Source organism: Lactuca saligna, chromosome 1, assembly GCF_052625555.1.
Source record: "Lactuca saligna cultivar CGN05327 chromosome 1, ASM5262555v1, whole genome shotgun sequence".
In the NCBI taxonomy this organism is placed as follows: domain Eukaryota; kingdom Viridiplantae; phylum Streptophyta; class Magnoliopsida; order Asterales; family Asteraceae; genus Lactuca; species Lactuca saligna.
Genome location: NC_136417.1, coordinates 25523289 through 25595204, shown reverse-complemented (window position 1 = coordinate 25595204; position 71916 = coordinate 25523289). Strand labels below are relative to the sequence as shown.

Below are 71916 nucleotides of genomic sequence, written 5' to 3'. Positions count from 1 at the left end.
AAGAATCAGTTATTTCTCATTCATTCATTCCGAAGTATTATCCTAAGGAATAGGTATGAAGTCCATTGTTGTCATTATCACAGTTTGCCAAGCACAGCCGCTAGTTCTATCACTTAGGCACAACTGCCCGAATTGTGACATTCTCTATGAGGCGCAGCTGACGGTATTATCCTTCAGGCACAGCTGCTAGGGTTATCTCGTTTATTGACAGTATCGTTTTCGAGAGTCCACTCGCAATACATGTCAATGGGTTTTTAGAGTACACCGGTGAACACATCGTTCAAAACACCTACTGGTTGTGAGCCTGCTAGTGTTCCACTGGACTGTCTAGAATAGTTCGTGATTGTCATCCATACTCTGCTAGATGACGGGGCCAACATTTGGGAACAAGGCTTCTCACATCGTCCACCTCTCATCCTTACCTCATGGTCTATATCACATCTCAACTCATCATCCAACTCATATTTCATCTACCCATGTTTTACCCAACATATTATATAGATATAAATACATATACAGTTTAAATCATATAAAACTTGTATGAAATCGTTCATCCAACATCGATAGCAAGTATAAAAATAATATGCACACATATCACGTAGTTTATATAAAATACTTCATATCTATGTTTAATATGAAAGAGACCATGCACTCGCTTGAAAAGGTGGTAACTCGGCACTCAGACATCACTTCGTTACTCTTAACACAATTTTCTTTTAACAAAACCTAGTATCATTACCACTAGAGTTTAGTCTAATATTCACCGAGACTAATTAATAGTCTTGCTATTATTACTACTATATAAGCACGAAACAATATTTCTCAACCACTATATACAGACAGGGGCTAAACATAAAACACTAGAGGGCAAGACCATTTTGGCATATAGCACTTCTGAAATCCAACAACCCTATGCGACCCTTTAAACCAGATTCCCCGTACTGTGAGTGGTTAAAAAGATATTATAACGACACTTATATAACTTATAATAATAGCCCAAATACTTACTATAAGGTCCTAATAACATTACTATATTGAAACATAAGATACACTAACGATAGGGTAGGCGTAGCTCACTTACAGCGGGTTTTTCGCAAAACCGGGCTTCACTGGAGCAATGTTCCCGAGTCAAAAGGCTCTTTTCTCGGGGCTTCATGGGCCTCGGGGCTTCCTTCAGGTGCTAGGGGGATTACTTAGGCTTAGGGGGGTTTGGGGGCTTAGAGGGAGAAAGTAGAGAGGAAAAGTGAAGTTGGGAAGGTGTTAAGAATGAGGGAACCCGACACCTCTATTTATAGGTTGGAATCCTGCTCTACTCATCGAGTAAGAGGTCCTATTTGTCGATTCCATGGCCGGGTGTCACCATCTGGTGTCTTGCCTTCGGGAGAAAGCCTTGGCCCATATTCAGTCACGTCACCCAATTTCGCACAACACCCTCCCGACTTCTAAACCCCGTAACTTTCGCATACGAGATCCGTTTTCGATGTTCTTTATATCCACATGTAGGTAAAAACAAGATATACAACTTTCATTTACACTCCGTTGGTTAATTCTCGACCAATCATAAATTTAACAGTAAGAGGAGATTATACTGTTAAATGTCCGCGTAAAATTCATAACTTCTACATACGGACTCCATTTTTGTATGTCTTTTTATCATTGAGTTCCTATTAATGAGATCTTCAACTCTCATTTAGGTCGTGTAGGCCAGAAATCACTCGAACTAAAATTCGAGTTTCGGGTCGTACACTACTATGCCAAATCTTAGAAAAGTCATAACTTCCTCATACGAACTCAGATTTGAGCGTTATTTTTTTTCTATGTTCTCGGTTTAACGTATACTACAACTTTTGTTTAGATCACTATGGCTAAAAAGTCCTTTATCAAAAATTCAGTATTTACGTCTCCCGATGCCGTGCTGGTTTTGCCGTAAAACTTCGACGTGTCATAACTTCTTCGTTATAACTCGGATTTCGGCGTTCTTTATACGTACGGAACCCTTGAGACATATTGTACAACTTGTTTAAGGTCATTTATTCTAAATAATCTTTTGTCAAAAAGTCATTATTGACCCCTATTATCTCTAAATTGACTAGCCCGGATCTACGGGCGTTACAGTATAACTTTTTTTTTTTTTAAACATTTTCATAGATTTTGTATAATACCAAACCTGCTTTCTAAAATAAGTTCACACGATATGCAACATAATGTGATAACTAAATAAGCCAACAAACCACCTACTTCAATTTCAAGACATAAAGTCTATTATATACCAAAAAATAAACAAGTCTGCAATAAACATTATTCAAAATAACACAAAAGATCAATCATCATAATCTTCATCCGTCTCCCCAATTCCCTCGCTCTCTTCGGTTAGTTCGTGGGTATTTCATGAAAACATATTGGGATTGAGATTTAGATTGTATTGAAATTGTGGAATTGATGGTGGTTGGAAGTTAGGAATTGCGGATGCCAATGAGTCATTATACCCTTGGTGCATTTGCTGGTTTAATGCAACAAATTAGGTATCATTCATATTTTGAGATTCAGATCGGGAAGATGTTGAAGGGGGTTGATTTGAAAATAAATGATTATTGTTTCTTAGTTTCCTTCCAACTTCGTGTGTATGTCCGTGTCTCGCCCCGAGGGCACGAGTGAGACAATGAGCCTCATTTACATGTTCGCCCTCCCCAGCCTCTTATTGCATGTTCGTGTACTTCACTTGATTTTTTTCCGAAAATAAAGAAAACAATAAGCATATTAATTACAACAAACTAGTAAATTTAAACACTAAAATAATAATAATATACCTTAAACAAAAACTATAATAATAATAACATATTAAAAAAAACATATTAACTTCGTTTATTACTTCCCTAATCTTCTTCCGCTCGGCGTGAACACCATCACAAGCGTTCATTGAAGCACATCTGTCTCCAACCCTCAATACGTTGCGGACTTTGTCCTTGTTCAACCTATAATAAGCCAAAAACAACTAATATATTTATATAATACAAATAAATTTCATTACCTCCATATGACGTCTTTCAACATACTTTCTTTTCCTTTTGCCGATTGGTTCATATAACCCAGTGTCAAAAACAGTTGATCAATCAATTCATTCCAAGTATTGCCTTCCCAATCAACTGGTGGATTTCTTGCAGTTTCCATAATCTACATATCCACCGACAACGTCAAAATGTTCTTTCACATTATGATTGTGTTCTTTATATGCTCTTTGGCAGCCGGCTTGGACAGCCGCTCGAATATCTTCCCATAAATTTGTACCCCGATAGCAATGAAGATCAAAATTAAAAAAAAAAAAAAAAACATAAATGATTAGTAAAAGAAATATCTAAAAAGTATAAAATTTAATACATATAAAGAGTATTGTATACTTACTTCTAACTCATGAGACATACAACATCTTATTGGTCACATGAATGGAAGACGTGTCTTCGTTACAAGTAGGGCAGGTTAAATAACTTTTACCACTCCATCCACAATATTTTCAACTTATCCACCAAAGGCATCCAGAAAACATCAATGTCCTTTGAGGGTGATCTAGAGTCATGAATCAACAAAGTTATCATAAAAGAAGACTCTTTTATACATATCCTTGGTGGTATATTGTAGGTAGTCAATATAATCGACCAAGTGCTATAAGTGCTATTAAAGTTCCTGAACAGAATAAAGCCATCAACAACCAAACCTAGACGAACATTTCTAGATTCTTTAGAAAACTCTGGATATCTCTAATTAAAATCTTTCCATGACTTCCCATCAACTGCATGACGCATTGTAACATCCCAAAATTCAAGGCCAAAAATTTCATTTTTAATATAAGGAAACCGATAATATCTTTGTTCCATACATTGAAAACATTTCAATTAAAACAAATATCAGAGCCTAATCCCAAAGATCACATAATGCAGAATAACATGGGTGAATGTGTTGCGATCGTCCGAGCTCCTTTTTCTTGAAAACTGAAGGTACCTGTAACCAAAATTGTAAACCGTAAGCACGAAGCTTAGTGAGCTCCCCAATTACCACATACCATACATATCAACTAGGTCATACATACCATACATATTGTGAGCCATACGTATCAAACATATCCATAATCAAGTAAGGTGCTATGTGCCAAACATAGTCTTGCTGTTATTCCACGGGCCACATGTGGTCTTTATTGCTAAGCCTGGGGCCATCGCCCTCGATCTTACAGACAAGTGCCAAGAGCCACCTCTTGGGCTTCCATGAAAACATCAAAAAGACAACTAGCATACATAATACTCTACTTAGCTAATCAACATGCAGTGTGCCAAGAGCCACCTCCTAGTCTTTCATATATATTGTTAGAGCTAACCCCCGGGTCTCACTACCATACATAATAACATGCTGTGTGCCAGAAGCTGCCTCCTGGTCTTTCATATATATTGCCTAGGGCTAACCCCCGGGGTCTTACTGCCATACATAATAACATAATGTGTGCCAAGAGTCGCCTCCTGGTCTTTCATGCAAAATGCCTAGGGCTAACCCCCGGGTCTTCCTACCATACATAAACTAAATGGACCGGCATTGGTGCCTTAGACCCATACATACGGTGAGGAGACTCACCTCGCACTGCTGAAGACTAGCAGAACACTTTTGACTGCTAACCGGCAACTCCTAAACTGTTGATCCTTCGGCTCCCCGAATTATCACTACCTAAAATAACACTTAGACCACAATACCCTCAAATGTCAAACCAGGTCAAACTTGTTCAAGTTCAACGGTCAAAGTCAACGCTCCGAGTTGACTCTACTCGCCGAGTTGGCCCACCAACTCGTCGAGTCCCACCATCCACATGTCACTCTGGATTTCGATCCTACTCGTCGAGTCTTCCTTGAGCTCGTCAAGTTCACCTTCAAACACATCGGGACCCGTATTCAATTGACTCGCCGAGTTCACCTTTGAACTCGTGGAGTCCATATTCATAAGTTAGGGATTTTGCCTTGGACTCACCGAGTCTGTCCTTGAACTCGTCGAGTACGATGATCTTCAAGTCCAAAATGAACCCAACTGGCTGAGTCCTCTTTCAAACCAACTCACACCCACTAACAAAAGGGTTTTGGGCAAGAAAACGACCTGACTCGTCGAGTCCAAAGAGCAACTCGTCGAGTCCTCCTGAGTCTAAATCTATTCAGACAATTTGAGTCAGACACAAAGAATCCAAGACCTAAATCTAACCTTCTAGGGTCGAAATAACACGCAAAGCCTCTACCTTTACATCCATGCATGGCCCTTTTTGCTCAAAAGGTCATAACAACCTCTTAAACCTTGCATGGGGAGTTCTAATGGCATAAGGCTTGCACCTTTATGCCTTAACCACCCTAAATACTTCCAGATCTGAACAGGATCTTGCTTGGGGACGTCCAAATCCCAAAAGCGACCATTCTTGGACCAAAATCTTCATAAAAGGGGAAAAGAATATATCTAAAGAACTAATGATCAAGTTAGAGACTTGATTACTGGAAAATGATGAGATTGAGAAGCTACTTCTGGATCCACAAGCCTTTCCTTGAGCCTTCAAGTTTCCTCTTCTTTTAGCCTCTATGAACACCAAAACACTCAATAATGGATCACCCACTCACCAAATGATCTAGGGCTTCATGGGTTAAGTTATGGACAATGGGGGCTGGGAATTGAACCAAGAGGAGGAGAATAAGATGCCTAAATAGGGTGCCAAGTCCCCAATTTAGGGTTTACCAAACCCTGACCAACTCGTCGAGTAGGTCATTTAACCTGTGGCCTGGAATGCGTTCCTACTCGTCGAGTCACTCCACCTACTCGGCGAGCCACCTTCTGATTTTGAGGTTTTCCTTTCCTTTCTATGTCTTCTAAATTCGGGGTGTTACAAATCTCCCCCACTTAAACTAGACTTCATCCTCGAAGTCCGCTACGGCCCACTACCCTACAATCTCTCACGGTGCTCTGATACGATGCATACTTTGACCGCCCTGTCCAGTCCTTGAAGCACCGCTCCCATTTGTCTTTCGTCCGATCTTCCTTGAGAAAAAATGCTAATCTTAGAAGGCATCCTCTGGAGAACCATCCAATTACCATAAACCTTTAGTGCATCACTCTTACCCAACCAATACTCCTTTCGGTACTCCCCGAGTACTCATGCTGAACATCCTAGGGGTTCACCCCTTCTTTTCATGTGCGTAGACTGGCCTTCCCAAGGCAACTTTCCGTAACAACAACCTTCTCGACCCCTGTGTAGAACAAACCGTTTTCTATACCAAATCCCTAGTCACTCCCAATACGGTTTCATTCGCTGTTAACCACTAAATGCTTTCTCTTATCACCTCAGTGTTGAACGCCCAACCCAGCGGATGGATCCGATAATCCTTTGAGTAAAAGATTCATTCCTATAACGGTTAAACTCCGACTAGAGTTGCATAACATAATCAAATCCTTCCCCCTGAGATTATTTAACCCTACTGTGAGAGGTGTCACACCACTCGGTCAACTAACTGCTCCACACAAGAATTCCCTTATTGCTACCCCTGTCCGAAAACCCTGTTGCCTCTTATTCACTTTTCGGATGAACTGAGACCTCCCTTTTCCCAACTTACCTGTCGGCTATCTAGAAATATCGGATTCGGTATGGTTACCCGACCCAATCATGTTGTGGTCTCCCCACATACGATTTAAACTATCTGAGAAACTCCACAAGTGAGTCACACCTTTGATACATTCTTACTGTTGAATTGGGACCGACAAATGCTACGGGTCACACCGTAGTCTCACGCTTCCATATAAACTGACTACGAATGAATGTTACGGGCCACCCAGTAATTTTACTATTCCATTACACTAACAACTAAGTGGCGAGTGCATTATGCAAAGGATTGTCGCCAACCCGCCTCAGTTCCGAGTATGAAGCTATGTTACCACTGTGATCAGGTTGGCCACTTGAAGGCTAACTGTCCATTAATCGCTGCTAAGCCGGCACAGGCTCCCGCGCCAGCTACATTGCGGATTACAGATAGGAGACCGTGTAGAGCAGAGCCCCCAAGGGATCATGGACGCTCATTCCAGCTCACAACAAAGGAGGCCAGGGCAACACAAGATGTGGTTACTGGTATGTTTATATCCCTTATCTTACTGATTATATATGTTTTATGCTTATCTATTTGTACATGTGATTAGGTACGTTTTTAGTTAACTCCTTGCCTGCAATAGTCTTATTTGACTCGAGGGCGATTTGGTCATTTGTCTCCCGGTCATTTAGTAGTGAGTTCAGTGTGCCAGTGGAGAACTACAGTGTCCGTTGCGAGTCTCTATCGCCAACAAACACAGGGTATCTACTTCTTTAGTTTATCGGGGATGTGAGTTGGAGATCTTTGGGGTGTCTTTCCCGATCGACTTGATTCTGATTCCTATGGGGGATGTGTGTGTGATCGTGGGTATGGACTGACTTAGTCGTTTCGGTTCCATGATCGACTGCAAGGGTTAGTGGGTAGTGGTTTGGACCCCAAATGGGGGGATTTGATTGTCTATGGCGAGGATACCATATTAGGATCAGGGTTTTGTTTAGCTACCATGGCTCGACAGTATATTCAACACAGATGTGCGGGTTATCTAGCGTATGTGGTGGATACGCGGATCAGGGATCAGATTTCATTTTCGGAAATTCCAATGGTCAGGGAGTTCACTGATGTATTTATGGAGGAGTTACCCGAAGTGCCTCAAGAGAGGCAGGTCGATTTTAGGATCGTCCTAGTGCCCGGTGCGGCCCCTATTGCCAAGGTGCCATACCGGTTGGCACCACCCGAGATGCAAGAGTTGTCATCATAGCTGCAATAACTGTTGGGAAAGCAGTTCATCCATCTGAGAAGTTCCCCATGTGGAGTATCGATTCTCTTTGTCAGGAAGAAGGATGGTTTACACTGGATGTACATTGTTACTGGGAGTTGAACAAGTTGACGGTGAAGAACCGTTATCCAATATCGAGGATAGACAATCTTTTTGATCAATTCTAGGAGGCATATTGGTTCTCCAATATAGACCTAAGGTCCGGGTATCATCAAATTAGGGTTAGGGAGGAGGACGTGGAGAAAGCCGCATTCCGGATTCGTTATGGACATTACGAGTTCGTGTTGATGCCGTTTGGGCTCACCAATGCGCCTGCAGTATTTATGGACATGATGAATTGGGTCTGCAAACCGAAGCTAGATCGCTCGGTCATTGTATTTGATGCGACTTCAACCTACGACAATTCTTCTGGTCTTCTGCTGCGGCGGAGATCTGCTAGTCACAATCAGAGAGATGCGTTAGAGCCGTCCCAGGGACTGTACCCCGGGAGCGGACTCCGATGATCAAGTTAGATCAACTGATAGATCTGAGATGGTCCTCCATAGATGGAGAGAACCATCTTGGTGCTGGTGGTGGTGTATCGTGGCTGGCGGCGGTGGGTGGCGGCTGAGCAACCCGGCCGGAGTATAATGTGGCGGCTGAGCCATGGGGAAGATCCCTAGGGAAAAGGTCTTGGAAAAGTCCTCCTTCATGGAGGAGGCACTATTCATTATATATGGGACAACTAGATCAAGGGGAATAAGGTCAGACCTTGGGCTAGCCCAATTCAGGCCCAACTAGCAAGGAGTTGGGCATGGCTGCCTAGAGGCACCGGGCGGGGCTGGCGGGTGCGCCCCAGTCAAGGATGGCGGGTGCACACCAGGAACGGATGGCAGGAGAGCGTCAGGCAAAGGAGCACCAGCTCAGGCGGGCAGGAGAGTCCCCAGCATGGCTGGCAAGGGAGCACCATGCAAGGATAGCAAGGGGGCGCCAGGCAAGGCTGGCAGGAGCGCGCCAGGCCAGGATGGCGCTCTAGAGTGGTCTAGGCCATGCTAATGGACCATATATCATCAATATTCATAGACGATATTTTGGTATACTTCAAGATCCAAGAGCAGCATGCGGAGCACCTTCGGGAGTTATTGAGAGTTTTGAGGCGGGAACGACTTTATGCCAAGTTCTCGAAGTGCGAATTTTGGCTACAAGAGATTCAATTCCTTGGACACCTCGTTAACTAGGAGGGGATTTTGGTCAATCCGGCCAAAATCAAGGCGGTGGGAGGTTCCGAAATCTCCTTCAGATACCAGGAGCTTTCTGCGATTGGCAGGGTACTACCTGAGAGTTATACATGATTTCTCAAAGATTGCAGTACCCCCTCACTCGTTTGACGAGGAAGGGGTGGATTTCCGGTGGGGCCCTGAGCAACAGAGGGCGTTTGAGACCCTCCGATAGTGACTATGCGAGGCTTTAGTCATGACTCTCCCGGAGGGAGTTGAGGATTTTATAGTGTTCTATGATGCATCCATCACGGGACTGGGAGCGGTCCTCATGCATAGAGGATGGGTGATAGTCTAGACATTGTGGTAGCTGAAGCCGTATGAGACGAGATACCCTACTATGATTTGGAGTTGGGAGCGATGGTATTCACTCTCAAGATTTGGAGATACTATCTCTATAGGGTCCGTTGTACCATATACACGAATCACAAGAGCCCGAGACACATCATGGATCATCTAAACCTAAATATGAGGCAGCATAGGTGGTTGGATGTAGTCAAAGACTACGACTGTGAGATCCTTTACCACCCAGGTAAAGCAAACGTGGTGGCGGAAGCTCTGAGCCGCAAGTCATCTGGATCTTCCACTTCGACAATATGTATGAGGATATCAGTGGATTCTCTACTTGTGGGTTTGATTGGAGAAGCTCAAGCTGAGGGTATGCGTCAGGAGAACCGGAAGCTTGAGAAGATTAGGGGTGAGAACACTCAGTTTGTGCAGGACATTATGGGGGATTTTGACATGCTACGATCGGTTCTGGGTTTCGATGATTGGCGGGGTCAGACAAACCGTATTGGAGGAAGCTCATATGTCTCGCTTCTCTATTCACCTGGGGGCCACCAAGATGTACCGGGATTTGCGATTGAGTTTCTGGTGGCCAGATATGAAGAGCGAGATTGCATGGTATGTCGAGAGGTGCTTGACCTGCCTGATGGTCAAGGCTGAGCATCAGTGGCCTCACGATCAGCTACAGCCTTTGGAGATTACCATGTGGAAGTAGGAACATATCATGATGGATTTTATCATCAAACTGCCGAGGACAGCGAAAGGCTTTGACTCTATTTGGGTCATCGTGGATCGACTGACCAAGAGTGCCCACTTCTTAGCGATACGGGAGAGTTCATCGGCCAAGAAGCTGGCCGACTTATATATCCACGAGATCATTGCCCGCCATGAGGTACCGTTCTCTATTGTTTCAGATGGTGATGTTCGATTCACCTCCCGTTTCCGGCAGAAGTTCCATGAGGAACTGGGCACTCGTATGCACTTCAGTACAACTTACCATCCGCAGACTGACGACCAAAGTGAGCGGACCATACAGACTCTCGAGGATATGCTGAGAGCCTGCGTTATTGATTTCTATGGGAGTTGGGACTCTTACATACCTCTTGCAGAGTTTTCCTACAATAACTTTCATTCCAGCATTGGGGCTCCGCCTTATGAGTTGTTGTATGGACGGAGATGTCGCACTCCATTCTGTTAGGGGGAGGTCAGCCAAATGGTGATGGAACAGACCGAGGTGGTCCTACAGACTACAGAGAGGATTCAGAAGATCAAGTAGCGGTTGTAGACCGCACAGATTCGGCAGAAGAGTTACGTTGACCGATGTCGCTCTGAGTTGGAATTTCAGGTCATTGACATGGTGCTCCTGAAGGTCTTGCCCTGTAAGGGTGTGATCTACTTTAGGAAGAGGGGGAAATTGGGTCCCCGATACATCGGATCATTCAAGATCATTGCCAGGGTTGGCAAAGTGGCATATAGACTAGAGTTACCAGTAGACCTTAGTTAGACCCACAACACTTTCCATGTGTCACAGTTACGAAAGTACGTATTAGATGAAGTGGCGGTAGTGTCCTTGGAGGACATACAGGTCGACGAGCGTCTGAATTACATAGAGAGGCCAGTGGCCATATTGGAGAAGAAAGTGAAGGTTCTATGAAACAAGAAGGTACCTTTGGTTAAAAGTACAATGGGAGCACCGAAAGGGATCTGAGTGGACTTGGGAGCCGGAGGCTGAGATGCAGGAGTATTATCCAAAGTTGTTCACTGTAGCAGACTTCGAGGACGAAGTTTAGTTCAACTGGGGAGAACTGTAACACCGCGACTCTCAGGTATAAATTTTTCAGTTTTATATTTCCATTTTAAAGGTCGAATCGACAAGTTGGATGTGTTGATTCGTCGAGTAGGAACGGATTTGACCGTGTGTTTTAACCGACCAACTCGATAAGTTGAAGGATACAACTCGATGAGTTGGAGCTGGAGGATAAAACCCCAATTTCCGGGGTTTTGCACCCTATTTAAAGGGTCATTAGCCTCCCTTAGCCTCCCTTACAGCCCCCCTTTGAGCTCAGAAACCCTAAATCATGTTTTCTCTCCATATTTGTGTGTTTATAAGATTGGAAGGTGGATCTTGGTGAAAGAGCTTGAAGATCAAGACGCTTGGAGCAAGGAACGGTTGAAGATCTAAACTCTACTCCATTTTAGCATCACTTGAAGGTAACAACTCGTTACCTTGAGCTCATTTCTAGGTAGATCTCTTCATGCTTGAGATTAGGGCTATTTTAGCATGATTGGTGATTCATTTCAGGTACTGAGCATGATCTGAAGTTGCAACTTCAGATCTAGGCTCATTTTGGTCCTTATAATCATAAAGCTTCAGCCTTTAGCAAGATAATGCCTTTTCCCTACCTAGAACTTCTTCTTTAGCTTGACTTTGGCCTTAACACCTTGCATGTATGCAAAGTTTGCAACTTTATTTAGGAAGTATGCCTTAGGAGCTTAGATCTTCAATATGGAGCTTTGGGGCGACTTAAAATCTTTTGAATGGAGAAAGGAATGAAGGGACTCGATGAGTTACTTGGCCAACATGGTGAGTCCGATGAAAATTAGTTGTTGAAGGTTCTGCATGAACTTGACGAGTCTGCAAGACAACTTGACGAGTCAGTTAGGGTTTTCTTGACGAGTGAATACATATGGACTCGATGAGTTGTCTGGAAACTCGATGAGTCAACTGGGGGGTTTTCACGACTTATTGAGTTCTGAAAGGACTCGACGAGTCAATGAACTGCACTCGACGAGTTGGGTCAACATGGACTGTTGACCTTGACCATTGACTTTGACGTTGACCAAGGATGGACTAGTTGACTTCTGGAGATATTTTGGTAAATTGGAAATTTATTGAATGGTTTTATGGTAAATATAGGTGGTGGAGTTCGTGGGGGTGATTCGATAGTTTGAGCTTATCAATTCAGTTCGACAGTTGTGATGTGAGTTATCCTTACTATACTAAGGGGTCAAAGTCTCCAATGTCCGCCCGTTGGATATGATATCCTAGCAGTTGGTATTATGTTGAGTATGAGTTAGTTATGCATGGTAATTGCTATGCCAGCTTCATAAGTTTGTAGGACTACATGTGTTACTATCTAATTATATGTACACGCGTTAGTTATGTTATATGTAGACATCTTATGTGGGATGGGTTGAGGTTGTGCTGCTCCGTGTGGTAGCCAACAAACCTTAGAGTATTCCAAATATGAGCTGAGAGCCGGGCGGGGCATGCCAGACTCATACTGAGGACTCAAGAGCATTCCAAATACGAGCTGAGGGCCATACAGGGCATGCCAGACTTGTACTGTGGGTTCAGGAGCATTCCAGATACGAGCTGAGGGTCGGGCAGGGCGTACCAAACTCGTACTGTGGGCTCAGTGTCAAGCCAGATGTAAGCTGTGGGCCCGGAAGGCAAGCTAGACTCACACCATGGGCCCATGGGTAATCCAATCTGTAAAGTTGTGGACCAATTATATGCTGTTATTTGTATATGTGTTATTTGTTGTATATCAGTATTGTGGGGGAACTCACTAAGCTTACAGTTTCATTTTTGTTCCAGGTACATCAAATGATCACGGGAAGGTAAAGGCGTGATCGTACAACTCCTAATATTTATATGACCTTGTTTTTGGGATACTATGATATTATATTATTTTGAAAACAAGTTTTGTAATATTCAATGGTTTTGAGATGTTTTAAAAAGTTTAAATTTGGCCGTTGAGCTCCTATTAACAAGGTCTTCAATTCTCATTTAGGTCATGTCGGCTAATAATCGATCGATCTAAAATTCAATTTACGGGCTATGCACTGCTAAGTTAAATCTTAGAAAATCATAACCTCCTCAAACGAAGTCAAATTTGGATGTTCTTTTTATGTACGTTCTCGGTTTAATGTATACTACGACTTTCGTTTAGATTACTAAGGCTAAAAAGTATTTCGTCAAAAAATTACTTTTTACGATACGAGGAGCCGTGCCGGTTTTGTCGCGAAACTTCGACGGGTCATAAATTTTTCGTCATAAGTCGGATTTCAGCGTTCTTTATATGTAGGGAATCCTTGTGACATATACTATATTTTGGTTAAAATTATTTTTTTCTAAATACTATTTTATCAAAATTTCATTTTTAACGTTTATTGTCTTTAAATTGATTAGTCCGAATCTACAGGCGTTACATATACATACGATGTTATCAAATATTACATATACAATAATACAATCTTTACCAGGTTTAATTGGTTGTATTCAATGAGAAAGATGATAGATGGAAGTAGAATTATGAGATTGAGAATGGAGTGGAACTTGTTAAGTTCATTATTTATTGTACTGACGTAATATTTATTTGCTTGTTATAGTTATATTAGGTAGCGTTTGGTACATGGACAATGTGGAATTGGACTGGACGAGACTGAATAGAACTGAATTTGACTGAACTATAAGGAACTTTTATATAGCGTTTGGTGTAATTAGAACCGCCAAATCATCCTTAAGAATTAACATGTTATAATTATAAAATATTCATATGATATTTAAAATTTAACAATTATATATATATATATATATATATATATATATATATAATCGAAACCACTGTAAGCACCAACAATAACTTGGTAGGATTTTAGATTATTGTTTTCATGCATCAGTGCAAGAGGATCTTTTACCTTTTTTTTTTTTTTTTTTGTATTTAATTATCGCATGATATGAGTGAATGATGATCTTTAGTTTTTTTGTTTTTTTTTTAATTATTACAATGGAGGAGTTGATGATGATATTAGTATATATGTGAGGTTTTGTATGGTATTTTATTCTTAATGTTATTGTCCTACTTTGTTCTATATTTTTGGGTGGGACTAAAATATGAAGGTTTAGTCCCATTTGACTTGGTCTTTGTCCCATTTAGTTCTAGTCTCATCTTTGCCAAACGTTACTTCAAATGATCTTGTTTTATTCTGTTCCATCCAGTTCCACCTACCAAACGGTGTCTTAATGCTTAATGGTAACATCCAACGTTTTAATTTGTAAATGATTTTGTGGGACCAGTTTTTGTTAAATGTGGGTTAATACCCGATTTTTTTTTTTAAAACCATAACATTTTAAAGTTTGAAAATTTTGGAGTGTTAAATCAACATTCTGATTTGACGTTGATTCGATTTGGTTTTGACTAGTATTCCCCTAGAAGTTTTGGACCGGTTTGATCCTAGTTTACCAATTTAATCCGGTTTATGAGACAATCCCAATCCATTTTTTAATCTAAAATACGAAACCAATTTTGACCCGGTGTGGTTTAGTCAAAAAATGGTTTTTACCACATCCAATTTTCACATGGGATACATACCAAGGATCCAATTTTCATGTGTATCTCTACTTATCATATATGGATGGATTGTGAAACATTTTCAAAAGGAATCTCTAGCCAACCAACACATGCCACTAAAGTAACTTAAAGTCGTTCTCACCAAGAAATTCAACATTTATGTCTGTTTATCTCAGTGTCGTATGACAAAGAAACATGCACCAAATGAACTTGAAGGGTATTTGAATGATCACTCTGCCATATTATGAAGTTGTGGGGAAGAAATTAAGAGGTCAAACCATAGTTCCACAATTAAAATAAATGTCGATATAATTCATATTGGAACTACTTACTTTGATAAATTCTATGGATAAAACATAGATGAATAGAAGTATTTATGAGAGTTATTAGTTTAGATGGTTACTTTTTGATAGGAATCATCCCTAATAAATAAAGATCTTTTTGTCACATGCCACATTATTATTTATTTTGCTACATGTTATTTTGTGATTATTTTAAATTAATTTTTATTTTACATGTCATTTTATGGTTTTTTTTTTTAATTTTATTAAATTGTAGATAGTATTTATATTCAATAATAAATGCATATCAATTTCATTAAAGAACTTTTCTTCTAATTTGAAAATTACCAAATTAAAGATTCATTAATTTTCTTTATTTGTTTATCTAAACTATTTGTTTATATTTAAAAGAGAAAAAAAACACTTTAAATTTTATAATTTAATATTTTCTCATTTTTTTTTATAAATTCATACTTTTCAAATGATTAGAATTATTTTACACTTAGCTTTTTTTTTTTTTTTAATAAATTCATATAATACATCGTCTTACACCTAGTATCTACTAAAGAATTGTTTTCATGTTAGTGATGAGAACAATCAAATTTTATCCCATGGCGTGGTGTGTTTACGTGGAAAACAAATATAATTGGAAGTTATTCTTGAAGATATGGTTTAGATATTTATATTCGTATAGGCAGTGGGCTAACGGGCTAACTTTCATTTCAGAATAAAAGACAGAGACTTTTCTTCCTTACTTTAAACAGGAGCATACAGCTCAATTTATATACAAAGAAATTTAACAGAAAATACATGAAATAAGCAAGTAAATAAGGCACGTTAGAAGACACGTGAGAGACTAAGTCGTGGGCTGAACTCTTCAATTTACCTGGGCCATAATTTATTGCATATTACCCTCGGGCAAGCTCAAGGGCGGGTGGGACTTGAAGCTTGGAACGAAGATGAGCAACTCGTGCTTTTCCAAGTGGTTTAGTAAAGATATCCGCAAACTGATCTGGAGAAGAAACATGGCTTACTTTGAGAAGACCATCTTCAACTTGTTCACGAACAAAGTGGAAATCCAAGGCTATATGTTTCGAACGAGTGCTTATAACCGGGTTCTTGGTTAAAAAAATAGTGCCTGCATTGTCACACAGCAACAGAGGAGGATTGTTGATGGGAGCACGTAAGTCAGAGATGAGTTGTTTAAGCCATAATAATTCTGCACTTGTATAGGCAAGAGACCGATATTCTGCTTCCGTACTCGAACGAGCAACCACTTTTTGTTTGCGCGATGTCCAACTTATAAGATTCGATCCATGAAAAATAGCAAACCCATATTGGGAACGACTATCATCTGAGTCGGTCATCCACCCCGCATCCGAATAAGCAAGTAAAGAGGACGAGGTGGTGGGTGAAAAATGAAGGCAATGAGAAAGAGTCCCATTGAGGTATCGAAGAATGCGTTTTACAGCTTGCTAATGAAGAGTTGTGGGTGCATGCATGTATTGACAAACCCGGTTAACTGCAAATGAAATATCGGGTCGGGTGATAGTGGCATATTGGAGAGATCCAACAATCTGTCGGTATTTTGTGGGTTCGGGAAACGGGTCACCAAGACAATGTAATTTGAGAGCCGGATCAACAGGAGTAGAAACAGATTTGGAAGAGGCCATATCGGATCGTTTTATGACTTCCTGAATATATTGGGTTTGAGATAGAGTAAGGCCTGTTGCGGAGCTCTTGATATGAAGACCTAAAAAGTAATGCAGTATGCCAAGGTCACGTAGACCAAAGGTGGCATCAAGTTTCCGAATAAAATTTGCCACAATAGACGCATCATTTCCCGTGATTATTACGTCATCGACGTATACCAGCATGTAAATGGTGACAGTTGCGGAGTGGTGGGCAAATAAGGAGGTGTCGGATTGGCATGCTCTAAACCCATTTGTGACCAAGAATTGTTTAAGCTTGGTGAACCATGCCCGTGGGGCTTGTTTTAAGCCATATAAAGCTTTGTGTAACCGACAAACATGATGAGGTTTGGACTTGTCTTCAAAGCCACGAGGTTGAGCCATATAAACTTCTTCCGAAAGATCACCGTTTAGGAAGGCGTTGTTAATGTCTAGTTGGCGTAGACACCAACCTTTTAAGAGAGCAATGGAGAGAACCAAGCGAATGGTAGTCGGTTTGATAACCGGACTAAAGGTCTCGAAATAGTCAATACCCTCCTCTTGACTAAATCCTTGAGCCACTAATCGAGCCTTGTGTCGTTCGATGGAACCATCGGAACGCCTCTTGATCCTGTAAATCCATTTACAACCAACCAAATTGATGTTAGTAGGACGGGTAACAAGGGACCATGTCTTATTTCTCATTAGAGCATCATATTCCATTTTCATAGCAAGTTGCCAATGGGGATATTTGATAGCTTGAGAGACGGTACGGGGTTCAATGGTTTGGGGAGAGGGGGAGAGGGAGACAAAAAATTGTTTGGGTTGAAGAGAGTGAGTACGAGCACGGGTAAGCATTGAGTGAGTGGAGGTGGCAACGGGTCGAAAATAAGAGGGGGCAGCAGGTTTGGCTTTGGCAGTGGAGCTGATAGTAGGTGTTTGATAATGGGGAGAGGAAGAGGTAGGAGGTTGCATGGGTGTTGGGGGAAGATTAGGTGAAGGTGGCGTAGAGGGAGAGAAAGGAATGGGAGTAGAGGAAGGAGTAGGAGAGATTTGTGAGGGTGGAGAGATGGGAATGGAAGCTGCATGAGATAAAAGTTGAGGAGAAATGGGTGAATCAGGTATAGAGGAAGAAGATTGAGTGTTGATAATCTGGTGTTGATATGGAAAATTTTCTTCATTAAAGAGAACATGATGAGCAATGTAGATGCGAGAAGTCGGTTTATGGTAACAAATGTAGCCCTTGTGAGAGGTACTGTAGCCTAGAAAAACACAAGGAAGGGAACGAAAATCTAATTTATGTTAGGTGTATGGTCGTAAGAACGGATAGCAAAGGCAACCGAAGGTTTTTAGAAAAGTATAGTCAGGGTCACGGTTGTAAAGAAGCTGATATGGGGATTTGTAAGCAAGGGTAGGAGTGATGGTGCGGTTGTGAAGGAATGTGGCAGTATGAAAAGCGTGTTCCCAAAATGGTTGAGGTAAAGAAGATTGGGCAAGAAGAGTGAGGCCTTTTTCAACAATAATGCGATTGCGACGTTCAACGGCCCCGTTTTGTTCGGGAGTGTGCGGACAAGAGAGTCGATGGTCAATGCCATGTGTGCGAAGGAAGGTGGAGACATTTCGAAATTCTCCACCCCAATCGGTTTGAAGACATTTGATGTCACAATTAAATTGTGTTTTTATCAGTTTTCGAAACTGCATAAATGTTGGGAGAACTTGGGATTTTTGAGATAGGAAATAAATCCAAACATATTTAGTGCAATCATCAATAAAAAGCAAAAAATAGCGATGTCCATTTATAGAAAAAAGGGGAGAAGGACCCCAAACATCAGAGTACATCAATGCAAATGATTTATTTGAAGCAACATGTGAACTAGACAGATGGAAACGATAACTCTTTCCAAGAGGACAAGAGTCACACATTGCTGGGAATTTATTTGAGGTGATTGGCAGCTTGAACGAAGAAACCAAACGGCGTAATAACGGTTCATGTGGGTGAGCGAGCCTCTTGTGCCACCCATGTAGAGTGGTGCGGACACCGGTGAGAGCAAGCTTGGGTTGAGTATGGGAGAGAGAAGGTAGCCGATAGAGTCCATCTTTAACATCCCCGCGGAGAAGGGTCTTTCCCTGAAAGTTCTTAACAAGACAAGTATGAGGCCAAAACTCAAGATAAACTTTATTATCATTGGTAAGTCTATAAACACTAAGTAAGTGTTTGGCAAGATTCGGGACAATCAGGACATTTGACAACTTAATATGATCAAGGGAACATGAACCAATATGAGAAATCGACATTTTGTTACCATTCCCAACTTGAAGTTTTATCTGGTCCTTGATAGTTTTCGGCAACAGTAAGACGATTTAGATCCGGTGAAGCATGATCGGTAGCACTTGAGTCAAAGTACCAAGATGGATCAACGACAGTTGAAGGGCTGTTGTATGCAGCATAGTTGATCTGTCGCTTCAGAGGGGGGCGTCGGGAAGGATAGGCGGTTTGGTTTATGCGATGCCAACAATCGATTGCTTCATGGCCGAGCTTGGAACACAACTGACATTGAAGTCTGCGCCTAGAGTCCTGACTGCGATTTTGGAAAGGAGAAGAGGCAGTCTTTGAAGGTGAGGACCTGGGTGGGTAGCGGTTTGCAATCAATGTTGTGGAATCATTGGATTCTGAAACAGATGTAGACATGCGAGAATGTTCTTGGTCAAGACGTGCCTCCTCATGTAAAAGTAAACCCACGAGGTCATCAACCGTGCTATCTTCAGTCTTCATCATAAAAGTTGTAGTAAACGGACCATATGATGAATCTAAACCTGTGAGAATGTAAAAAATAAGATCTTCATCGGAGACTGGTTTGAGGTTTTCTGCCAAAGAATCTGAGATGGCCCGCTTTTTCTCGATATACTCCATCATAGAGAGAGATCCCTTTGAGAGGGTCTGTAACTGAGTCTTCATAGCCATCCGGCGGGCTTGAGTTTGTGACCGGAAAGTTCGCTCCATGGTAAGCCATGCCATCTGTGATGATGTAGAACGGGCGACGAGAGCCAGAGCTTTTTTCTGAGAGTGTGGATTTCAACCATAGAAGAACGTAGCGATCCCGTTTCTTCCATGCTTTGAAGTCGGGATTAGGTTCGGTCGAAGCAGGTACAGTGTCTGTAGGTGGAACAACACGGGTTTCCGACAGTGGTTTAGGGTCGAGGATGTGTGTTTCAAGACCAAACGTTTCTAGGGTTGTTATAACATTTGTTTTCCACAAGGAGTAATTTTCTCTATTAAGTTTTACACCAATAGGTGGTATTTGAAAATTGAGGAGAGTATTGGAGTGTGCTAATGACAATATTCCTGCCATTGACGAGAATTTGTAAAGGGGAAGAAGAAGGGCTGGCGCTCTGATACCATAAAAGACAGACTTTTCTTCCTTACTTTAAACAGGACCATACAACTCAATTTATATACAAAGAAATTTAACAGAAAATACATGAAATAAGCAAGTAAATAAGGCACGTTAAAAGACACGTGAGAGACTAAGTCGTGGGCTGAACTCTTCAATTTACTTGGGCCATAATTTATTGCGTATTACAGAACAACACAAGGTTTTTTTTTTTCCTAACATTTCATTTTCATGTATTTTTATATTTGCATCATTTGTTTCATTCCAACACAAGGGTTTCGCTACATTGTGCACGGTAAAACCCATAATTTACTACCAATATACAAAATTATTAAAATTGAATTTATATAGTTTTTCCACTAAATAAGTAACAAAAATTTAATTCCTTTGAATTCAAAATCTTTCGCACTCAATTTTGCTGATAAAATTTATTTCCTTTCAAATTCGGTGTTAAAATTGAAGTTATTTTCAACATAATTCCCGATCCAAACGCTCCTTTAATTACACTCTCAAATCTCACATTCAATCTTGAATCTTCCGACGAATACCCTTGCGCATTCTAGGAAATTACTATATTGCCATCCATTAAAACGCGCGTCGTTTTGTGATCTCGTGTCTTAAACCTCTGCCGCCTGTCATGAAAGGGGAACTATGACACGTCATCACATTGCCCCTAATGGATCCACATGTCCTCTGACATCAGCTAATTTTGGACCCACACCGAACCCTTTAAAACTCCCATCCAGCCCTAAGCGCCAAAAAGCACCTCTCTCTCTTTCTCTCTCCATCTTCCCCGATCAAGAACTCGCTCCCATCACTCGGAAGTATGAACGTACAAACCTTACTATTACAATCGTTTGTTTATCTATGAATTTGTATATAATAGCTGTGATTTATGATTATCCCTTGAATTTCATCTCCGTGCTGCTCTGATTGTCGCCTATTTATGTTGTTGATCGTTTGTATAGTAACTGATCGTCATCCAGCGGATTTTTATTGCTATTGTTTTTTTGTTGCTCGATGATTCTGATGAACAGACGATCGTTAGGTTTCGTAGTCCCTAAGCTAACTGTGGCTGTAATTTGTTTTGCATTCATCACTATCATGTGACTTGGTTGGTGTTTAAGAGTTCATACTTTAAGCGTTTCGGGTTCTTTTTTTGAAGCTTGATGATCGGAAGGGTTTCTGCTCTTTTATTACTCGTTCTTTTATGTTCTTTCCCCTAAATGATTTTAATAAGAATGCATGATTGTGTGTGTTTTGACTATTTACTAATTCATCTCTATTAGTTGGGGGTTTTGTTTTTGTTTGTGTTTTTGGGGTTAATTACCCTAATTTAGGGGTCTGATGGCTTTATGAGATTATTAGATTCTACAAACACGTACGCTTCACTGGTCAATACATTGTGAATGTGATTATTAAATGGTGTTTTCTGGGTTATTAAGTTAAAAGACATGTATAGCGATTATGCTGTTCTCATTTTTAGTGAATCATTGACAGAATCATCTGATGATGGGAAGTAGAAGAACAAATGAGAAGGACCAACCCCCTACCTTTCCTAATCCACTAATACAAGCAAATTGCATTGCTCCAAACACACAATCAACCAGCAATGCGACTTTTCAAGAAGCAAATGTTTCTGCAGGTCATATTGAGTCCATCCCAGATTCACCCCTCCTGATCTCCCCTGGTTGGGAGAATATGTATTCAGTGAATCAGCCAATTAGCCAAAGGATGCCTGAAACTAGTGGAAACCCGATGGCTTATCTCATGAACCCTAGTAGCTTCCAGAACCCCCAACTTAACCTGAATTCCAGTACTGCAAACACAGACCTTCAAGAAGTTCCATTAGTACCTGAATGGAACACGAAATGGAGTCCACAGTTTATCAATCAAGGACACAATGCCATTTCAGCTGGTGGGATGAACAATGGAGCTGTCATTAGTAACTTTGAGAACCCATGGTCTAGTAAGAATCCAACTACTGCTAGAAACTTTGCTGGAGATCTTCAGATGAACAGACATGCTGGAGAATCAAAGTTTGGACCTTTTAATAGACCACAGTTAGATGGACATTTTGCTCACTCGCCTTTCCATTATCGCCCTAGAGACACTGCACCAATTCATAGTCAAACCAATGTCAACTTCAATAACAGTCAATGTGGGGTTCAAGTAAAAGTTGAGAGGAGTTTCCTGAGTCTTGGAATTGGAGGCACTGAAGAAGCCATACCTACCTCTCAACCAGGCAGCAGAGAGACTTCTGACAAGCTAAAAGAAGCAGCTTCAGCTGAGTTAAAAATGGCTCGTGCTAGGAAAGCTATGGGTCAAACTTTAAATGCTAACTTTCCAGGTTTCCAGAGAAGCACTAGTGGTTTCTCTAATCAATTGGATCGAATAACCTCAACTGGAAATGAGGTTGGAGTTCATTGCACTCCAAATAGTGGGCCAGGTTCTAGCCCTTATCATATTTTAGAAATGCAACAAAATGATATGCAGCATGGCATTTCTAGGCATGATGATAGCAACTCAACTTTTCTGAGCAGCAGGAATGCAGGTTATGGTGATGCGAATCATTATAGAGTCTCTGTAGGTAATCAATCTGTACATTCAGGAACAATTGGTGGCAATTCAGCTCAATTCCTCAATTCCCAGCAACATGGTTTGAATAGGGTAGTGCAAGAATCTGCTAAGCCTTCATATCCCTTGTCTCATACAAGTGATACACCTTCTGGGAAGCTACAGAATATCCGTTTCAAAACTACAAACACCCTACCATCAGAGAGTCCCATGAATTCTTCTCTCAAACTTGGAAGTGGTTCTACTTCTACCAGACAGAATTATGCAGGTAAGCAAGGTGATTGTTTTCAGTTTAGATTAGGTTATCCTTATTGAATCAATATGTTTTCTTGTAGGAAAACATCCGTATTTACAGAATCACATGCCTACCCAAGTATCTTGGGTTAGCAGTGGTCACGGTGTAACAGATCTCCCATTCCCAAAAAGGCTGGGAGTTGAGGTTAATGGGAGAGATAAAGATAGCCCGCAATCTGCTGAGAGACAAATAAGCTTGCAGACAACTAGTGCAGGTATCCTGAGTTACATAGACTGTTTTTATAATTTATACAGTTATAGACAACAAGTTAAATCTTACTATCATGTGAGATTAATTTTGATTTTCAGGTCAAAGTCAAACACGTCAATATCCAGATAATGTTGTTCGACCTTCTATTGGTATGACTACTTGCTCTCTTCTTAATTTGTTGAGATTGTTTTTATGACAATCAGATCGAATTGATGCAGCACCTGTCAGTTATCCGTTGACTCCTCAAGGCCCCCTTTTCAGTCATGGTAAATAAAAACCTGACAAGTGTACACTAATACAGTTGGATATAATCATATATTGCATACATATTTGATGTTTTTTTTTTTTTTTTTTGGGTCTTATCTAGGCCAATCTCAAATGGTTCAGCTTCCAAACAATCCTAGAGGACAAGCTCCCACCACTTCTGTTGATGGTCTGTCTAATAAGAAGTCTGAGTATTATGCAAGACCATATCACAAGAGAAGTGCAGTGGCCCCACCTTCAGGTCCCCATTGGGTTCAACGCCAGAAGATGTCACATCCAACAACTACTCATCATTCTATGCCAATCCGATTCCCTACAAAACCAGCTGCTCTTGTTCATCCTTCCATACCAATCTACCAATCACAATCACAATCACAGACTCAACAACGTGTTCGTGCTCTTATGCATCCTTCTATACCTTACACATCAAATTTTAAACCTCGTGTTCCTGTGACAGCTGCTCCTAGTCCTACAGTCTCTCACATTACATGGAAAGGTACACTAGCGTTTCTTACTCTTACTATTTCTTCATATATATGACATGGTAATTACTAACTAATGTAATTTGTTTGATTATAATATGCCAGATCCTGAGACAAGTCCTCCTGAATTGACAAAATATAAATGCTTGCTATGCAAGAGGGACCTTTCATTAACATCAGAAGGTGCAGTATACCAGCCTACAGCACCACCAGCAGTTGCTGTTCTTCCGTGTGGTCATACTTTTCATGATCAATGTTTGCAAAAAATCACTCCTCAAGACCAAGCAAAAGATCCTCCTTGCATTCCGTGCGCCATTGGTGAAAATTAGGTCCCATCTCTATTCTCTCTAACCCTACTTTTTATGGGTCCTTATAAATATATACATATTAAACATATAGATAGATATGATGATATTTGAGATCAATTGGATGATTTTTGTTCTAATCACATAACTCAAAACTCTGCTAAACTGGTAGAGAACTGAAAGGATTTGATTTAGACCGGGTATTTTGGGTTTGGAACGTGATTCTCATGTCAATTGAGTACATATTTTGACTTCTTCGGTCTTGTTTGAAATATATTGGATGATTTATTTAACAAGATGTAACATAAAGTTATGAATCTAACTTGGGAATTTTTGGTGGTCCGCTTTTGAATTTTGCATATCGTATACAAGAAAAACAAGAGTTTTTTCTTATGCGACTATTATATGGAAACCATTTAAATATAGGGATAATGACATAAAAACCCTTAAATTTGTAAGTTTTTGTCCGTTTTATCCTTTTGCAGCTTTTAGGTTCATTAAAACCAGATTTTGCAACTTTTTTTTTTTTTTTTTTTTCAATTTTACCCTCTGGTTTATTAAAGTCCTTAAGTTGGGCAAAATGTTCGATTTTACCTTTTTTTTGGTTTATAAAACCCTTTAAGTTTGGTTTTCGTTTTTTAGTTCGTTAAAGTCCTTAAGTTTGACAAAAAAAATCAGTTTTACCAAATAAGTTTGTAAGAAGGGTAAAATTGAAAAAAAAAAATGTAAATTTGAGGCATTAATGAACCTAAAATACAACTTTAGATAAAATTGACAAAACTGATAAACTTAAAGGTTTTTATGGTATTTAACCTTAAATATTTGCATACAGATTGTGCAAATAATACACAAATCATTGGGGCCCATGTAAACCTACTACAATCATTCACAACTCACTAGTGACAACTTATTTGATATTTATAGAAACAAATCCATGTGAAGGAAGGACTTTGTTTCCTTGGTGTTTAAAAATATATATATTTGGATTTAAACAGTAAACCCATTTATGTTTCATTATGATTTGATTATTGGGTCCTCAAAATCTTTTCCAAAAAATATTAATAATTAAGAAAAATAGTAATAAATAAAATGAGTCAAAGGAGCTGAATGTTTTCTAAAATGTATTTAGGTCTTTATAAGTAACGAGTTAGATTAGTTTTAGCGATATTATCATCGTAATTATATTTGACATGTTAATCATTTATTAAAAATATACAAAAAGAGGTGCTGAATCCACAATGTTACCCGTTTTCATCAAAACCTATTTTGACCTGTTACCTAATTCGTCCGAACTTTTCGTTTCGATTTTCGATCTGTAAGTTTGTTGTATATTGTTTATTTAGAAAAGCAAATCACAAATACCATTAAAAAAACTAGCAAGGTGCTAGTAGAAAATGTTGTGTGTGTATATATATATATATATATATATATATATATATATATATATATATATATATATATATATATATATATATATATATATTTGAAATGACAAACTATCGTAGTCCTAATCTAATCCTAAACATCACCTATGTCTCCTAATGGGACTTGAACCCATGACCTCTTATTTGAGAGAGTCACTCCTTACCGCTAGGCTACCGTCGAAAATTGCTATATGTAAACAGACCTATGTTCATTTTTAAAAAAGATCTACAAATATTAAATAAGCATTTGGTCATTAATGACTATATAAACTTTCTTATGAGAATGACAAAGAAAATATATTGTTTGATAATATGAATTCGTTCATTCTTACATAACTATTATCATTATCGCACACTCTCACTAATTAAATCGTCTATAAGGTTATTATAGATTTTTTATTATTATTATTATTATTATTATTATTATTATTATTCACATGTTGTCAAAATGTTTATTGAATCGTCTTCCGTAAGAATGAAAATAAGTGAAAAACGATGTGCGAGAACAAAAATGAATAAAAATTAGTGAGAACGCATGAAAATGGCGAGACTTGTATGAGGTTGAACGTATTCACATTGCTCTACAACCTATTTTGTTAGTAATTCTCATAGAATAGCAATGTCCACACGTTCTCATAATAGTTGTCCATCCATATTATAACCTAATCCACGGTGTGTGTGTGTGTGTGTATATATATATATATATATATATATATATATATATATATATATATATATAGATAGATAGATAGATAGATAGATAGATTTAGGAGACTATATGATCTTTTTCTTTTACAAATGTTTTCAAAATATATTATCATATTTGTTAAAGACAGAAGGTCATCATGCCTCAACATCACGAGGTTGAGGGTTTTCATTTCCTACCCCTTAGCTATTAGTCGTGATGTGTTAGCCTTGATGTTGAGGTGGCATGTTGACCTTTAAACCCCTTCACGACCGACCATACAATCTTTCATTTTTCTTCTCTTTTAATCTTTTGTTTTTCCAGTGATGAGCACTCATTTAAGGTTGTTGTGTGGAGATGGTGTCGAGTTGGTGAATGGTGGATGAGGGGTGACATGCCAACTACACCAACCAACTTAATATAATCTAAATTGATCTAATTTGTGACCTTTAAGTTGTATAGTAATAAAGTGTTGGTATTGGAAGGTTATTCTTTAAAATAATCTTTGGGGGTGGATGTCGTATTCGATCATTTGATCGATTTATACAACGAGATATGAGACTAATTATTGCATACATTCTTATATATACATTAAAGGAGGACACTTTTTAGGAGTAGTAAACTTATGTGGCTTTTGACAAAAATGGTCCTCTGTCTATGTGTTTGTGTTTAAATCCGTCTTTAGGTCATTTTATGTCGGTACCCATATTTTGTGCGGAATAGTTACGGTTTCCTGGTTACTTTGTGTTCAAATCCGTCTTAAGGTGTAATTTTTGTTTTTTAAAACGAATATATATAAAAAACAAACATTTTATATCATATAGTGAAAACGAATGTGTAAAAAATAGGAATTTTTGTTTTTTTAAAAAGTCATTCTTATAATGTAAATTTATTTTGTTCATATTTCAATTTTGCTGAAAGACCTGTCGCATCCGACCCCCGCAATACGAGGGTTCCCCACCTAGTTTGAATTTAAGAACATCTTTAGAGGATATCAACTTTTTTAGGCAGAGAAATCAAATTAAGAAAAAAATCTACATGGAGCTGGACCATAATGGAATTTGAGTACAGTGAAAAACCTAAAACAAGAACAAAAGTGCAACAAAAATGAACAAAGAATCCTCGGTACAAGTCAAGGAGCCTAGACTTGGACTAAGAAAAGTAATATACCAATAACACCCATGAATGACATTATACTTTGGATCAAAAGTAAAAATAACGACGAACTGTGTTGTATATATTACTTTCAAACATCACCCAATCAAGGCATTATAGTTTTGAACCATATGCATAAATAACACTCTTATATCTATATAAACTAATGTATAGCCGCACTACGATACCGAACATCAGCATCACATAAAAGACAATGAGTTTTGGGCCTTTAGACAACAACATCAAGGACATAACATTTCAACCCAAAGTGTGAGCAGATCCTAATAACAATACATTATCCATGATCCATATACCTCCACACAAGAATATGACATCTCATCGGGCTCCAAAAGATGATGTTGACACAATTGAACACTTGGTTCATAAAAAACCAAAATGGAAAATATTCTACCCATCCCAAAAAATACCCACTCGTAGACCTTGTCAAATAAAAACCCAAACCTTCAAGCCTGAGCACTTGAAAGGACACCTTCATATCCAAACTATATCAAATTTGATAAACCAAACCATGAATAACTTCACAAAGTGAGAGAAAGCCAAATGTTAAACAGATTATAGATGTCTCATCTTCAAAAGACACTTACATGTTACAACTGAACATGGAAAATTATCTACACACCAAAGGACCACCCACCCATTTTTATGACATGCAAGGACACACATTTGATGTAGTGTCAAACTTCACAACAAGATCGTAAAAATTACTACCCTTAGAAGAGAAAAAATGCTCACACCAAATACACTTCAGTGAGTTAGAAGAGGCATAATACCAAGAACCACAAGATTATTCCGACCCCCCCCCCCCCCCCCCCAATCCACCTACCATAACCCCATAAAAAACATAGTATTCATTAGAGTGACAAAATAAATGCACACAAGAAAGAAGTGAATACGCACATGGAAGTTTAAACCCACCCCATTTGCATGTCACCTAAAAATCACGTATTTTAAAAAAGTGTCATGATTTTATAGTGTTATACCTAAGTAATTGACTACCCTTATGAACTTAAAACACAAACAAAAAAAACATGGAAAAGGCACAACACTAAGAACCCACACAAAACTTAGGGTGTGCTTAAAAAAATGATCCAATTCAAAATGACCAATCCATTTACCTACCAACATATATTGAATATCTAATTGTAATTAGATTTGATTGCTTTGAAATTTTCAATATCCAAATTGGATCTTTTGGTTCTTGGATGACCATCCAAATCTAATCCCAAACCGACTGATCAAATCCAATTGGATATCTAATTATCATTTAATTGGATATATATATATATATATATATATATATATATATATATATATATATATATATCATCCAATTGAATATATCCAATTATAATCCAACTATTACGCGATTATTAATACATATCTAATTATCATCCAACTATTATGCAACTATTATTAAGTTCTAATCTAACTATCATCTAACTGCATATCGAACAAAGGATTTTATTGTATTTGGTTGGAACTTTAGACTTCTGAAATTTTAATACTATTGAAAAGCTTGTAGAGCTAAGTAAGGAGGAGAGGAAAATGTTAGAGTATGAACAATTTGAAAGGGTGAAACAACAACATTTATCGGCAATAAGCAAGTTGGATAAGAATATAGAGATAAGATCTGTAGACAAGACATGGTGTGTTGAAACAATTAGAGAAATTGCAGATGAGGATGTTGAGTTTTTCAACAAGGTTCCTTTGATAAGCTATTTAGTTGAAGACTTTGTAAAGAATCAACTTGACCTTCCAGTAACCCCGGAAGCATTCACTCATATATTGTTTTTAGTGAGGGAAGATAAGATGAGTACAAAAGATTTTAATGAGTTCAAAATCATATTCCATGGTGTATTGGGTAAAACATGAGAAAGACGTTTGGATTTTGAAAGAAGACAGTTAAAATTTTGAACATTTTGAAAGACATATATTTTTCAGATACTTTTTAGAATTACAAATACAGGGTCATAAGAAGGAATAATAAAGAATTAGAATTCACCATTACTGATTTTCATGTTATAAATTCGAGTGACTTTGTAGATTTAATCAAGTTGTTTAACTCAATGGATCAAAAAGCCATTTTTGCCATAAATCAAAACATCTATTCTATTACCTACAAGCATGTGCGATATTTCATGGCATTTTACTATGCTCAAATGGCATTATCATATATTGATTTGGCGAAGGAATTCAAAAGAGCAGTAGTTGCCTTAGTGTTAGGGTTTAAAGGGGTTAAACCGTTGAGAATTAACTTACTTGATTGAGAGGAAAGATGGTCCGATTTATAAAGTTTTAGAGTTTAAAAGAGTTGTGGTGGAGATTCGGATTTCCAATGGATCACGTGTTACTTTAAGGAGTTCATTTTCCTCTAAGTTTCATGTAAAGAAAAATATTAGTAGCAAACGATGTGGCTGAGGGTTGGGTTAGACTCGATTCCCTTAAACAGATTTGTCGTATGTTCCCAGGGTACAACAATTGCAACAGTGGTGTACTGCCGGATATTTCACTTGCCTGAAAGATTCGCCAGAAGCAGGAATACAGAGAATGATGAGAAAGAAGAGTATTTTCATTCGTGTGTGTTGAATGAGATGGTACACCGCTATCAAAATAGGGACCAAAACCATCAAGTTTATCAAAAAACGGGGGTAGCGTGAGCCCGAGTTTTCGGAGCCGCATTCGTGTCTATGCACGAGTTCGATGTGTTTTTGGTCAACGAAATCCAAGATTTACGTGTTTTTGGTCTACGAAATCCAAGATTTACACCCCCCTGCGCGCGGGTAGGAATTGTAGTAAAACATAAACACAAGATTGTAAGCCTTTCATGCATTCAAGCTTATAAACCTTGTTAAGTTTGGTATTTCTACCAATGTGGGACTCATTCCCACATTCATCTCTTTTTGCTAAATTTATTCTCAAATACCATTCTTTGGGTATCGAGATCTCATTCACATATACTCCATTTTGGACATATAATATATCGTTTCGAAGTTCTCGCGGAAGAGAACACAAACCTACTTAGAGTTAGTTATATATACAACATATGTATAAATTTATATATGTCCAAAGTTAGTAAAAATATAAATATTTATACTAAAATTTCCAACATCACGTAGGTTAGCTTTCCAAACCGATATTTCTACTATATGCTCAGATTACAAGAAATCCAGTCTAGGAGAATTTGAAGGGACACTTACAAATCTAGGAAAAGAAACGTAAGCCACATTTCTAGAGAAATTTTGAGTTCATTTGAGAAGAAAGAGAGCTGAGAAGGGTATATATCTCACAACTTAAAGAGAAGAGTCATATTTATACATGACAATTCACGTATCTGTCTTCTAAATTAGTTAAGTATATCTCGAAATTAATGACATAATCAGTGGTTTCCAAAACTGACAACCACCGGGGGCTTTGTCCCTTGGACCCAACTAAGGGCTCTGCCCTTAAGACCCTGCGGGGACGCAACCCCCTTGACCCCCACCATTTTGTCGTATCGGCTTATAATTCGATCTTATACATACATGTACTTCATACACATCAAACATATAATATGAGCCCCTTAACTTACATATTAATTCCAATTACACAAAATGTCTTATGACAATAAAATCACCAACATAAAACTTTCTTTAAAATCTATGATAAAGAGAGATTCCCAATTACTACAATTTCAAATCTCATTGTTCATGTTACTACATGCGACATTAATTCTGAGAAGGACAAAATAGAGATCATTGTTCATTTGACTTGGTGGTTGGTTGTACTTAAATCCTTGCTGAGTATGTTGAGTTCAAAGTATTTAGTTGTGATAGTCCGAAGCCAAATGAAGACTCCGAAGTATCTTTTGTAGAAGTTGTGCCGAAGTGAAGGCAAAGAGTTTTGATAGCGATGTAATTTTTAGAGCATTTTGTGCTCATTTGGTATATGGTTATTACTTAGGCTAGCATAGGTTAGTGTGAGATGTCAGCTATTAATCACGTGTGCACACCTACGTGTTTGTTTATGACTTGTTTATAACGGTGATTTGCTACTCTATCTCAATTGTGTATATATAGTTGTGTTAGCTGTTGTAATAGGTTTAAGTTTTTCCGGATCTTGTTTATATCTACTTTAATATTTAAGCATTTAATTTGTCACCTTTATGAGTGATTAATCAAAGAGTTTCCTTCGTTTGTTCAAGATAATTGTTCATCTTATAATATTGCATTGTGTGATTCATTAGTTTGTTAATTTTATCAAATTTTAGAGAATTAGTCCCATTGAACTTGGTCAACAATTCATTTTATCTTAGTCTTGTCCATACCAAACGCTCAGTAAAAGGATATTATTATGTCTCGTCTTGTTTGAGGTACCAAACAAATCTTTGCTAAGGCCATGAGGTATGGTTTTGAGATTTTACGTGTTAAAGGACTGCCACATCATCATCAACCCCTTTTCACCATTCATTCATTATAGAGTGGAAATGGTGTTCACTAGTGAACAACCAATGAGAATGCATTCAATTGGAGGTAACCAATCAAAATTCTCGTTCCGTGAAGCTAGTTACTCCACACCACAACTACAACCATTGGGAGCTGTGTTCACGCGTGAACATCCCCTCCACGTAGATTCCACGTAGATGTTTACGCGTATAAATACCCCCGCGTAATATTTTTTACTAGATGACAAGCCTTAAACTTTTAAGCCTTTTACGGACTTTCATGGGTTTTTTTTTTTTTTTAATTATTATTATTATTTTTTTATTTTAAGGTTATCTTAAAATATTTAATGTTTTATATCTTCCACTCATTATCTCAACACGTGTGGAGTTTTAAATGTGGGGAAATAAAAATACAAAAAACAAGAAAAACAAGAACACGAGAAAAGAGCGTGACTTAAAATATAACGGCCGTTGACACCAAGAGAATATTCTTTTGTTCGAGTAAATCAAAATAATACCCCCTATACTATTGCTTTATTTCAACAAGACCCATTGAATATTTTTAACTCATTAATTAAGTTCTTAAAGTTTTACACTCATACCCTTCAAATAAAAATGATAACATTACTACATTACCAGTCTTCAAATACTAACATTTATAAGACTCGACAAGACCCAACCAAATTGACCCTATATGATTCTGTTTTATTAGTCTCTTTATTTTAACCTTTCGCATGATTATTAAATTACGACATGAAGTATGGATTGTTTTCTTACAAAATTTAGCTAATTATATACAGAATAATGTATTATTAAACATAGCTTATCATTATCCGGTTCGATTTTTCAATTATGTGAGTACTTACTGATTTTTGCCAACCCCTTATTAGTTGGAGGGTCTTTGTTGCAATAATACAATTGTATGTGATCGTTTTATATACCCGTCTTGCTCCGTCGTGTCTTGGAAACCCAGGTGCATTTTCGTCATTTCGGTCACAAGACAGATAAAACGAGACAACAAACGATCCGCCGTGGATACTTAAAAGACCCCACCGCCAAATCGCGTTCGTCCAATTTCCTCGATCTCACCGTTTAATATTTTCTCATCGGTGAACAACATATGTACGTTATACAATTCAACAACTCAGCCTCAGCTCAGACAGAATAACCAGAATAAATTCTCTCTCATCTATTGCTGTTTCCATGTCTTTTCAACCGCCAACTGTGTGTACGTGAGGTTTTTGAGAAGAGATTTGGTGGAATTAGTTGAATTTTGCTCGATTTTGTTGATTCGTAGTTGCGAATTTTGACGGAGTAATGGATGACGGAAAGAAGTCGGAGAATAGCGTCGTTAATGGCTTCTCTCCGGTGTCTTCTACTCCTGTTTTCTGGAAATCTCGGAAGAGATCAGGTAATTCGAGTTTGAATACGAGTATGCGTTTTCGTGAATCATTTTAAGCATAATTGAGTAATTTTGTGATTGATTTCTCTTCTTCTTATTATTGTTGTTGATTCAATTACGTACGGTAGTAGATCTGTGCATCCACATGTTGTGGCAGTTTGAATATTTGATGATCATGATTTCGGAGCAAATTTAGATAGGGAGTAGGTGGCCAAATTTGCAAAATGTTATTGTAAAATGGATAAATAGTTTTGGAAAATTTAATTACAAATAGATTCATAGTTCTAGTTTTGACAGATATCATCTGGTTACTGCTGATCATTCAGGGTTATGAATTAAATTGATTTAGCAGTTTCTGGTTGCAGCGAGTGCGAAGAATTTGTACAAGGACATGGTAGATGAAGGTGATAAGACTTCAGAGAAGAAGGAAGAGCAGGTGACAACAACAGATGAAAAAATGGAAGAATCATTATCAACTCCACCCACAGTTCTGTCTGAGAAACGTAAGGCTCTTTTTGAACCTCTGGAACCAATAATGGATTTGAGTGGTAGAAGACCTTCAGCTGAATCCTTACTCCCTCCACCGGACTTTGACACTGCCAGTTACCCTCGTGGATGGCTAATTGGGAAGAAACGGAAGCTTGTAAATGTGGATGTTGTTGAAAGCATGCGCAGGATTGCAGTACAGGAAATGAACAGAAAGGTATTGTACCTTTGGACGCTTTCTTATTATAATTGGATTTTAATATATAATTAAAAGAAACTAATCCTACTCATCTTTATCCTCTATTCCTTTTTAGTCTAAAACTGTACTTGAATATAATAAAAATCATAACAATCCTACTGAAGATAAACAGATAGCAACTCACCATTTTTTTCTTATTGATATCCCGTTTATATGTGTGCGAAAGAAGAGCAGGCCACATGTCGGACTTTAGTCTTTAAATGTGGTCCCTGTTGCTATTATGAGATATACAACCTTGTACCTTGTGTATATTTCTACGAAAATGGTTAAATGCAAGAAACAATAACATATACAAGAAGCAGTAACTATGTTAACCTTGTACTATGATACAATAAGCTACTTTTGCAATAATCTTAAAAAATAAGCTCGCTTATAAAACGGCAACACAGCCTTATTAACTAGCTATCATAACATTCTACTTTCATTTTCTCCTAATACAACATAGTACTTTGAAAAAAATATCCAATGGTAGCAACATCATCAAAATACAATATAATTTGCACTGCTATAATTGGATGGACTTTTCCAAATATAATGTTGGAATAAAAAATAATATGAAAGTAGACTGCTATGAGGTATAGCATTATGCTTTTGTTTCATCTTATTACGACATTATACTTTGATAAATTTATCAATTATAGGAATTTCATCAAAATAAAATGCAATTTGCTTTGCAATATAATCGCGCAACATTCTAATCCTATTATAACATTTACTTTGAACAATGTATCGTTTATGTATAGATATAGATATATGGTATGGAATCTAACTGTGAATACAGGACAGAGAGATTAACGGACTTAACGAGCAGTTAGAAGAAGATGCACGTGTCCTTGAACACCTTCAACTCCAACTGCTTGATGAACGAAGCAAACGCGCAGATGTTGAACGACAGAATACAATGCTGCAGAACCAGGTGGATATGCTCATGAATATGCTTCAGGAGCCTGAAAATATCGATGATGAAGATGGCTCACAAGAACCATAAGTAAGTCTGTTCCCCCCCCCCCCCCCCCCTTTTTTTTTTTTTAAATTCCCGCGTCATTTTGTAAAGCTAGCATCATACGGATCCATCATGCATCCTCTTTTGTTTTATTTTGTGTTGTTTTCGTCAAATATTGTTTATGTAGTTACTCGTTAGTATAAGTATCTTGGAGAAGAAAATGAACTACTGCACCAAATGTATCATATCATATAACATGAATATAATTATATTTTATTTATTTGTTAGTCGAATCGAGAGAACTGCGCGCTGTACCAAAGAAGTTATTTTTTATTTATTATTATTATTATTATTATTATTATTATTATTATTTTTTGTGGGGGAGAAAAGCTTGTTATTTATATCCCATTAATATTGGTATTAGTCTAATGCACACCAAACACACAGTGCAATTTGTTAGTCCCACGTAACAAATGTTACAATAGAAATTAACGTTTTGATGATAGTGTTTTAAAAATTATGAAAGTGTATACATTTTTTGGAAAAAGGGTGTTTTTCTCCTCGTCAACTAATCTCATTCCGTTCATTCGTTGTTTCCTAATTACCAAACAAGACATATTAATGATTTATCAAAACAAGATTATTTCATTCAGCATGAAGTCGTGCAGAAGGTTAAAATTATAATTTTTATCATTGAACACATTCGATCATTAACCTTATCAAACAACATGTTTTTGGTCACAATATCAACAATACAGTCTAACCAGTTGGCCAACAACTTGGCGATGATTTTATATTGCACGCCTATTAGACTGATCAATCGATAATTTGTAACCAACTTAGGGCTGTGAGCCTTGGGATCAAGGTTATGAAGGAGGAGTTACAACCCATAGGGATTTTTGCATGCTTAAAAAAATCAACAATGTATGCCATAACATCATCCTTCATGATTTCCCAATTCTTTTTTAAAAAAGTAATAAGAAAACCCATCCTATTTTCACGTTTTGATATTATCGCAAGCCCACACCATCTCTTTAACCTCTTGAACTTTAAACTAACTTCCAAAGAAAAGCTTGAGTCATAGACAAGGTCTTAAACCTTGGGCTGTAGTTTTGAAGGTTTATCCCGACAAACCTACTGAATTTGTTTTTAAAGAACTCAGAAAACACATCTTTGATTGCACTTGCCTTGGTAATCCAATCACCTTCTTTTTATGTCCTTCATTGAGAGTTGTCAGCGCTTTCTGTTTAGAATCCCATGGAAGTATTTCAAGTTTTCTTTACCTTCAGATCCCCATTTAATCTTTGCCTATTGAGCAACATCAATCATATCCAATCTTTTACAATTATCGAAGCTTGGTGATAACACCGATTCGCTCTGTATTTCTTAATCCCGTTTGAAACACTTATTTTCTTGGCATCCTTTTTGCACTTTCTTCTGATTCTTTAACTGGTTTTTAAAGTTATTGTGCTTGTTTTGTGAAACCGTGTGCAAGTTTTCATTCCAAGCATTAGTGACAATAACTTCAAAATCATCTCATTCCATCCAAGAAATGAACATCTTGAAAGGAATATGCCTATAATCTATCTTGTTTAAACATAATAGTTTTAGTGATCCGAGATCGTTCTCTCCAAAGCAATAGACAAAAGGTTACTGAATGTGATGTAAGATATATTGCTACACAAGTTTGTCGTTATTTCCATATTTAGCATTGTTGGTAAAAAAAAAAACTAAACTCAATTGTGAAATCCAATGCAAATCAATTTCGTTTTCTGTTTGGTTTAAACGTTTAAAATAAAGCAAAAAAGTAACGATGTGACATATTTTTCTACATAATAAGTTCATACACCAATTCATTAAAATGATGTTTGGTCCGTACATTAAAAAACACGGTGTTACTAATCTTCACTTATGGTCGAAGATGATATACCGAGAGATGAAGCGAAAGTTGCAGTAGTATCACCGTTTAAATACCTTTTGAGTCTATCTAAATCGTCTGCAGCATCGAGCATTGTCGGTCTATTTGATGGTGAATCTTGTGTGCACAAAATACCCATCTCCAACAACTCTCCAATGGCAACATTCCACATTTTCTTCACATCGGCTAATTGGTCTTTTGTAGTTTGTACCAAAGACGAGTCGACTATATGTTCCATGTGTTGATGGTAGTGGCTTTTGACCCATTTGTGAAGGCTAAGCCCTTCGGAGAACATATCATCTGTTGGTCTCTTTCGTGTCACCATCTCGAGAACCAGGATCCCAAAACTGTAAACATCTCCTTTGGTTGATGTGTTTGATCCATACCCATACTCTATACAAGAAAGTATACATGTAATGTTTCACAATTCATGTTTAGTGAACAAATGTTACCATTTTGTCATTATTAATCAATACTATATATATTTTTAATAACTTTGTAACAAAATTATCATTTCTTAGCTTACATAATATGATAGATAAAGATAAGTTTCTTATATAAAAAAATTAAAAATTAAAAACTATGGTATATGAACTAACTGAAATGATAAAATGAGATCCAACGGTTATACTTTTGATGCACATTCATAATTGTTGCTTATATTATGATTTCTTGTTTTTATAACATCAAAGTTTTACTAATTTTAACCAAATATAAAAATCTTATGTAGTTGTCTAACTTTTTATAGATAACCAAGATTTAACAAATGATATAACTTAGTTATCAAAGTACAATAAATAGAAGGTAAATAGGAACCAAACTATGTTGCTAAGTTTTTTTGTATAGCAAACCAATTCTTTTGATCCATAGATTAAAAAAAAAAAAAAAAAAAAAAAAAACGAAGGATACGATGTCAAAATAAAAAACCTAATATTTTTAAAATGAATTAAAAAATAGTTTCAAAATCAGAAGAAAAAAAAAAGATAAATAAAAACATAATGATGAAAACATATGTGCCATTGCCATCTACCCGTTAACTAATGGTAATATGGATGATAAATTCAAACCTGGTGCAATGTAGCCGAACGATCCACAAAGCATATTTGCTGTGGAATTCCCCAGATTCTCAGTGCCACCTCCAATCGTCATAACCAATTTTGCTATACCAAAATCAGAGACCAAAGCTGTCATATCATCGTTAAGAAGAACATTGCTGGGTTTCAGATCACAATGTATGACCTTAACCGGAGAATGATGGTGGAGATAAGCCATTCCTTCAGCAATATCACTGCAGATGTTCACTCTTTGAATCAGATTTAGATCTGACGAACCTGAACCTAATCCTCCTGAATCTGGATATAGACGACTATCCAAGCTTCCATTCGCCATAAATGGAAGAACAAGAGCTTTGAAATCAGGTAAACTACACGCGGTTATGATTCTTATCAAGTTTCTGTGACGAATTCTTTTCAGAACTTGACATTCTCTGTTGAAAGTCTTGGTGGAATTACCTGTTTGTAATTGAAGCACTTTGACTGCTATTTGTGTTCCATCTGGTAGCGATCCTCTGTATACTCGACCATAACCTCCAGATCCGAGTAGTCTCTGTTCATCGAATCCGTTTGTAGCTTCTGCGAGCTCCTTATACGTGATTCGTGGAAAATTACGTGTCAATTCCGGTTGAGAATTCGGCTCCGGCCGAGTCGCGTTAGAACTAACGATTTGTTTCAGGTAACGCCATCCGATCACACAGCAGATTACTGTTAGCAGGACTGATATTATTATTCCGACATAGAATACTGCTAAAAACCCCGGCGAACGCAAGTATTTTTTCTTGTGAGAGCAAAACTGAAGGCCGGAAATGTGGCCACAAAGATGTGGATTTCCAAGAAAGGAAAGACTAGTGACCGAATTGAAAACGCCACCAGTAGGAACTCTACCCTGGAAGTCATTGAAGGAAAGATTCAGGAGCTTAAGGGTATGGATGTTGCTTAAACCTATTGGAATCTTTCCTGATAGCCTGTTATTAGATACATCAAACGCTACAAGACGTGTAAGCATGCTTAAAGACTCTGGAAGCTGGCCTTGAAATGAATTGCTTGACAAATCTAGAAACTCTAAGTCCATGTAACTCGAAATTTTAGGGAAGATGGTTCCAGTGAGGTTATTGAAAGAAAGATTGATCTCTTTGATGGTTTCTAGCATGCTGAGTTGACTCGGTAGTGGTCCTTCAAGGTGATTATGAGAAAGATTCAAGAATATCCCGTTTCGTGTCATGGCTGATAATAATCGAGGAGGTATGTGTCCAGTTAATCTGTTATGGGACAGATCTAGATTGGCTAGAACAACACAGTTTCCTAAACTTGAAGGTATGTTCCCTGAAAGCTGGTTATTATTAAGGGAAAGTGACCCCAAACCAGTTAACTTCCCAAAGCTTTCAGGGATTTCACCTGTGAATTTGTTATATGACAATTCAAGTTTACCCAAATGAAGACACTCTCCAATTGCTTCTGGGATTTCACCTGTGAAAGCATTGTGTGATAACAGAAGCTGTTCTAGTGCTGGTAACCCATTAAGCTCTGGTGCTATTGTTCCATTGAGATGATTCATTGTCAAATTCAACCACATTAGCTTTGAAAGATTAGCAAAAACGGGTGGAACTGAACCATAGATTCTGTTTTCTTGTAGCAACATTTGACTGAAATTAACACCGAGTCTTCCAATGGAATCAGGTAGGGTTCCTCCTAACCCCATACCTGCTAACTCAAGCTCCTGTAGCATACTACAGTTAGAAAGTGCAGTAAAAAAGACATCAAGATTGCTGTTTTCATCATGGCTGACCATATGGTTATATGATAAATGAAGATACAGAAGTTTTGTAAGCTTCGAGACTAGCTTTGATGGAAGTTCACCAGAAAGATAATTGTACTCCACATCAAGATTGAACATATCTGAAGCATTTGACAAAGAAAAAGGGATTTCACCAATGAACTGATTGTTATACAAATTGAGATTCCAAAGATTCAAGCAATCCCCAATATTTTCAGGGATTTTCCCAACTAGGAAATTATGTGAGAGGTCAAGATTTGACAAAACAGTGCAGTTTGAGAACAAAGAAGGTGGGATTTCTCCTTGTAATCTGTTGTCTTTAAGACTAAGAATAGTGAGGTTTGATAAAGAAGATAAAGATTCTGGAATCCGACCTTCTATACTATTGAATTCCAGAAGAAGGTTTCTAAAATGGCGTAAGGACGAGATTTCATCTGGGATTTTTCCATAGAAATTGTTTCCTGAAAGATTTATTGTTCGAAGGGCAGTGAGGTTTGAGATAACAGGTGAAAACGGGCCCACAAGTCCAAATTCAACAAGCTCGATTATCCTCACACGATGACCATTATTGCAATGGATTCCTTTAAAACTGCAAACTTCAGTAGTTTCATTCCAGTTTGAAAGCACCAAATACGGGTCTATCTTTATACTCTTCTTGAATTCCAGAAGCGCATCTTTATCTGTTTTAAGGGAATGTTGAGGACACACATGGACAAAGAACATGAAGAACACAAAGAAGAAGAAAAAGAAGGAGAATTTTTTTATCTGGAAGAACATTTTGGAAGCTCCACACTGTCTAAAGGTAATATCTCTTTGGTGCTTTTGCCTACATTTGAGATAGTGAAATAGTGTTTAAATGCTGAATGGGTGTTTTCTGTTAAAGTCCCTTTTTAGTGTGAATAGTGGATTTTGGCATGATTCTTGGAGGGACTATAGTATAGTTTTGTCCATGATGGGTGCACAAATGATGAGTAGATGTTCACTAATTGTTGGTGGAAGTTGATAGCTACAGAACTGAGTTGACCTAATATTCTGATGTTTAAATTGTAGCCACTTTTAGAGCTTTTCTGAGGTAGAAACCATTGTTTTTAGGATTTAGGGGATATCCTAAAAGCTTTTGTGGCCATTGGACAATAGGGATTGTCAGAGGATGTTGTGATATGTGTGTTTATTTGTTTATGGGAAAAGTAGTATGAAAGGAAGTTAACTTTTTTTAAGGTTTTTAGTCCCTTTTAGTTTTAACATAATGAGGTTATTGGTGGGTAGGGTAAAGGTAGAGGTGAGCTTAAGCATTTTAGTTTGGTTAATTCTTGATGTGTATATATAAAACGAAAAGCAATTGGTGAGTGATGAGGAATCATAGGGGTTAAAATGATACATTTAGTTCACAATATGATGGCATGCCAAGTTGTACAAGTGAGTGTTTATTTTTCTATTAACTTTGTATGTTCTTTAATTATTTAAAAAGTATGTTTACTTTATATGGTGGTACATTTTTACTTTTTTTTTTTTTTAATATCAAGTTCTAGTGTTCTACTCCCTCTCTCTTTTTTTATTTTAAATTTATGAAGAAGAAATTTGTGATTGGTCTTTTTTTTTTTTCTCTCTTTCTTTTATTAAGGAATCATAAGGTTTTAGATAGTTTATGTGCGTAAACTTGTGGTGGATTCATTCCTTTCTTTTCCATCTTGTAACCGCATGCTTCGCGTGGGCTAAAGTCTAGACATATGATAGAACACCAAACCAATAACGATGAAAAAAGTGTAATGGCATCATCATAGTTTCTTTTATGCTAACCTTTACATGTTTTAAGGTTAAGTTCGTTATAATTAATATAACACTTTATCATCACCACATATGTATATGTCAATAATTTCGATTCAGGTAATGTTGATAGAATTATCAATTGTGATATTAATCTGTCTTTTTAACAAACTTTTCGAAATTAATAAACCACAATCATACAACTTCATAATATTTTGAACAGCCTAGATTTGATATCAGAAAATCAGATTGTTGCGAAAGAATTTTTGTATGATTCATGATTTGTTAGTAATAGTATTGTATATATCTCAGCTGTTTGGCACGATTCTCCTGTATTTACAACCCTTGTATATTGTTAATCAAATCATCGAGATTGAATCCAATTACATGGTATAGGAGTGATTATTTTTCTAGTCATAATTCTCTTGCTCTTCAATCTCTACTTGATAGACGATGACGGAATCTTTTGTGACAAAGAAACCCTATTGTATTACCAATATCAAAGACTTTATTCCTCTCACCCTAGATCTTGATGAGCTCAATTACATTGATTCTCAAGAACTTTTTGAAACTCTAGGAGTTTTGGGTCCTCACATTCAATAGAAAAAAACTAAATATTATACATTGAATCACACAGGGTTTAGACATCAAATAACAAAATATATAAATGAACGTGTATTTATATATTGAGAATAAACCCCTTCCCATCTCAAAAACTAGTATAGGGACATCACTGCGTTTTAAAATTGGACAGTAAATAAAAATCAAATCAAACTCATATACAATTCATGATAGAAAACTATGCTCAATTCCTAATTTATCTCCTCTTAGTTTTCATGTATAAGTTCCTTCAATATTTCTCAATCATAGTGGTCGGGTGAAACATACCTGTAAGAAATAAAATATAAACCGAGGCCTTGTAAAACTTGTTTGCTTGTATTTTATGTCTCAACTTGTTGGGATGCTTTTCGGATCTTATCTCCTAACACATTCCAACAAGTTGGGAAATCTAAATGTATGATTCGGTCCATAAATTACATTGTTCCCACCCTTTTATTTCACGCCCATATGCCATCCAAATATTGGTGGAAGCTCTTTTCATGGCTATACACCATTTAAATATCATTGGCTGGTCTATGTGTATAAAAGGTGGGTCACTTGATCTGGTTTTTTTTTTCATCTTTTATAAGAGATTAAAAATAAATATAAATTGTAACCCATCTTAAAAACTTGGAGTGGATGACCTTAATGTTTTTTTTACAACAAAATATATATAAATCAAAATTTCAAAAGCTCACATTTTATGTTTTAATAGGCATCAAATTCATTTAAGGTATAATCCAATAAAAAAATAGTCCAATACAAATTAAAGATAATTAGATAAATATTAGAATAAAGAAAAAAAACAATAAAAAATGTGTTCTCAACACGTCGTTCTTCTCCCACTTCAAGGTATATATTGATACGGTGATACACAATTGCACAAATTGGAAATTACCCGTCCGTCGGGTCCTGACCCCACAACTAATATCAAGATACAAGACTTCATCGAGTACAATTATAAAAACTTTAAATCTTTTTTTGGTTATACAACCCGAACCGAACTTGCAACTAGTATTTTTTTTTATCATCTTCTATTCAAAGTGTTATATCCCAATCTCTCGCTTCACCAATCACAATACTCTCACCTTCATGTTTGTTGATGTTATGTTACCCATATTTCACCACCTCTAGTAAGCGTGACTCTCGATCTGCTCCTTGTGTTTTCCTCGAATACACTTCTCAACACAAAGGATTTCATTACATTAACCTCAACTCCAAACAAATCATCACTTCGAACATGTTGTCTTTGATGCGATTGTGCTTCCTTACTAATCAATATCGTCTTTTCAATCTCCTTCTTACGAGTTCCTAGACAACATGTGTGACCGAACACCTATCTCACAACATTTCCTCACCCCATCCCCTTTGTTATTCACCAACCCCTCACCCTACTCACGTTCTGCCCAAACGCTCTCGCTTGTGGGCTCTTCTGTTCTTGACATAATCCGTTCCAAACTGATCTCACTCATCTCTATCCTTTTCGACTTCGACCTTTCCCATTTTGGTGTCACTTATCACAAGCTTCAGTTCCTCGACTCACGTGCAAGCACAACCTCACTCCCTCCAATTACAAGTAGTATTTATTTATAAATATGACTTTTAGCATATTTACTATACAATATAGCTTGAATTTAAAATGTATTTAGAATTATTTATTTTATGTTGTTTTTTTATCATAATATAATTTATTTATTATTATTGAAGCTTCGGTATTAATAGGTGAGATTGACTAATGATTATCTTATTAATACATATGAAATCTATTCGTTAATACAAGTACATGTTGATGGGGAATGATGATTATCTTATTAAGTATTTTTGTACCTTGTATCCTCTATTTTCACACTTTTATCAAGTATAACTACCTATGGATATGTGATCAGTGCTAACTGTGTTTTATTGCTTAATTCATACATCATTATACATATTTTCTATCATAAACAACGAACTATGACCATTCCTTGCCCCTAATAGGCAATGCAAAGGCAGACAAAGTTCAATGATGAAAACGGCCTAAATAAAGACAAATGAATGTTGTTGAATTTAGTATGTCTTTGATCGCATCTTGACTCCTCATAACTGTGATTAAGTTGGTTCAATATAATTTGAAAAAAGATACAATTATCTACAACTTCCATATTATGAATTTTCACGAATTCGACATTATCTATGTTATAATCAACCTTGAAATTAGAGTTAATACATCTATGGTCGAAAATCCAAAATTAATGAAGGCTCATTGCACATTGTAGGTTTAATTTACCTATCTAAAGGGCTAGGTTTTTGAATTTTACAAGATTTTTTGTTTCCTAATTGAAGAAGTCCTTTCACTTCCAAACACTTCCCTAAACATACATATAGAACCTTAGTCGCAATCTAAAAATAAGGAGAAATCTTTACATAGGAATGGGATGATATACCCTTCCAGCCTCCATTCACATCTAAACACTTTCCTAAACATATCAAAACATCCACCAAAGATTAAAAAAAAAAACACTTTTTTCCATGTTCTTTGAGATGATTATCATTATATGGCCAGCTAAACCATCATGTGCAATGTGACATCCTCAATTTTACGGTCAGAAAAGACCGATTTGTTTATGCTTTATTTGATTTGAGATGATCCAAACCCATTCCATTCTCAACCTCCACCTTTCCAACACCCTCCCTTGAAACCCTAACCCTATTTTGAGCATTGTGAGCAAAAACAAGGTGTTCTTGAGTGCTTTGAAGTCCTCTTGGTGCATCTTGGAGATGAAGGAGCTCATTGGAGAAGAGTTGGTTGCATTGGAGCTTGTAGATCCAAACTTGGTTAACCTCGATCTTTCTTCTAGAGGTAAAAAGCTTAAATTTTGATGATGTATTTGTTAGATCGAGCTAATTTATGGTGTTATGATCTTTTGGTCACTTTAGTGCATAAAGTTTAGATCTCAAAAGTTTGTGACCTTGTTATGGATAAAGTTGGAAACTTGGACTTAATGCATTAAGTTGTAAAAGATGCACTTTTGGTCCCTTTGAGACTTAAAGACTAGATCTTGGTTGTTTGGATCATTCTAATGGATAAAGTTGGAAACTTTATCCATTATGGAGTCATTAGGAACTATAAAAATGTGACCTAGATCTATTGTTCAAAAGTCTTGGATTCAATGCATGTTCAATTAGAGAAACCTAGATCCAAGCATTAGGGTTTGTATTTGCACATAGGAATGTTCATATGGCCAAAACCCATCAGTACGCTCAACGTACTCGTCCACGTCTTGAGCAGGAAGGGTTTCCAGGTACGCGGGGCGTACCCGGCCCAGAAGAGAACCCCTAATATGTTGAGCCTCCCTATTTAAGCAACCTTAAGGCCCTTTTGTTGGCCACCTTTTCCAAAGCTTTACCATTTCAAAACCCTAAATCTCATTCATATAGCAAGGGAGTGTCTAGGAGGGCTTAGTATTGTGTTCTTGGCCATTTGGAGCAAAGTGATAGCCTTGGAGGAGGAAGAGTTAGAGCTTAAGCTTTTGGATCCGAGTTTAGCAGTGAAAGAAGCATCATTATGAGGTAAAAAGCTTCAAGCTTTGCATCTTTTATGTTCATGTTTTGTAGAGAGAAGTTTTAGGGTTTTTGGTCCCCAAGTTCATAACTTTTTGAGTGGTTGAGCTCTTAGAAGCCGAGATCTGTCCCATACTAGCTCATTTAGTGTTGTTATGTGATAAAAATCCAGTCTTGGTTGTTAAAGGTTGTTCATGCATGAGATATGGACCTTTTAAGGTTGGAAATAGAGTGTTTTGGGTGTTTGTGACTTCTACGACCATGGAAAGGCTTAAAGTCACCAACTTTATGGATTAAGTCGTATTAGAGAAGTCAGATTTGGATTTTGGACGCAAGTCTTAACCGATTAAGACCTGAATGAAGAGGAGGAGAAAGCTGGGAGTTACGCTGGGCGTAATCCCAGTACGCGCGGCGTAAGGGGTCGTGTACCCCGATTCTGTGAAGCCGCCGAGTACGCTTAGCGTACAGATCTGGTATGCGCCGCGTACCCCAAAACGTTAACTTTTGTTGACTTTTAGGGTTTGGTCAACTTTATAGTATTTGGGCCTTGAGAGGGGTAAAATGGTCTTTTACCTTCCAGAGAGTGCTAAGAGAGGGAATGGTCTAGCCTTGGGAAATGTGTTGATGCCGAGTGTTTATTTTGTATGATTAGGCGGAGGCTAGATCCTATTTTCACGGAGTCCGAGATTTCTGAGTTATCGAGTTACACGAGGTGAATCTTCTCACAATAATTACCTAGAGTGGTATTATGAGTTGACCGGAAGGTCTTATGTGCTATGTATGAGATTGTGTGCCATGTATGAGATTATGTGATATATGATGTATGTATGATATATAATTGTATAGACCGGACCGGAGGGTCCAACGAGACAGACCGGGCCGGAGGTCCTAACGAGCTATGACCGAACCAGAGGGTCCAACGAGCTACGGGACCGGAGGGTCCCGCTGGGACACATCGACCAGAGGGTCGTACAGTAGCCTCGAGTGGCGTATGTGTTGTATGTGGTATTTTGGGGAACTCACTACGCATTTATGCTTATAGTTGTTGTGTTATGTGTTTCAGGTACTAGCGATGACCGTGGAAAGGCGCCGGCGTGACCCGTACACACAGAGAGGAGATTTGATTTGTGATCTTGGGATATGTTTTGATTTGATAACTATTGTAACACCCCAATTCTGGTATGATATTTATATTGTTATTTATTGTTATATTTCTTCAAGTTTTAAGGGGAACTCGACGAGTCAGTAGTTGGATTCGTCGAGTTGGGTCGCGATTTCGAGAACGTTTAAGTTGGCGACTCGGCGAGTCCGCCAGTCTGGATGAAACCCTAATTTCAAGGGTTTGCACCCTATATAAACAACTTTTGGGGGCCTCAAGTCAGCCCCCATCACCCCTCAGAGCTTCATTCTCGAAACCCTAGAGCCCATTTTGCATTTTGTGTGATTTTGGTGTATTCCTTGAAGATTTTGAGAGATAAAGAAAGGTAAATCAAGAGGAGAAGAAGGAGATCCTAGATCTTTGAGGAATTTCAGAAGAAAGTAAGGTATATCTTGGCCCTTTTCTGTTTCTATGCTTAAATCTCCATTGTGAAGCCATTCTTAAACCATTTCTTAGCTTAGTAGTAGCATAGAGGACTCATGGAGTTGATTAACCTTCAGATCTAGCTAGATTTGATTTCCAGGAGCTTAGATCCAACACCTTTATGGATCCATTTTGCATGAAAGCTCTAGATCTACTATTATAGTGTGCTTTTAACCTTAAAACCTCCATTTGATGTTATTTACACGTGAAGTTGGAAACTTTACGTGTAAATCAAGTCCCAGGAACCCAGATCTATTAATGGCATGGATTAGTTTCAAGGAGAATCGAGTGTATAGTATTTGCATGCATACGAATCGGCGAGTCGTTCTTCTGACGCGGCGAGTCGAGTCGCGAGTCCCCTGTGTTTCCTTTTTCGAGTTATGCCGAGTGGAACTAGTGAGTGAGAAGTGGACTCGGTGAGCTAGAGGGTTAGAATCATTTGTGGAAGAACTCGGCGAGTCAATTCCCTGACTCGGTGAGTCCAAGGCCATCTTCATACTTCAAGAACAGACTCGACGAGTTGTTCATACAACTCGGCGAGTCACAGCTAGAATGATCATCTGAGGAAGGAGAACTCGACGAGTTGTTCATACAACTCGGCGAGTCGGATGCAGATTGTCAGAGTGTTAGTAGCGAAGGGGAACTCGCCGAGTTTGCACCAAAACTCGACGAGTTGGCAGCCCAACTCGACGAGTCAAGTCAACTGCATGTTGACTTTGATAGTTAGTTTGACTTGGACCAAGGGTAGGAGAGTCATTTTACCCTCAGTATTATTATTATCAGTATTTGATTGATGGTACTCATGGATATTGTAGCCTGGGTGAAACCGGAGACGCATCAAACAGGTTCCGGAGCAGACCTTTCAGCAGCTAGGCTACGAGGTGAGTTTCCTTCCAGTAAGAACAGGTCTAAGGCCACAACGCCGTCCCGTTTAGTTAGTAGTAGTTTCCGGATTTCGGTCTGATGCAGTTGTTGGTGTGTTTGATTCCTTCGTGGCTCAGACAGGATTTATGTGTTAGGTGTTATGCGCTATGGCCTGACGTAGTATGCAGTATATGAGTTTATGATCATGTGTGTTATGCTAGTTGATATGTGTTTATGCTATGCTATGCTATGCTCAGTTAGTTTCCGGAATTCGGTCCGATGCAGTTAGTTCCGAACTTCGGTCCGATGCAGGGGACAAGGTCCCAGTCAGTTCCGAACTTCGGTCCGATGCAGTTAGTTCCGGACTTCGGTCCGATGCAGGGGACAAGGTCCCAGTCAGTTCCGGACTTCGGTTCGATACAGTTTCCGGGCTTCGACCCGAGGCAGTGGGCAAGGCCCAATACGTGTTTAAATGTTATTGTATGGTATGTGGTAGTTTAGGGGAGCTCACTAAGCTTCGTGCTTACAGTTTTAGTTTTGGTTTCAGGTACTTCCGCAAGTAAGGGGAAGAGCTCGGGATGATGACATCGCACACACCACAACTTCAGTCTTTATCCTGGGAGTTTGTTGATTTGTAGTTTGATTTGATACAGTTGTTTCACGGCATTTTATTATGAGTTGAGATATTTGAAACATGGTCTTTATGATATGACAAACAATATATGGTTTTTATTACTATTTAAACAAAAATTTTGGGTCGTATTTTTGAGATGTTACAACTATTGTGGAATACTTTTTGAGAATATTATATATATATATATATATATATATATATATATATATATATATATATATATATATATATATATATATATTAGGCTGTTGAAAAATAAAAAAATTGTTTCGAAAATCTCATCGTTACAGAACCGGGCAGAACCGGAACCTGATGGAACCGGTCCGGCCGGGACCGGGACGTTATTCTTGTGGATTTTTGGAATCGGGAACCGGAAAAATCGGAACCGTATGTTGTTATTTCTCGAGGACTGATTCCAACATTTGAAGACACGACAAGAATCAGTAGTAACCGGAACCAGTAGAACCGACGGTTCGATTCGGTTCCTATCTTCCACAAAGTTTGGTTTCAGGGCCGGTTTTAGCCAGGTCGGTTTCTTTGCTCATCCCTAAGGGGAAGTTTATTTATTTATTTATTTATTTTGAGAGAAAGAGAGAGGGAGAGAGGGAGAGAGAGATGTGGTCCCTTCGATTTATTGTGTTTTTTTTTAAATAGGTTTAGTGAAAATTAATTATAAAAGGAAATGAAAAAGGTAAAAAGTCTTTTTTTTATGTGGGTGAAGGAACAATCCCAATAAAAATTAAAAACCATTAGGACCTTCTATGAAGTTTTTTGAAGTTAAGGACTAAAGCCCAAATTTTAGAAAACCATAGGTACCATTTATGAAGTTTTGTTTATAGTTTTACAAAATGTTTTACAAATCGACGCTCTGAGTTTCAAGTACCTACCGTTTCACCCCCTCTGATCCTCCTCCTTATATTTTGTTGCTAACGTAACAGCCGAGTGCGTTCGTTAAAAACATTCCTCAAGACTCAAAGCCCTTGTCAAAGTTATCCTCTCTTCGCGTTATTCTCATCGGATCGTCTTCACAATCATCATTGTTCTTCGTTCAATCGCAATAGGTAACACCGAATCATCTAATTAAAATTGTGCGTTCTGTTGAAATTTGTTGATATCTTAGGGTTTTGGCTTTCGCAATTTATCGTATCATACTCGTTCTATTTCAAACAAAAGGTATCAAAGTCTTCACCAATTTTCAAAGTCCACGAGTTGTTTGATACTGTTTTATGTTTTTTGATACTGTGTTCGATGATTTGATGCTGAATTATGGGGTTCGGTGAATATCGATCGTTGATCAGAATAGAGAGAAATTTGTTCTATATTTAGATTTTTGCATCAGTGAACTGCTTATGTTTTAGGTTAGGGTTTGGGGAATTACAATTATGGTCGTGTTTGCTTCTTATTATTTGAGTTTTTGCTTGTTTGCTAGTTAGGGCATAATAACTGTCATCAAATTCCTAATGCCTGGATTTCCATTTACTGTTATTTAACTTGAACAACAAACAACAATAATATCTAGTTCCCATAAGGTTGTAGGGTAAAGGGTAGGTTGGATGTAGACATTCTTCCTCTATAGATTAGCTGCTTCCAGACACAAGTGAGTCAAAAAGATTATGCGATTGCAAATACTAAAACTAGATATAGTACTAATAGTTATAAATAAAATGAAATACATAAGTAGCTACATACACACAAAAATATATAAGCAACTCGTATATGTACTACTCCACTACCTCCTATCTATGGCCATGTCCCCAGAATAAGAGAGCTTCGTTTTCCCCTTCTTTAACTTGATGACTTGATGTCACTCTTTTTTAATCATCATGATGTATGCCACCTCATGCATCTGTGTATAATTATACATACATGTGCATCATTGAGCTGCTCTAGTCTTAGATTTACAATATACTAAGCTTGTTTCTTTGCGAGTAAGCTTGCCATATTTTCATTTGAATTCCACTCACCTAAGTGTTACTCTATCTTGTTTGTTGATTATTGCTAAGGCCTCTAACAAGTATCAAATTATCAGGTTCAGTGAATATTGATTAGTGATAGAAGAGTAAAAGAAAGATGTGGGCAGCTTCATGCCTTGCCTCCTGCTGTGCAGCATGCGCATGCAATGCATGCCAGACTGTTGTGTCAGGGATTAGCCGTAGGTCTGCTCGTATTGCTTACTGTGGTCTCTTTGCTCTTTCTCTCATTGTTGCTTGGATTCTAAGAGAAGTTGCTGCACCACTTATGGAGAAGATTCCATGTAAGTCTAAGATCCTTTCCTTGATTCCTTCCAATCTTTACTAAAAACATATATTATATATATAATGTTGTTTGTGCTATAATATATTTGATGCAGGGATTAATCATTTTCACCAAACACCAGATAGGGAATGGTTTGAGACTGATGCTGTTTTGAGAGTTAGTTTGGGGAACTTCTTGTTTTTCTCAATTCTTTCTCTTTTAATGGTCGGGGTGAAGAATCAGAAAGACCCACGAGACAGTTTACACCATGGTGGATGGATGATGAAAGTCATTTGCTGGTGTCTTTTGGTAATCTTCATGTTTTTCCTCCCAAATGAGATCGTTAGCTTTTATGGTAAGCCAAATTTTCCTTTCTCAATTTATTCATTTCAACAAGTCAAACTTTTACATCATTTGTGTTTGCTGCAGAGTCAACATCAAAATTTGGGTCAGGGTTATTTCTCCTTGTACAAGTTGTGCTCCTGTTGGACTTTGTTCATAGCTGGAATGACACATGGGTTGGATACGATGAACAGTTCTGGTTTGTTCTATTTGTTTTCACCTTTCACAAACAACTTAAATTCAATCCTTCTTTAATATTTATATATACAACATTATTTTTGTTATAAACCATGTGATGGATGCAGGTATACAGCCTTGCTTGTGGTTTCACTCGTGTGTTACGTAGCAACATTCTCCTTCTCTGGACTTCTCTTCTATTTGTTTACCCCATCTGGACAGGAATGTGGGCTCAATACGTTCTTTATTGTCATGACCCTCATTCTTGTCTTTGTGTTTGCCATTATCACTCTGCATCCAACAGTAAGCCTCTAGCTATTTCATTTCTACTATGTTTTATTATTATAGATAGAAGTTGTGTTGATTTGAATTATTAATGATAGGTAAGTGGAAGCATTCTGCCAGCATCGGTTATATCTTTGTATTGCACGTATCTTTGCTACAGTGGACTTGCAAGTGAACCAAGGGATTATGCGTGTAATGGTCTTCACAAGCATTCAAAAGCAGTGAGCACTGGGACACTTACTGTTGGGCTGCTCACAACTGTGCTCTCTGTGGTTTACTCTGCTGTGCGTGCTGGGTCCTCTACAACTCTCCTTTCCCCTCCTTCCTCCCCTCGTGCTGGTAATCTAAACTAAAACTAAACTTTCTCGATTTAAATCATTTTTTTTTATATTTTCTAATCATATGATATTTCATGTTCAGGTGGGGAGAAACCTTTGTTGCCATTAGACAAAAGAGATGAGCATGAAGAGAAAGAGAATGTTGCTAAGCCTGTTACGTATTCCTATTCATTCTTCCACATCATCTTTTCTCTTGCCAGCATGTACTCAGCAATGCTGCTCACTGGCTGGTCAACCTCGGTTGGGGAGAGCGGGCGGTTGGTGGATGTCGGGTGGCCGTCTGTGTGGGTCCGGATCATAACCTCCTGGGCAACTGCCGGTTTGTTCATCTGGTCTATGGTTGCCCCTCACCTCTTCCCTGATAGGGACTTCTGAGGGCAATATCGTAATATTTCACACTAATACATTACCTACGTATTTGTATTTGATTTTGTGTGCTGATGTTTGACTGAGTTGCTGTTGGGTTTGTTTTTCTTTTGTTTAATCATGTGAAATTGTGAATAAATCTTTTATTGAGTCTCGATGTGTGCTTTTTTTTTTTCATTATGTATGATAATACTAATAGATAAGTTTGAATCGGGTGCATGACGCTACTTTTTTATATGCTCTTAATCTCTCCAAAAATATCACAGAATTGACAGGTACATGGTCTGAAAAGTGCATGCATGATTATTACATGTGCTAATAAGATACTGGACAGGACGACTGATTACTTTAAAACTGCATGTGCAACCACACATGATAAACGAATATCTACTCATTGTCATTCAGAAACATGTATTCATGATATTGATTCTCCATTAAAACATGTTAAATACTATAACAAAAATAAACTTCACCAGAAACTATAAAGCTATAGCTACCTACATTCAAATTTATTGTATGCATATGCTTGCTGTCTTTAACATGTCTTTCTGATTTTTTTTTTTTTTTCTTTTTTTTTTTTTTTTTTTTTTTTACGGAAGTTGCACAAACTGAAAGAGTTATATTATCGACATAGATGAGCAATGCTGTAATTTCCCATAAACACACATTTTATTCTTAAATGTATAGATTTTTTTTAAACAACCAACCATATATAATATAAACAAAACTAGCAAGAAGCTAGAAAAAAATTACAATAATTAACCCACACTATCGAACATCTACTCTTCCTATTTGAATACAAGAAAGAAAATTCTTTTATAGAACCAATAACCTCATTTCTTCTAATCTTTTATGTTCCAAACACCATGTTATTTTGAAATATCCAAATAGACCAAGGAGTAGTACAAACAATCACATCAGCAACTGTTCTCTTCTTTGAATTCAACGAGCCGTTATCAATGAAGCTAAATAACTCATGAACAACATCAAAATCCGAACGAACAATCTCGAGCCAACAAAAAATAACATTCAAAGTTCTAGCTGCTACTTTACACCTAAGAAAAAGATGTTCAAGTTGCTCCGCTTCAAGTTGACAAATTGGACATACAACTGAAGTGACTTCCAAGTTTTTGTTAGCTAAATTAATCGGAGTTGGAATTCTATCCAACAATACACGCCATATCATAATATTTACTTTCTAGGAACAAAATCATTCCATCTAGTTTCCAATCCCAACGAAGGCGAAACCACATTATATCCTAATGTCTCCTACTATGAAAGACAAATCCGTATCAGTACCCATATCCCATACCCACCTGCTTGAATACTTTCCAACATAGCCGAAAATTGGACCAATTCTTCACCCTTGTGTATATGATCTCTCCAAGACCAATACCAAACACCATTAGCCCTTCTATCCACAACAAAACAATCCTTATCCAACTCAAGCTCAAACAATCTTGGGAATCTAGTCGCCAAAATCTTACCATGCCATATGTATTTCTATAACTTTTTGGCAATCTCATTTCCAATTCTGCTTCTGATAAAAGAATCAACCACAACCCCTCGATTTTGAAGCCTACGAATGGAAGTTAGAGCCCGACCTCAAGGTCTAGACCCAAGATTATTGACTCTACCAAACTCCCACTAGGCACATACAACTACTTACCATGTAACATCATGTTTCCTGTTATTTCTTATTTCAGGCTCGTGGGCTGGAAGTCGATTGTGTAAAGGCTCTTGGCCTTAAGTAGGTAAAGTTTAGTCCTTGTGGGAGGAGGAAATGATGGTTAAGAGATTTAATCATGAATTGTATTTTGTGTCGAAGGGTAGAAAGGGAAAAGTCATAGGGCGTATTCTTGCATGAAATATGGATTTTTGTTCGAGAAGTTTTTAGTCCAAGATATTTAGATAATATTGTGGGGGCTCTTCAATACCTTTCCGTGGATATAAAGATTGTAAAAAAAAAAAAAAAGAGTTGAAATGAAGAAGTTATGGCTGTTAGAAGTTAGGAGGGTTTTAGGTTTAGCTTAGTACGCACAGGGTGTACGTTGGGCGTACTAGGCAGGAATGATCGCAAGATTTAATCTTGTATGCTTGGTGTACCAGAAGTATGTTGGGCGTACGCGACCAACACCAAACCCTAATTTTGAGGATTTTAAGCCCTATTTAAGCTCCTCAACTTCCCCAAACCCTTTCTATTCTCAGACTCCACCTCTCCAACATCCTCCATTGAAACCCTAACCCTATTTGAGCCTTGTGAGCAAAAGAAGGTCTTTTTAAGTGCTTTTGAGCATTCTTGGTGCAAATTGGAGAAGAAGGAGCTCATTGGAGAAGTGTTGGTTGCATTGGAGTTTGTAGATCCAGACCTTGTTCACCTTGATTTTTCTTCTAGAGGTATAAAGTTTGAATCTTGATGATGTATTTGTTAGATCTAGCTAGTTTTGGATGTTATTAGTTTTTGATCACTTTAGTGCATAAAGTTTAAATCTTGAAAGTTTATGACCTTTTTATGGATAAAGTTGGAAACTTTATCCATCTAAATATCATTTTGATTCAAATGTAAAGGTTGGAAACTCGGACTTAATAGATTAAATAAGAAAGATGCAATTTTGGTCCCGTTGAAACTTAAAATACTAGATCTTGGTTGCTTGGACCATTCTAATGGATAAAGTTGGAATCTTTATCCATTATGGAGCTATTAGGAACCATAAAGAGATGATATTGGTCCTCCCATCCTTTCCATGAAAGAGTTAAGATGTCTTAATGGATAAATAAGTTAGGGTTTTAGCTTTTGGACCTTTTCTAGCCATGGAAAGTCATAAAGTTGGAAACTTTATGACTTAAGTCGATGTTTTGAGTCTAGATCTGAGCTCTGGACAAAAGGTCTTAAGGGATTAAGCACTAAAGAAAGGAATTATCTTGGTCATATATACACTAGGCATACCTGAGAGTACGCTGCACGTATTGGCCTAGAATCACGTACGCTGGACATACGTGGAGTACGCTGGGAGTACTTAGTTGCCTTGGACTTTGACTATTGTTGATTTCCGTTGACCATTGACTTTTGATCAAGTTTGAATTTGGGTCAAACTTGAGGATTTTGGACTATTGATTGAGATTTTATCTAGTTCTAGTGTTAGTGGGTTCTCAAGTGCAAGCAGTGCAAAAAATGGATCGTATCGCAGTGTTTCAGAGTTCTTCGATTCAGATGAGTTTTTCCTCACTATACTTTTATGGGTCAAAGGCACCAATTTCGGCCCACTAGATTATGTATCCCATTATAGAGGATGTAACTATGTTGTAGTGAACTGTTACATATGTATCATGATATATATGATGTTGCTATGTTGTAGTGGTATGTACATCTGCATGTTTGTCTGATGACTAGTTATATGATTATTTGTTGATGGATATTTGTTATTTGTTATGTATATGTCGACATGGTATGATGAGGTTGAGATTGTACCATTCTATTTATTAATTAAATAGAAAGATAAAAATTAATAAATGAATAATAGCCCTAAATGCGGAATAATTTAGCAAGACCTTGGGTAACACCCCCCTCTGGCACGTATCACAATATTGTCCGCTTTGGGCCACTCGGCACGAGGACTTCCCAGGGGGTCACCCATCCCGGTACTACTCCCGCCTGAGCACGCTTAACTGCAGAGTTCTTATGGGATCTGCTGCCCTCACGGCTTTAAAACGCGTTGTGATAGAGAAGGTATCAACACCCCTTATAAGGAATGCTTAGTTCTCCTTCCCAGCCGATGTGGGATCAGGTGCAACCCACCTTCACCCCCCATTATAGGGTTCGACGTCCCTGTCGAACACATCGACCCGTGCCCTAGCTCTGATACCATTTATAACACCCCCCTCTGGCACGTATCACAATATTGTCCGCTTTGGGCCACTCGGCACGAGGACTTCCCAGGGGGTCACCCATCCCGGTACTACTCCCGCCCGAGCACGCTTAACTGCTGAGTTCTTATGTGATCTGCTGCCCTCACGGCTTTAAAACACGTTGTGATAGAGAAGGTATCAACACCCCTTATAAGGAATGCTTAGTTCTCCTTCCCAGCCGATGTGGGATCAGGTGCAACCCACCTTCACTTTTTAAATGTAACAACAGCAAAATTCAGGTCAAAATTTAAAATTTTATAAAACCGTAATTAAGTATACTAAGTGGTAGATATTGTAACAAGGTTTTTATACATATAAAGAACACTAAAATCCGAGTTATAACGAAGAAGTTATGACCATTCTAAGTTTCCCGACAAAAACCGGCAATACGAAGTTACGTAAAAATGCAAAGTTTCAACAAAACACTTTTTGACCTTAGGTGTCTAAATGAAAGTCATAGATATCGTCAAACCGTAACCGTACATAAAAAGAACGTCCGAATCTGACTTCGTATGAGGAAGTTGTGATTTTTCTAAGTTGCAGATATAGCAGTAGACAGCTAAAAACTCGAAATAGAGATCGAGAGACTTTTGGCCAAAACAACCTAAATGAGAATCAAAGGGATCAACAATTCTAGCGCAACGGTAAAAAGTCTGACGAAAACGGACGTCGGATGAAGAAGTTATGGAACTTTAACGGACTTTTCCTGTCCCGACCTATTAAAAATATAATATTAAAAATAAAGTCAAAACTAGCCGACGGAGTCTAAACGAAAGTTGTAGATCGTAGTCTCACCTTCGCGTGGATATAAAGAACGTCGAAAACGGAGTTCGTATGAGAAAGATATGAATTTTTGAAGTTTGTTAATTAATTTAAATATAAATTAAATTAAATCCCGATATTATCCGAAGGAGGAGTCACCGGTCCGACCCCTCGTACGCCCAGCGTACCGTCGTACGCCCAGCGTACTCGGATGCTAGGCTCCGGTTCGTCCACGTCGCTCCAATGTTTCGACCGAGGATGCGCTCATGCATGACGCACGAGTACGCAGCGCGTACTCTAAGTACGCCCCGCGTAACGCAACCCCCTCAGACCCCTATAAATAGCATGCGAGGGTGCCGGCCAAAATTGCTAATTTCCTTCCTTTCTCGCGTCGAAGCTCTGCGTTTCAACCCTCGGAATCATCCCAAAGGCCCGGTTTTCATATCCAAGGTGGGAAGAAAGTTTTACACTCCCGAGACTCCCGAGATTTCCCGAGAATCTCGAGAGATCCGCTTTCTCGAGTAGAAGTTCTGCTCGGTTTTCGTCACGCTTTCTTCAATCAATCAAGTGAGTTCATACCCCTTTCAAACACACTTTAAATACATTTTTAAATGCTTTTATACTCTTTTAGGGGGGGAATACAAGTAAACATACGATTATTATCGTGTATTTTATAAAGTTTCACTTCACTTGTGTTATCAAATAAACCACTTGGAACTCATTACTATTATGGAAAACTCTTGTCTTACTTTGTGTGCATTAGACTTATACGAAGTATATAATGGTCTTTCATTGTTAAATCTTTTTATACATTCTAAAAACTTATGATTTTGCTTTATCAAACATTGTGAAAAGGGATAAACTTTGCATACAAAACTATCACTTTAATATCAACTTAATTGAGAATCCATGAGCCGTGTACATCTTCAAACGTTACTTTTCTTTATTAGAAAGTACTGCAGTAAGTCCTGTTTATAACCAGAATCTCCCGCGACGAGAACATGTCAAATGTGTATAGATCTATACGGGAAGTCATGATCCCGCGCCCTGACTGTTAGCTACAGTCCGTCTTTTGGGGTGACAGTTGTCATAGCACTGCGACGCCTGAAGAACGTCGTTACAGGCATATTATGTTTAGTATGGTTATAAAACTCATCGGATATACAATTATTATGATATTCAGTTTTGATGAACGAGTAGCTATTAAAACTATTCTTCATCCAACCGGTTCGATCTTCGCGTAGTTTTATTATATATAAAACTATGACACAACTTACGAGAAACGTCGGTTTCTTGCAATTTTCGGTCTTAGAGACTGCCATTTTGTGTGAGGAAAATAAGGGTTTTTCCTGCATACAAACCAAACAACTAATAGGAAAATAAGGGATTTTCCCGGTGCAATCATTTACAACTTATAACACGAATATTTATATGCATTACATATTTTTATAAGAATATAAGGGTTTTTCTTGGAAAACACAACAAATCGTATCTCAACCATTAGGGAAAATATGGGATTCTCTGGATCTAATGCATTCATTTTCAACACAACAAATCACAACTCTTTACATTTTGAAATGCTACATTTACTGGAAAACATACACCCATTTTGGAATGGCATCCAATTTTTCTAAATTACTTATGGACTCACCAACTTAATTGTTGACACTTTTTCTTTGAAATAACTTGTATTCTCAGGAAATCGCTAAGCAGGTTGGGAATCAACTTTTGGGATTAACGCGCTGGCGTTAATTACTTCTTTTGGAATGATGTTTATGTATTTAACTTTTGAACATGTAATGAATACAATTATGTAAACATTTTGGAAACTTTAATATATATGGTGGTGTGTACTTTCCTTTCTATGAATTGTTATGATACTGGATATGACGTCCTCCGCCCCCGAACGTTTCCGCCGTTCTGGTTTGGGGGTGTGACAGATTGGTATCAGAGCATTGTTTATAGGGAATTAAGTATATCAAAACCATTTCTTTTTAATATACAACTATAAACTCAACTGGGCAAAAACACTCTGAGTAAGAGTCATACTTTTAAAAATTAAATTTTGTTTAGTTTTTGTAAAGTAGGCATGCATTCATTTCATATCAATAACATGGTCAGTATCATAATTAAAACAACATTGAAGTATTATATATAAGTTGTGCAGTGCAGGTATGCCTTGGGACATGTAATCGGAACTGGGAAGGATATAGCCTGATCAACTATATTTGTCCAAGAGCCGACTAAACATATGCCAAGGAGTGTCTGTAATGGACAACAAATTTTAAAACTTACCAAAAGCATATCATTAAAGAATACTAAGGGAGTATTCGAGTGCCTTCAACCATTAAACTTAAGAGTAAATTCCATGTGCTTTAGCTTATAGTCCATTCTTAACCCTATTCTCGTATAGACTCAAATGGCTGGATTCCATCACCCCGGTGACCCCTACTACCCCAACCATGGTAATGGAGAAGGGATAGAGAATGATCCTAAAGAAGGAATGCAAGAAGAATCAGACTCAGATCCAAAGAACAATAACCTACCCTTAACGGCTCCAATTCAAAATCCTAATCCTCGACCGGAATTTCATTGCTCGACGCCCCTTTGGGGAAACTAACCTAAACAGGTGGAGCCGCGAACAGGATCAACCCCTTACATTCAACGGAGACCGAAGCTTCTACAACCTAAGCGAGGGAGGCTCAGCAGACAGAGCCCTTCCTATATTGGTTTGTCGGATTTCCCGCATTGATGAACAAGGACGGACGACCATCCATCGAACTGAGAAAAATGATGCGAACACTGGAGTCAACACAGTTCGCATCCGACAGTTAGGATTAGCTCACGAGAGAATCGTAAATCGAAATGAAGCGTTGCAGAGAGAGCTAGCGGCAACTCAAACCGAAGTGATAGAACTTCGGGCACGCCAGGCAAGACATGGACAACGTATGCCCGAGATGGAGCGTCAGTTGGCATAATCTAAGACCCATGTAGCCAGATCACGTAACAAATAATACTTGTCTGACTTTCAAAATTTTGTCATAGCATAAGACCTCGGATAAAGTCCTTGCTTTTCTTAACCTCGTAATCGGAGACCTTTAGATAGGTCAAATTTTCCTAACTGCAAAATGTAATGCACCATGTTTTATAATATGATGTATCTCCTTTATTAAACCCTTTGCATACCTCTCCAATTCATGTGTTTATCTACTCTCCTTATAAGTCGAACTCAAAACCCTATTCAGGGGTAAACCAAACTTCTGATATAACAGAACACTAATGCGCGACTTTCGAATCATTAAAACTTATAGTTCTTCTTGTTATTTCCTTATCAGAATCATGTCGCCAAAGAAAAACGATCAACCCATCAACCAAACACCAACTCTTCAGATTGATGCAGCTACCTTTCAAGCTGCAGTCTCGGCTGCCGTATCAGCTGTTCTGACCCACCTTAACGCTAACAACGCGAATGTTAGCGGGATTGTTAACAATAGCTCCAATCCAAGTAACAATCAAATACCTCGACGGGCAACAAATTACCACAAAACCTCCCATCCCAAGACCAAGAATAACAAACGAAAGCTTTGGGCTAAAGCTAAAGGAAAATCACCCCAAGGGATGAGCAAAAGACGACAACATGTGGCAACCTTCGCAGCCACGACATCTGTACATCCTACTACCATCCCTTCTGGTATCCCAATTGTCCCTACACCAGCTAGGCAGTATGCTGGAAACCTACCGGAATGCAATAAGTGCGGTTTCCATCATCTAGGTAGTTGTCGTCCGTTACACTGCTTTAAATGCAACAAGAACGGACATACTACAAATTGCTGCCGGACTCGGACCCAACACATTACCTCAAACACCAATGTCGAAATCTCTCGAATATGCTATCTATGCGGCGTAATGGGACTGTCCAACAGAGAAGGATGACGGCGAATCCGGATGAGTTTGACCTCAGAATGGAAAGAAGCAACGAAGGAACCTACTATAGTATACGTTCACTTCCAATCGTCAGTATTATGTATGTCTTTTTAAAACATGTTTAAAACTAGTGCAACTAGAGTCTTACCTCTTGCGGGATCCCGTCGGTATAGGGATGCTCGTACTGCGTATACTTACCTTTTGTAGTATACCTTATTCGCATCAATAGTCTTATAGTACTCTAAAGTGCTGTAACTCTGTTGATGGTTGCACGGTTATGTTTTGTCTATAAACATCTTACGTTCAAATCTAATGTCTTTAAGTTTCCTTATGATTCTGACATTATCATATGACTTGATTCAATTTGATCCTCACAAAAACAGCTTCATACGTACATCCCTTCCTCCGAAATTCTCTTTCTAGCAAAGCCTTCATTCTAGAATACCAAAGTACTCGTGCATAGAGCACTTATTGTTTCTCATCCTTTTCGAAGAAAAATTCAACAAACCACCCCGAAGTACCACACGTGTAGTACGTCAAGTTCAATCCAAAGACCCACAGTTTCAAGCCTAATTATATACGGCTCATATACCTGAGACTATGATTGACGAACCTGGTATGGTTTCTACTTTCAAAACCCCGAAGTACTCATGTGAGGAATCATTATAACTTTCCCGTAGTATCCCCCAACAGATCATTTAGAAATACCACGCTTACAACAAGTCAAATCCAAGCTCAGAAACTAGCAGTGAATCCAACCATGAATTTCAAAACATAGCTGCCCTAATTCATCGAGTGAATATGCTAACATTTAGAAGAACATAAGTAAATAAACCCAAAACCGCACGATCCCGATCGGTCGAAGTGATAGGTGGAGTAATGAAGGTCCGCTGAAACACACACATTAGGATCTAGATTCATAAAGGAACAAGAGGAACAAATGGACCATAAGCACTAATGCCTGCCTGCAAGTATTGGAGTCCCAGTCAAAATGCGAATTTCGGGACGAAATTCTCTCTAACGGGGGGATAATGTAACAACAACAAAATTCAGGTCAAAATTTAAAATTTTATAAAACCGTAATTAAGTATACTAAGTGGTAGATATTGTAACAAGGTTTTTATACATATAAAGAACACTAAAATCCGAGTTATAACGAAGAAGTTATGACCATTCTAAGTTTCCCGACAAAAACCAGCAATACGAAGTTACGTAAAAACGCAAAGTTTCAACAAAACACTTTTTGACCTTAGGTGTCTAAATGAAAGTCATAGATATCGTCAAACCGTAACCGTACATAAAAAGAACGTCCGAATCTGACTTCGTATGAGGAAGTTGTGATTTTTCTAAGTTGCAGATATAGCAGTAGACAGCTAAAAACTCGAAATAGAGATCGAGAGACTTTTGGCCAAAACAACCTAAATGAGAATCAAAGGGATCAACAATTCTAGCGCAACGGTAAAAAGTCTGACGAAAACGGACGTCGGATGAAGAAGTTATGGAACTTTAACGGACTTTTCCTGTCCCGACCTATTAAAAATATAATATTAAAAATAAAGTCAAAACTAGCCGACGGAGTCTAAACGAAAGTTGTAGATCGTAGTCTCACCTTCGCGTGGATATAAAGAACGTTGAAAACGGAGTTCGTATGAGAAAGATATGAATTTTTGAAGTTTGTTAATTAATTTAAATATAAATTAAATTAAATCCCGGTATTATCCGAAGGAGGAGTCACCGGTCCGACCCCTCGTACGCCCAGCGTACCGTCGCACGCCGAGCGTACTCGGATGCTAGGCTCCGGTTCGTCCACGTCGCTCCAATGTTTCGACCGAGGATGCGCTCATGCATGACGCACGAGTACGCAGCGCGTACTCTAAGTACGCCCCGCGTAACGCAACCCCCTCAGACCCCTATAAATAGCATGCGAGGGTGCCGGCCAAAATTGCTAATTTCCTTCCTTTCTCGCGTCGAAGCTCTGCATTTCAACCCTCGGAATCATCCCAAAGGCCCGGTTTTCATATCCAAGGTGGGAAGAAAGTTTTACACTCCCGAGACTCCCGAGATTTCCTGAGAGATCCGCTTTCTCGAGTAGAAGTTCTGCTCGGTTTTCGTCACGCTTTCTTCAATCAATCAAGTGAGTTCATACCCCTTTCAAACACACTTTAAATACATTTTTAAATGCTTTTATACTCTTTTAGGGGGGGAATACAAGTAAACATACGATTATTATCGTGTATTTTATAAAGTTTCACTTCACTTGTGTTATCAAATAAACCACTTGGAACTCATTACTATTATGGAAAACTCTTGTCTTACTTTGTGTGCATTAGACTTATACGAAGTATATAATGGTCTTTCATTGTTAAATCTTTTTATACATTCTAAAAACTTATGATTTTGCTTTATCAAACATTGTGAAAAGGGATAAACTTTGCATACAAAACTATCACTTTAATATCAACTTAATTGAGAATCCATGAGCCGTGTACATCTTCAAACGTTACTTTTCTTTATTAGAAAGTACTGCAGTAAGTCCTGTTTATAACCAGAATCTCCCGCGACGAGAACGTGTCAAATGTGTATAGATCTATACGGGAAGTCATGATCCCGCGCCCTGACTGTTAGCTACAGTCCGTCTTTTGGGGTGACAGTTGTCATAGCACTGCGACGCCTGAAGAACGTCGTTACAGACATATTATGTTTAGTATGGTTATAAAACTCATCGGATATACAATTATTATGATATTCAGTTTTGATGAACGAGTAGCTATTAAAACTATTCTTCATCCAACCGGTTCGATCTTCGCGTAGTTTTATTATATATAAAACTATGACACAACTTACGAGAAACGTCGGTTTCTTGCAATTTTCGGTCTTAGAGACTGCCATTTTGTGTGAGGAAAATAAGGGTTTTTCCTGCATACAAACCAAACAACTAATAGGAAAATAAGGGATTTTCCCGGTGCAATCATTTACAACTTATAACACGAATATTTATATGCATTACATATTTTTATAAGAATATAAGGGTTTTTCTTGGAAAACACAACAAATCGTATCTCAACCATTAGGGAAAATATGAGACTCTCTGGATCTAATGCATTCATTTTCAACACAACAAATCACAACTCTTTACATTTTGAAATGCTACATTTACTGGAAAACATACACCCATTTTGGAATGGCATCCAATTTTTCTAAATTACTTATGGACTCACCAACTTAATTGTTGACACTTTTTCTTTGAAATAACTTGTATTCTCAGGAAATCGCTAAGCAGGTTGGGAATCAACTTTTGGGATTAACGCGCTGGCGTTAATTACTTCTTTTGGAATGATGTTTATGTATTTAACTTTTGAACATGTAATGAATACAATTATGTAAACATTTTGGAAACTTTAATATATATGGTGGTGTGTACTTTCCTTTCTTGAGAAGCATAAAGTGTCAGCCCTTGAGTTGATTATGGAGCCTCTTTGCCTTAAACCCTAGTTTATGGTATCTTTTGCCTAGATCTCCTTCTCTACACGTAAAGTTTGCAAATTTAAGCGAGGAATAGGCTTGGGAAGGGTAGATCTACAGTTTGGAGTCCATGCATGACTCAAAAGTCCTCTGCATGTAAGGAGATCTGAATGGACTCGACGAGTCCTTTGAGTGGACTCGGTGAGTAGCATGAATAGCAGGAGCAACTCGACAAGTGGGATGAACAGCTCGTCGAGTCAGATGAAGATTGCCTTGTACTTGGCGAGTCTGTTCTTGGACTCGGCGAGTCAGGTTGCGAAACCCCAAACCCTTCGAGTTGAGACTCGAATTAGTGAGTCGGGTGGAGACTCGGTGAGTTGGACAGGTCAGGACTCAGAAATCGGTAGACTCGGTGAGTCATGGACTGACTCGGCGAGTCGAGACGCGAATGGAAGGACTCTGAATATATGAACTCGGCGAGTCAATAGGTTGACTCGGCGAGTAGGGTTGACCTGGGAGGATGACCTTGACCAGGACTTTGACTTTGACCAGAGTTGACTTGGTTGTCTCTCGGGGGTCAGTTAGACTCAGTGTTGCTCTGATATTGGTAGTTCGGGGAGCAAGGGGAGCAGGAGTTCAGTGAGTTGCCGGGCAGCAGCTAGTGAGATCATCAGCAAGTTCAGCCAGTGCAGGTGAGTTTCCCTTTGTGTGAATGGGTCTAAGGCCACAATACCGGCCCATGTAGTTATGAGTAAAAGACTCGGGGGTTAGCCCTAGGCACAGTATGCTAGCATGATATTCCGGACGAGGTCCATTATAAGCGGGCGGGTGCCCAAGGATTTGTTTATATGATAGTTTTTACTTGTTGTCTGGTTGATACATGTATGTGCCTGGTAGGGAGGTGAGTATGGGCGAGGTCCCGTATCTCACCAATAGCAGAGTGTGGATGGGGTTCCACGTCTCATTAGTAGCATAACAGGGGCGAGGCCCAAGTTAGTGAAGGAGTGAGAGTGGGCTGGACCCGTATCTCACAACCAGTAGGAGCGTGGACGGGGTTCCATGACTCATCAGTAGCAGGACAGGGGCGAGACCTAGGGCAGGCGAGGCCTTAGGACATGATCATTCGTATGAGTTTAGCTTATGTGTTGTGATATGTTTATGTGTTATTATTTTTTTGGCGGGCGAGGCCCTGTGACAGGCGATGCGTAAATGAAACAGATCTGTATCCGAGCGGGGCTTGAAGCCAGGCGGGGCCTGGAGCGGCGGGGCCGTTGTAGCGGGCAAGGCCCGAGGCAGGGGGCGAGGCCCAAGATAGCGGGCGTGGCCCTGTATGTGCAGTATGTGATTATGCATGGTATGTGGTAGGGTGGGGAACTCACTAAGCTTCGTGCTTACGGTTTTTAGTTTTGGTTTCAGGTACTTCCAGTAGCGGAGGGAAGAGCTCGGGGTGACCGCATGACACACACCATAAATTAGACAGCCTGGGAATGTTTACTCTAATAATGAACATGTGTTTTGAAAATTAATACTCTAATTATGTTTTGGAATGATGACTTTGCTTAAAGTAATGTTTTATTAAAAGAAATTTTTGGTCTTGAATTTTGGGTCTTTACAGTGAAAAAGTCATAATTGAGAGTTTGGGGGTTAAAATGTAAATTTTAGTTTAGTTTGTAAAGAATTTTGAGGGTCGAGGGCTTTATGGTAAAGTATGGATTTAATTCGAAAAGGATTTCAGAAGTCAGGGTATGATTGGTAATTTTCTTGGACTTACTATGAAAGGATTTGTGGGAGAAGGGGCTAAAGGGTAAATTTTGGATTTAAATTGAAGAGATTGTGAATGGAGGGACCGGGTCTGCCATTTTTGTTAGAAGTTCTGAAAAAGGAGAAGTTGTATGCAAAGTTCTCCAAATGTGATTTTTGGATTCAAGAAGTCCAATTTTTGGGTCATGTGGTTAACCAATAAGGGATTATGGTTGACCCAACTAAGATTGAAGCTATAATAAAGTGGCAACAACCAAAAAGTCCCATGGAGATCTGAAGCTTTCTGGGATTATCCGGATATTACCAAAGATTTATTCAAGGTTTTTCTCGATAACTGCTCCATTGACAGCTTTGACCCACAAATGAGATACTTATACTTGGAGTGAGAAGCATAAGGAATCATTTGAGAAGCAAATGAAGAAGTTGTGTGAAGCACCGATTCTTTCTTTACCCGAAGGAGTTGAAGACTTCGCAGTTTATAGTGATGCATATGGAGTTGGGTTAGGTTGTGTTCTGACCCATATGGATAAGGTGATAGCATATGCATCGAGACAATTGAAAGAACATGAAAAGAACTATCCCACTCATGATTTGGAGTTGGCAGCGGTAGTATTCGCACTAAAGATATGGAGGCATTATCTTTATGGCACAAAGTGCAAACTTTTCACTGATCATAAGAGTCTTTAGTATCTCTTTAATCAGACGAAATTGAATATGCGGCAACGACGCTGGCTAAAGTTGCTTAAGGACTACGACTGTGAAATACTTTACCACCATGGTAAAACAAATGTTGTAGCTACCGCTTTAAATAGAAAAGTGAGCCTTGAAAAGAAAAGGCCAAGAGCATTAAGAATCGAAGTTGTCTCAACGATTGTAGAAAACATCAAAAAAGTTCAGGAAGAAGCTTTAGAGAAAAATGAACGAAAGAAAGAACGTTTGGGCAAAACGTTAGTGTTCGATACAAACAGTTAAGGACTGAAAGTATTCTAAGATAGGATTTGGGTACCTAAAACGGGAGGAATAAGAGATCTTCTGATGGAGGAAACTCACAAGACCATATACTCGATTAATCCCGGCAGCACGAAAATGTTTTTTTTTTTTTTTTTTAAAGTAAGTTCTAAAAGTTGAAAAAAAGATTGGTTCCTCAGTTAATTATGGTTGTGTATTGAACCTCACCATATATATATATATATATATATATATATATATATATATATATATATATATATATATATATATATATACTATTTTATTTCTATATATTGATTTATTTAAATAGTGAACCACGTACGTTTCTATTCTAGACTCACCACTGACGTTATGTAGTTGGAATAAAAAAAAAAATTAATCACCAAATCGGAGGAAGAGTGAGAACGCGGCAGCCCCACCCCTACCCTCCTCCCCGCACCACCTTTCCCACAACGCCAGTGTGGTGTTCCTTCTTGCGGGATGTTTCCCGCGTCCCTCCCCGCCTAAAGTAAAATCTTAAAGATATGAAACATGTAGTTTAATGATATGAAATTTGAAAGATGATACTTGCACTTCAATGCAATTAATCATTTTTGGAAAATGCACAAGTATTTTAGTATGCTGTTTCATTGGAGAAAGTGATATTTTCTTACATATGTAAAGGAGTTTAAGCTTTAAAAGTAATTGTATGGCAAATAGATGTATGCAAGAAGTGGTGTAAGTTTCGGCTAAAAGACGAAAAATTCAACTGAAACAAAATTAGAGAGACCCGTAAGACATGGTGCTTGGTCCAAGCGGCAAGCACCCATCTCTCTCTCTCTATGTATGTATCATCTATACTTGATTTGTACTTTACTGTAAGTCAAGTCAAGTTTGATTGAATAATTAAACAAGAAATGACTTGTGTTTTCACCCCATATAATCATCACGTGTTTTTGAATGTACACTTTTCTTTGCCAAGACGAGGCAATAGCTATTAAAAGCAAAACATTAACAATACTTTTGTAGAATCTAACACCATCATTAGAGGTATGATCTTGTACCTACGTTTATGATCAAAATTAAGTGAAGTATGATCTTGTACTTATCTTTATGACCAAAAGTTTGTTTTTTAAATGTTTCATAAAAAATAATAATTAAAGGCAATGTACAACCAATAAACCATATAAGAAATTCAATGTAAAAAAGAACGATGAAAACACTATTTCACGTCACCTGCTCCAACCTACCCCATATATCATATTATATATGTTTTCAAAAGAAATTATCGGTAGAAAAAAATTATTGGTCGCCGTTGAATAAAAAAAATCCGTCGAAAGAAAACTATTCTTCACTTCCGCTTTGAACGGATACGGTGCTAGTAAATTGTTGAAATTATGATCGAAACTCTTAATTTAATATTTTAATGGTGATGTGGTTTGTTAAAGTCTTAGATTTGTAATTTAAGAGTATTTATAGCAGGTTGAATATTGAACATTTGATGATGATGTTAGTAATACATGTTAAGGTTTAGATGTAATATTTGTTGGAAGTTTGTGCATTAGTTACATATATATATTTTAAAATTATGGTGGATGATTATTGATGTTTTATTCACATTTTTATTTGGATTAATGCTAAATTTACGTTAAGTTGATCGTGTTGAATTTTCGATAAAAATACTTGTAAATTTTAGGATTTTACACGAAAAATATTAGAAACTTCAAATTATACTTTTGAGAATCAGTATTGAAAATGAAAATAATCTACCTAATAAATGAAAATGTTTTTGCCAAATGTCATGTTCTCATTTAGTTTGATACATGTCATTTTGTAGAATTTTTTGATTTTTGATTTTTCCACTTGGTATTTTCTTGTGCTTTCAATTTTCTTAAATTTAAAAGTAAATTCCATATTTTATGCGAGTTTATTTATGTTATGTAGAATCATTAAATTAAATTTCAATAACCATACCAAAAAAAGTACAACTACAAATTAGGTAATAATCAATTCTTTCATAATTAAATGTTTACACATCATAATTTTCACTTGGGATTTTCCAATATGTGCCCTAAGGGCATATATAAAAAGTATTACTTAATCACAATTATTACCATAATTAAATGTGAAATGCATTAATTATAGAGATTATTAATGAATTTTATATTTAATTATGGTAATATTTCTTATAATTAATGTGTTTAACATTTAATTATGGTAATAATTGGGATTAATTAATACTTCTTATATGTACCCTTATGACACATATTAGAAAATCTCTTTTCACTTATACAATAATTTTTTCAAAACAAAAAATGTTATGAAATTCAATTATAAACAAAGAAATTAGTTTTCATTTATTAGGGTAGATATATTAAAAAACTTGATCGTTATTATTTTATATTCAACTTTTTTTAATAAACCCGTGTAATACACGAGATTCACACCTAGTATTAATAATAATTAGAATTCAAAATTTTATAAAATCATAGAGAAAATCAAATATCTCATCATCACATTTGTTTCATTTTCATAAATTAACCATCATCATACACTTTACCTTTTCACATAATACTTTATTTTCTAGAACACACTTTATTTTTTCTTTTTATAAATTCACAATTTTAAACCGAAAGTTGGATTTTCAAGGATTTGCGGGCCGATATATAATTTCAATTGCTCTTAATTGGTTCATATTTTTAATTATCGGTTCTAGTTCTGCCCAATGCTAGTTTTAGTATTAATAGGGGTGAGCATGGATAGCGGGTACCCGCTTTTGAAACTGGAACCGTTTCGAAATTGCTAGTTTTGGAACTGAAGATTACTGGTTTCGGTTCAGTTCCTAAAAGTAGCGCCAAGGACTGGTTCCGAAATATTAAAATTTAAAAATACTTAATACTTGAATGAATTGGCATAACAAGGTTGATGACTAAGATATTTGTTGAGATTGCTTAATTGGATCTTGGAGGTAACATGCTAATAAATAATATTAGCAATTTTTTTTTTCAAAACAAATGATCTAATGTGAATATGAATGCATGACTATAAAGCAATTTAAGCATATGTAATGATAATATCTTCAAAAAAAAGATATGATGTTAAATAACATTAAAAAGTTAATGGTAAGAATATGAACTTTGGTTTATAACTTATATTTAACAAATTGGATTATTTTTAAAACGGTTTTTTTTTTGTTGTTTGTAACTTGTATCGTAATGAACTAGTTAAAGTATTTACTTTTTGTTTCAATGGCTAAAAATATTTTGTATTAACTAAACTAAAAAAATGACATGACTGGATTACCTGGTCCTAGAATTGGTTCCAACAATTTAAGAATCGTCTAAACCGATTCCCGTTCTAACATCACAAGCATCGCCAGTTCCAATTCCGATTCCGGTTCTGACGAAATGAGATGGATACCTACCTATCTCATCCCTAAATATTAGACAATTTTGTCCATCTCTATACACAATAAAGAAAAATAGTAATTTTAATCAATTTATATTTTAAAAAAACATATTTTTAAAATCATGGATTCTAACCATGTTATAAGTTTATAATTTTACAAGAAAGTTGAATACATAAAATATAAACGAGGTTTATGATTGTGTTTTCTAGTTTTTGTTTAGGAGAAAAAAAAGGAAGGTCAATAGAGCGAATAAAGAAAAATCATGTTCTAAAGTTTATCTTATGCTGTGATATAAATCATCTTTTTCTTTGCTCTTTAAAAGGACAGAATGTGAGGAAGATGTTCATCATCTTCTATTCATGAATTTTTCTTTCACTTTTGGAAAGATAACGACAACTCTATAATAATAATAATAATAATAATAATAATAATAATAATAATAATATGGACATAATTATGAGTTATCAAATTCCATTTATTTTGCGTGAACCGATTAACATAAAAATAATCGATTTTTCTTCAACTTATTTTCACTTGAAAACACGAATATAATTAACAATATTTCTTCGTTTCCCTAAAAAAAGCCAACAACAGGAATATCACTCTGATAACCAAAATTTTCATTGACTATAAAATTATAATCTATCATTCTTAAAAATACGTTATTTTAATAAAATCGTGCTCCAAAAGAGAGGTTTCTATTTGTCAATGAATAAAATATAAAAAAGATAAAATAAAATTTATAGTGATGGGCTCGCGTTGTTGTTATTGTGGGAAGCACAATTAGAATTGGAATCCAAGTCCAACACACACACACACAGAGTCGTAGTCATCACATAACAATTAAGAATACATAACAAGCGGCGGGATACCAGCATGCAATTGCAATTCTAATTTCATTTGTAAATCGTTACTTTCCTGTACGTGCGGCGATCCGATAGGCCCGTTTTCTCTCTCTAAATCTCTCCTCCGTTCCTCCGTCACGGTGAAACGTACAACACCTTGAACTCGCCGCCGCCGCCGTCTTCATCACCGTCATCGCCATTTCAAAACTTTCCTTTTTATTCACTCGTATATACGTCACGATTTCTCATCGCTTGATTTTGCAGTTATTGATATACGATCAATAATGCCCCAAAAGTCAAATCCTGTGAGCCTTTCCGTTCTTCTACGTAAAATTGATCTCTCACTCCTCATTCTTCTTTAGTCTTCTCGACGTTTACGCGTCTGGATAATTTTTT

General features: G+C 37.6%; 6 protein-coding genes and 1 long non-coding RNA gene across 11 annotated transcripts in view; 5 read left to right on the top strand and 2 right to left on the bottom strand.

Annotated features, from left to right (window-relative positions):
• Positions 1-19008: 19008 nt before the first annotated feature.
• On the bottom strand, positions 19009-19725 carry LOC145003861 (uncharacterized). Its single transcript, XM_078962770.1, has one exon. It carries the CDS (start codon positions 19723-19725, stop codon positions 19009-19011), a length of 717 nt encoding a protein of 238 aa, XP_078818896.1.
• Positions 19726-20815: 1090 nt separating this feature from the next.
• On the top strand, positions 20816-24589 carry LOC145029506 (uncharacterized). 2 transcript variants are annotated; one of them, XM_078978026.1, is made up of 7 exons: positions 20816-20925; positions 21602-22946; positions 23014-23187; positions 23282-23332; positions 23402-23449; positions 23551-23943; positions 24035-24588. In XM_078978026.1, exons 2-7 carry the CDS (start codon positions 21611-21613, stop codon positions 24256-24258), a joined length of 2226 nt encoding a protein of 741 aa, XP_078834152.1. In that variant the 5' UTR covers positions 20816-20925; positions 21602-21610; the 3' UTR covers positions 24259-24588. The 2 variants fall into 2 exon arrangements, with proteins under 2 accessions (XP_078834152.1, XP_078834147.1); XM_078978021.1 differs by having other exon boundaries at positions 20876-20933; positions 24035-24589.
• Positions 24590-33029: 8440 nt separating this feature from the next.
• LOC145029495 (protein HEADING DATE REPRESSOR 1-like) lies at positions 33030-35316 on the top strand. 2 transcript variants are annotated; one of them, XM_078978013.1, is made up of 3 exons: positions 33030-33350; positions 33694-34044; positions 34868-35316. In XM_078978013.1, the coding sequence occupies exons 1-3, from the start codon at positions 33261-33263 to the stop codon at positions 35072-35074; spliced, it is 648 nt and encodes a 215-aa protein (XP_078834139.1). In that variant the 5' UTR covers positions 33030-33260; the 3' UTR covers positions 35075-35316. The 2 variants fall into 2 exon arrangements, with proteins under 2 accessions (XP_078834139.1, XP_078834143.1); XM_078978017.1 differs by having other exon boundaries at positions 33049-33350; positions 33707-34044.
• Positions 35317-36837: 1521 nt separating this feature from the next.
• Positions 36838-40605, bottom strand: LOC145029483 (putative leucine-rich repeat receptor-like serine/threonine-protein kinase At2g24130). Its single transcript, XM_078978004.1, has 2 exons — positions 38015-40605; positions 36838-37340 (listed from the first exon to the last, which is right to left on the bottom strand). Exons 1-2 carry the CDS (start codon positions 40551-40553, stop codon positions 36928-36930), a joined length of 2952 nt encoding a protein of 983 aa, XP_078834130.1. The 5' UTR covers positions 40554-40605; the 3' UTR covers positions 36838-36927.
• On the top strand, positions 40467-48846 carry LOC145029491 (uncharacterized). The gene is made up of 5 exons (XR_013676563.1): positions 40467-40578; positions 46744-46859; positions 47145-47224; positions 48078-48143; positions 48674-48846. It is a non-coding gene; the product is annotated as an uncharacterized LOC145029491 (long non-coding RNA).
• Positions 48847-49678: 832 nt separating this feature from the next.
• Positions 49679-52680, top strand: LOC145029477 (Serinc-domain containing serine and sphingolipid biosynthesis protein). The gene is made up of 7 exons (XM_078977999.1): positions 49679-49821; positions 50790-51014; positions 51111-51350; positions 51425-51536; positions 51643-51817; positions 51898-52138; positions 52220-52680. The coding sequence occupies exons 2-7, from the start codon at positions 50831-50833 to the stop codon at positions 52510-52512; spliced, it is 1245 nt and encodes a 414-aa protein (XP_078834125.1). The 5' UTR covers positions 49679-49821; positions 50790-50830; the 3' UTR covers positions 52513-52680.
• Positions 52681-71476: 18796 nt separating this feature from the next.
• LOC145029462 (serine/threonine-protein kinase BLUS1-like) overlaps positions 71477-71916 on the top strand; it is an 8645-nt gene continuing 8205 nt past the window's right edge. For 2 of the 3 annotated variants that reach the window (XM_078977988.1, XM_078977980.1), the window contains exon 1: positions 71477-71916. This exon is cut by the window's right edge and continues 301 nt beyond it. The gene's annotated coding sequence lies outside the window, so the exon portion shown is untranslated. The other variant, XM_078977995.1, reaches the window with a different exon arrangement.

What these genes read in the sequence shown, in the direction of transcription:
- LOC145003861 (XM_078962770.1), bottom strand. Translation starts at nt 19,725, where the DNA reads ATGGCATGGCTTACCATGGAGCGAACTTTCCGGTCACAAACTCAAGCC.
- LOC145029506 (XM_078978021.1), top strand. An exon ending in TACCAGACAGAATTATGCAG is followed by an intron (nt 22,947 to 23,013) that starts GTAAGCAAGGTG and finishes GTTTTCTTGTAG; the next exon opens with GAAAACATCCGTATTTACAG. An exon ending in CTCTCACATTACATGGAAAG is followed by an intron (nt 23,944 to 24,034) that starts GTACACTAGCGT and finishes ATAATATGCCAG; the next exon opens with ATCCTGAGACAAGTCCTCCT.
- LOC145029495 (XM_078978013.1), top strand. Translation starts at nt 33,261, where the DNA reads ATGACGGAAAGAAGTCGGAGAATAGCGTCGTTAATGGCTTCTCTCCGG. An exon ending in GAAATCTCGGAAGAGATCAG is followed by an intron (nt 33,351 to 33,693) that starts GTAATTCGAGTT and finishes TTGATTTAGCAG; the next exon opens with TTTCTGGTTGCAGCGAGTGC. An exon ending in TACAGGAAATGAACAGAAAG is followed by an intron (nt 34,045 to 34,867) that starts GTATTGTACCTT and finishes CTGTGAATACAG; the next exon opens with GACAGAGAGATTAACGGACT.
- LOC145029483 (XM_078978004.1), bottom strand. Translation starts at nt 40,553, where the DNA reads ATGTTCTTCCAGATAAAAAAATTCTCCTTCTTTTTCTTCTTCTTTGTG. An exon ending in GTTCGGCTACATTGCACCAG is followed by an intron (nt 37,341 to 38,014) that starts GTTTGAATTTAT and finishes TTTCTTGTATAG; the next exon opens with AGTATGGGTATGGATCAAAC.
- LOC145029477 (XM_078977999.1), top strand. Translation starts at nt 50,831, where the DNA reads ATGTGGGCAGCTTCATGCCTTGCCTCCTGCTGTGCAGCATGCGCATGC. An exon ending in ACTTATGGAGAAGATTCCAT is followed by an intron (nt 51,015 to 51,110) that starts GTAAGTCTAAGA and finishes TATTTGATGCAG; the next exon opens with GGATTAATCATTTTCACCAA. An exon ending in TGAGATCGTTAGCTTTTATG is followed by an intron (nt 51,351 to 51,424) that starts GTAAGCCAAATT and finishes TGTTTGCTGCAG; the next exon opens with AGTCAACATCAAAATTTGGG.